Below are 69,909 nucleotides of genomic sequence, written 5' to 3'. Positions count from 1 at the left end.
TTTGACCAGTCAACAGAGGTGGTTTGCTTTTTATTGTGTGTTTGACGTTGTGATGTTTTTGTTTTCTCACTATAAAATTTGCCTGGATTACTCTTGATGACAATGAAGACAAAGTCAACAGTGTTTGTCTGTCCAGAGATCGAAATGTCTCTTCTTCATCCTTCAAGCTTTCTTGTGGCTAGTTGATGTTTCCCCCAGGTTTCAAGCACAGTGTCTGATTTGTCATGCAAACTTATCAAATGTCTAATGTAGTACAAAGAAAGACTTTAGTTTGATATTAGTGCAATGCCCTTTAGTATGACAAAAAGAACAGAGTGACAATCTATTTAAAGTATCCTACAAAGTGAAAATCTGATGACAGTACTTGAGACCAGTGGACTGCAAAGCATTATCTGTGGTTCCGTGGTTTCTTCCTCAAAGTACAGCTCCGGGGCAAGGCCCAGACTTCAATCACAACCCATGCTCCGCTTCAAGAAACGTTTGAAATGACAATGATGCACTAATGTCAGACTCAAGTGTTTTGGTAAAAAAACAAAAAAAAAAAAAAACAAGAGGCAGACAAATATTAATGATATAATAGGACAAGACTTGATTTTCCTGGAAGCTCTGATTTATTGGAGCCAATGAGGTAAAGCCTTGCTTTCTTAAATGTTTTTCTTTTTTTTCTTTCTGCACTAGACGCTATGTCTTCCTGCTGAAGGATGGTCTGCAGCATTCTTCAAAGGCACTTAAGATGTATAATTAATAACAGAAATCAGTCATTTGAAATTACAGAAGAGGACATTCAAGACTCTTTGAACCTGTCAAAAATCAGATGACTTGTGGTCCTGTAATTAGCCAAGACTAAAGAAACTGGGTTGGGTTGGTCTACCAACCCAAGCAAAATTCTCCACCCAACAGACATGGAGACAAATATGAAAATTGGAGTTTTTATGGAAGACACAACTTGACAAAGAGATTTCTCTTTTTTGACAAATATGTACTTCATCAGACTGCCTTATTTGGAGCCTTCATGGATGCTGACTCAGTTTGCCTTATGTCTGACTTAGAACTGTTTTTATCATCCAAACCTATGAGGCTCACCAAGACAGTCTGATGATATCTAAGATTGTCATGTGGTGTTATTGTATACCACAGACATACATATTCATGTCCCCTTCTGTCACGATTTAATTCTGTCACCATTATAGAAACTGAGAACAGTATGTTGCTGGAATCACATAGTACTCTGAGCTCCTCCAGCTTTGTTTATGTCTTCCTCTTCCAGCTACAACAGTTAAAGGTTTTTCAGAAAGTCAAGAGCTAAATTTAGACCAAGCCTATCATTTTCAGGATCATTTGAGAGTAAGACTTATGCTTGCTCAGACCTACAATTTCCCATAATAAGATAAGGCTTAAAACTGAATACTTTGCAAGTAAGATGTATCAACATTTTTGTTTTGAATTTGATCCATTAAAATTAAATTACTTTATGCTTAACAATTCAGGACAATGATACTCATTGCAAGAAAGCAGCAACCTTTTGGAGGATTATGACCAACACTCTGTGTGTTTCCTGGTTTTTGATCACGACGATAATCCCATGAAAAGCAGACATACATATTTTACTTTACTCATTGTGGGTGGTCTTGTGGGGAAGTTGTCTGATTATGCTGGATTAAACCTCTCATTACAGTTCAGCATGGACATACTGAAATGGTAAAAATGCAATATGTATTTTCAGAGAACATTACCAAGACACAGGATTCCAAGGTGGTGTACACTACAATTAGACACTCACTCATTCATACACATACTGATGGCGGTGCCCCAAGCAGATTGAGGCTGCCATTCAATTCGTGCCACCGGTCCACTACCAGTAGGCAAAGCTGATGAAGTGTTTTGAGTAAGGACACAAAAGCAAAGTCTGAGACTCACAAAAGAAAGAATATTTTACCTCCTGAGTCACAGCTGTCCCTGAAAGACTTCGTGTTTATGAAATCAGGACTTTTCAATTTTTGAGCGAACAACAAAATTGTTGTTTGCCTCTGCGAACAACAATTCAACATGCACAATTCGCAAATGTATATGTCAAGATACATATACATTTCTCTTAAATGTATACGTATCTTGATTTGCCCTCCGTGGCTGTTTGAGGACGGATTGATTTACTTAAAGGAGATGACGAAGAAGCTTTGGAAAAAGAAACACCCAGTTACGCAAATGCTTGATCATAGTGACGCAATTATCTACGAGGGAAATCCAAAAGAAAGTGTAGGGTTTCACATTCATCATTTGTGTAGATGTGCAGCAGCCAAATAGTTACACCCATGATCATCAACTAAAATGAGTTTAACAGCTTGGAGCATGGCCCTTTGTATTCCCTCCAAGACTTCAGGATTCACTGGCTGATGCTCTCATAGAAATGGCAGGAGGAGGCAGGTGCTCATGCCATTGCAGTTTCAGTGAAAGAGTGAAATTTGATGATGAATGAATATGTTCACTGGCCACTTTTGCTTGTCAACACAGGTACCAACTCAGCCAATCACATGGCAGCACTCCAGTGCATAAAGGCATATAAATGTGAAGATGACTTGTTAAAGTTAAAGCAGACATCAGAATGGGAGGAAAGGGGATTTAAGCAACTTTGAACATGGCATGAATTGAAAGCTGGCTAAAAGGAAAGCTGGTCTGACTATTTTAAAAACCGCTTGCTTTCTTAAATGTTTTTCTTTTTTTTCTTTCTGCACTAGACGCTATGCTTAATTTTTTCTATTTACAACAATCCAGTGATTATTAGTCGTGTGCTGAAAAATAGCTGCAGAATATCAGATGTCAAAGAAGAACGGCCAAACTGATTTGAAATAAAAGAAAGGTAAGTCAGCCAATCACCACAACACTAGAATGCAAACACCACCAAAACTTTGCATATGGAAAAATTGAGAAAAGTGGGGTGCACAAAAAAATTTGGATATATAAAGCCTGCGCACCCATGTGGCCGCACACCTTTCCCTTAGACATCAAAATTTGTGGGAAATAGAGCACAACTGTTGGTCTGTCCTGTCTCCTCCATAAATACATATGTAAATTAGTATAAATACCTGGAAGTCTGAAGCAATAACCATGGCAAATATGATCAATCGCTCCCTCTGAATTCTTCCATTGGCGATGTTCTTCATCAGAGCCAAAGCGCTCCACAATTACCGGCTCACTTTTATGCGGCTACTTAAATACGTGTGATTGTCTACACACCTCCATCACCTTGAAAATAATCAGACCTGTTTGGAGTTAATCTGCTGATCCAACCATGTTTTATTTTTTTTTTTAGCGAGAATGAAATTACCTCATAGATCCATTTTGCACAGAACACTGCATTATACCTTTATGAGACAAAAACTGAGGAAGTTTATATTTTTTTGCATCCTTTTATTTTTGCTTTCTTTATTTTGTGTGTGTATTAGCTTATTGTCTGAGGATAAATGTGATTAGTTTCATTGTTTACTTTGAACAATGCAATATTAACATGATGAAAAAACCCAAAAAGCATCGGGTTCAATGCTTCTTGATCTAAATACCGCTGAATGTAGTCAGATTTTAGTGTATTTAGGTGAGTTCTGACACTTTGAAGTTTGATATTGTCCACAGAAAAAGTTTGTGTGGCTGGCGCACATTTTCTCACCAGCAAAAAAGTGTGTGTATATTTACACATACTTTGACGCAAAGTGAAATTTTATACACCCCGACTTGTGTGTAAAATATGGCACCACACATTTTTAGTATGCGCGCACGCTTTATGCATGAGGCCCCTGATGATTACTTCTAACAGGATAATCTATAACACCACAATGATCAAATCACCTCAAACTGAATCCTGATAATGAAATCAAATTCATCATTGGCCATTATAGTCACAATAACTTAATCCATTAGTGCTTTGGACTGTAGTGAGATGGGAGATTCACATTGAAGATGTGCAACCAGGCACCATTTTTCAACTACGCCACAAACAATAAAGGCAGTTCTGAAGGGAAAAGTGGACCCATTCTGGTACCTTATAAAGTTTGAGGGTATATTCCTGTTTAGAAATCTCTACATTCTTCTGTGCACCCTATTCACTGTCCTCTCCATTGTGACAATGGCTCAACTTCCTCCTTTTTCATGTGAAGCCAGCTGTGTTTGATTTTTGCCTACTTGAAATTGGCCATGGGGTTAACATTGAGTCCTTTGATCAGCCCCGTCAGGAATTGGAATTGTTTATCTTCTTTATCTGATGATGGCCCCTTAATAGAGGGAGACACAATTGCCTTGATGTGGGAATTGATAGCTACAAGACACAAAGGGAAGAGCAAACCAGGACCCAGTAATGGTCGGAGGTGAAGGAGAGACGATTACAGATGTGAATCTCGTCTCTCATGCCCTTCCTTATTCCAACACTTATTTGACCCCAGGCAGATGGGCCCTTCATCATTATGAAGCACCAAAACTGCTAAGTCTTTTCTCCCTTCCTTTTGAACACATGCAGCTCCTTTTGCAATCTTTAAGTGAAAGAATCAATGAGTCTCTCAAATGAGACCTTAACCTTCTCCTGTGTTCATTGAATTGGTGATAAAGATGGGAAACTGTGTGGGTCAACACCCAGACCCCATCCCATCTCTTCCCTGGCTCGAACTCAGACCCACAAAATGAAAGCTTTCCTCTCCTGCACAGCAGCTGGACTCCAGCGAGCCTGAATAGGACCTGTTTATTTGTGCTACAATGTAATCAGAGGGTCCAATGATACACGACCTTCCCTCTGCACCTTCCTGCTCTACATTCCCTCCTCTATTCCCATCAACCTCACTCCCCTTCTTTTACCATTTCTTTCAGTGCCCCTATTTCTTTTTTTTTTTCAACATTGAGCTTCATCATTATCCAAATCTTTCTGCTGACCCCAGCTGACCTTAGAACTTGTTTGATGTGGTCTTGGCATGACGAGACACGGAGAAAAGTTGAAAGTTTATTGTTGAAAGGAAAGATTTCCATGATTACAGTTTTAGAAATAAACTCTCCATGTCTTTACTTAAGAGATTGGGGAATTTGGTGTGTGTGAGACATCAGGCGTCTCAAGTCTTCCTGCATAATCAACGAGGATGCCCGCTGGTGTTGCTGGACACGTGTGCACCTTCTCCAATTCCAGTCAAGCAGAAACAGCATGTTCTGCCATAACATGCTAATAATTTAGTCTGGGATGTTGTTGTTATTGTTGAAATCATAAAATTCCTGTAGTTAAAAGTCAAACACAAGTAAACAGGCTCACACATGTGGCTGTTTTTTGGGGAGGGGGGGTGAGGGAGAGGTTTGTCCAGAAGGGTTCTCTCAGTGGAAAAAAAAATGTGTAGTATGCATTTTGCATTTAATCAGATACCTCTGTAATCTGGTACCTCCAAAGCCAATGTAGTGAATTAAGAACGTTCCCCCATGTACTATGCAATCTCAGTCAAAACTCAAATGTTTTGAGAGAACAAAAAGGCTCATGAAAATCAAAGAATTCAACAGACGCGTCAGGAGGTAATTTGTGGACAAACTGAAAGCAGAAATTCAAATATTAATGACTCTGAACTTCTCACAGACCATTACAAAGAAGATTGTTCTCCACAACAGTGAGGTTACCAAGAGATGGTCACCCATCCAAAATAGCATGCAGGAGAGGAGAGTATTGAAAGCACAGAAACAGCACAAGAGACTAATCGTAATGCTGAAAGTTCTAAATATGCAATTTAGGTGGAAAATTGGATTATATGGACAACTATTACACATCCATTTCACAAATTTGGCCCTTGTGAAAGAGGAATGAGAAGAAAGCCATTGCTGAAAGAAAGCCATAAGAAGTGTTGTTTGCCACAAGTCATGTAAGGGACACAGCAAACAAGTGAAAGAAGGTGATCTGGTGAGACGAGTCTAAAGTTGAACTCTGAACAACAAGGGACAGTTTATGTGTGGTAGAAAACTAACATTCGACGTAACTCTGAACACACATTCTCTACTATTAAAAATGTTGAAAGCAGTGTCAATCAGCAAGGACGCTGCCCTTCAACAGGAACACAGAAGCTGCTCAGAGTAGATGGAAAAGATTGATGGACCTAAGCAAAGGATTTAGTTCATTGGTCATCGATTTCCATTTCACCATCATCTCACAACAAACATTCAGTCATGCACAATAGAATGGTTTAGTCACAAGCATATTCAAGTATTACAATGGCATACTCAAAGTCCAGACCTAAATTCAATTGAACATTTGTAGAGTTGAAAATTGATCTTCACAGACACCCTCCAGTCAAACTGACTGATGAGAATGTATAGATAATTCATGACTTAAATATGACCATCTGGTAGAAACAGACCCCGAACATTTCACAAAAGGTGAATACTTTTGCATTGTATGAAAATAGATGATTACACAAAACCATATATTAAAACTTTCAAAAATAAATTTATAAATTAATTCATATTGCACGTATTTTGAACAAAAGTCATACCAGGGCACAAACTGTAACAACTATATTTTCAGTAGTAATCTGAATTAAAAGTCTGGAGCTAATCCTTCTCTCTCATTGAGAATAGGTTCCAGGCTCCTTTTCAAATCGCCACTGTCTCTTATTTCACTGTTTGTCTTGAGAGACAGACAGGCGGGTTAGCTTTGGGCTGGGCTGCCTTCTGAACAACAGCATCTCCAGTCGGCTCGGCTCGGCTCTGCACTGAAGAAGCATCTTGTTTTTCAACTGGCGGTTTTCTGAAACCACAGTGTTTGATGTGGGTTTCCCTTAATCACACAACATGCTCTCTAAACATGAACTACATTCATCTTCGCTCCATGACTCCTGGTCTCCCTCCCGGTTTGTCGCTGCTTTTTGGTGAGTTATTGTGCAACAGCAGTGGGACAAGAGAAATACAATGGTCTTGATCTTGCAACAAAGCGATTTTGATCTTCCAATCCGGCTATTAAGCCACTGAAGGAGAAGTGAGCCTCTAATCTTTGATTGGACACATGTTCTTTGTAGTCCTAATGTGTGTCTGTTTTTCTTATGTCCACATCTGATGGGACACAGAGTAAGTATTAAACGGATGCCTAAGATGGAAGCCTAACATTAAGACGGAGATGCTTTGCTCTTTGAGGCTGAGGACTTTTAATTATAAGCCAAGGGCACGATGTAGTTGTGTTTCCTTCATCTTGCTGAATAGAGGGTTTGCTCTGCGCTGACTGGCGACCCAGTGCCAAGCTCTGGAGTCAGTGTGTCACTGGCGGGCACTTTGCGGGTATGAGATGAGGCGTGCTGCCGTGCCTCACACAACTCTGCAGGACTCTCACAGGGCAGGCAGTGATGAAAGGTCTTTTTTGTCTCTTTTTACCCCGTTCCTCTCCCTCTCCCACCTTCTCTTCTTCATGGGACTCTGACTGACAGCTTAACCCCGTGCGGTATGTGAAGAAAAAAAAGCAGAATAATCACATAGGTTGTTAACATATCAGCCATTGACAAACATTAAAGGGCACCCCATGATATCAAAGCAAAGCATTCATGCCAAAAGTATGGCATTGTCTTACACAACAATCCAGCAGTCTGCCAATTCAGCTGTCACAGAGTAAGGAAGTGGTCACACAACCAGCAATGGAAGGCTTTTCAGCATGTCCTAATGGGCTTTGATGACCCAGCACAAAGAAAGTGTTATAGTCTTATGTAGAGTCTAAGATCTTTCTTCATATGACCATTGTTGATAATGAATAACAGGAAATCTAGGTAATTTCTTTTTTTTTCTTTCTTTTTCTACAGTAAAGTAGCTCATTTTTCCCTCCCTCTCCGGGGTGCTGTGGTGAATATCTCCCATTCCCTCCAGGACGTCTTTATTTTTCGGTTTTGTTTTTCAGGCACTCTGCATTTACACCGCATCAACTCTTTGATGTTGTTGCCTGGGTGCTAGCTGACAAAAGAGCCTCCATCAGCTGGACTCAGGGATGGGGCGGCAGGGGTTAGCAGAGGGGACCGGTGAATAAAGAATCAAAGTAACTGGAATGGGGCCTGAAGGCGTTGGACTCCATGTGAGACTGTGAACCGAGTACCCCTCACAGTCACAGCTTAAAAGGCCTGGAGTTCATAGTTGTCACTGGTTTCTTTTTTGGCTCTGTTCTGCTTTGAGTTACATCTCGTTGTCAATGGGTCTGCTTGTACTCATTCTTGTTTGTGTCTGTGTTGCCACTCTGTGTTCTAGTATTGCATTTAGTGCACACAAATGATGTGAAAACCTCCAGTTGTTGTTGGAGCAAGAAAAAACACTTCTCCACATGTGCTGATTACCTCCGTCTGGCTCCATTATTATAATGCCAACATAGAGCTAAAGAATTTTTACTTTGCTTTACTAAAGAGCTGGTTATGTACCTGATTTCAACATTCCATTGTACACCTAGTGCCTTGTGCCTATGGCTGTCAAAGGGCATGAGGCAGTGTGCATTTTGGACAAGTGATGTAAGATCAGTGGCTCCAAACCCTGGTCCTCAAACATCCCTGTCCTGCATATTTCAGTTGTCTCCTTCCTGCTGCACAACTGACTTAAATAACTGAGTGATTAACAAGCTCAATTAGCACTAGAAGGCATGCAGAGGAGGCAATGCAATTATTGGAATCAGATGTGCTGGAACAGACATGCATCTAGGGTTGGGAAACACTTAGTATACACAGTTTTGTTCTAGTCATTGCTTGGCACAGAGGGTCTGGAGAAATGATCATATGCTGGAGGAGTGATCTCTGTTGGCGTTTAGGGAGCTTGGACCCGATTTTACCCAATCACTAACATTTGACTGTGACATATGCAATGTGCCAGCCTGATCCTGAAGAAGGCTATGATATTAAAGCACATTTTCAGCAACTAGGAAATACAAAGTGCTTTACAGGAATTAAAAGGAAATACAAACAAAATAAACCAAAGGAAAGAGCAAAAGAAGAAAAAAAGTCTAATGTTGATCTAAAGCAAATAAACCAGACACTCCTATTCAGGGTTGGTAGATAAGTATAAGTAAGTATCTTCTGGTCTAATTCCTTAGTAGTTGCTAAGGAAGTTTTTCTGGGTTCCAAGTTCTAATCCCTATTCTGGGTTCCTAAATAAGTGTCAGTAAGTAAGTATCATCTGGACTTCTGGATTGCCAGATAAGTAAGTAAGTAATCTGTAGACTTTCTAAGTGTGCTATAAATTTGTAAAATTAATGAGTACTCCACAGTTTCTAAGTGATAATAAAAAACAAATGTTTAACCTATCAGATATTTGCGTGTGATATAAACAAACATTACCACTGTGAAGAGAGGATTGCCAAGCCAAACGCAATGGCTGGTAATGAGAACTGCAGGTCGTAAACATTGATCGTGTTCTGACTTTAATCGCTTAGTACTTGGAAGCAATTAAAGAACATCTTTTAATAATATTCTATTAAAAAACAGAACATTTTAATTTCCCCTGAGTTTTAGGGACATTTACAGCTAATTAACTTTCCTATACTACATAAGATTTTCTTAAAAGGCAAAATAACCCAGTGCTCCTTGACGAACTCAAACTGCCAATTGGCAAGAGGCTGAATACACCATGGACATATTGCCAGTCTTATGCTAAGTCAGATCAGAGACAGTGTGCATTTTAGATTGTTAGCTTAACCTAACATTCACGGTTTTGGACTGAGAAAAAAGTCTCAAGAGCTCGACAGAAACTAGCGCCATGCAGAAAGGCAGTTGTCTGGCCTAGATTAACCGCTGATGAACCGCCTAGATTACTAGAACAGATCCACAGTCCAAAAACATCCATGCTTTTGGACTGTGGAAAAAAAAAAAAAAAACTTCAATAGCCCGACAGAAACTAGCGCCATACAGAAAGGCGGTGGTCTGGCCAAGATTAACTGCTGAACACTCCAACACCAACTGTGCACCACCCAGAATATAGAGGACGTCATAAAAACATTTTGAACCACACACACACACACACCCCCACACACACACACACACACACACACACACACACACACACACACACACACACACACACACACACGCACACGCACGCACACGCACGCACGCACACACACATTTCTTTTACTTTCAGTTGACAGAATCAGACTTTCTTTTAACCTTTTGGTAGTGGTCTTAATCCAAATTTTGTGAATATTTCTGAAAGGCCTAAAAGTTTGTCTTTGGGATTCTGAAAAAAGTTCTATACCTTTCTTTAATACTGGGTTATTGTGACAGGAGCAAAACACAAACTACCTAAAAATCCAATTCTTAAAATACAGATGCATGTTTTAAATATTTTTATTAGCAACAATACTGCTGCTTCAGATGAAAAATACATTCACAAACATAACTTTTCTTCTGTTATGATTATTCCTGAAGAAACGCCTAAATGCAGGTTCAAAGATGTATGGTAAATTAATGTACTAAGATATAGTAAATATGGTGAAAAAAGAACTAGTTTTTGTTACAGATGAACTGGCTCAGCAGAGGTTATTGTTATGAAGTCACAAATCATAATTTTTTTGCTTCATCCTAAGCTGCTGTCATGTTTGTGTTCAGTTGAATCAAAACTATGAATCAAATTGAATCACAGTCCCACGTTGAACATACTGTACTTATATCTTACTTGGTTGCTTTGTGTATATTTATTGTCTTGCTAGTTGAAATGTGTCAACATATGGGTTACAATCCCAACAGGCAATAGAGTCTGGATCTGGCATGATCCAGACTCCAAACTGGATCATGCCATTAGCTTAGATCTCTTTCTTATATCTAAAGGATCCATAGTTCAGAATTCAGTGGCTTTCCAATCAAACCAATAAACAACAAGACCTTCAGCATTTTCAGGTATGCAAAAAGTATGAAGAACTATTTTGGATCGACCAAAGATTACAAAAATGTTTTATATTTTATAGAAGTAACATTTAAAGAATTAAAACTCAATCAGATGGTTTTAATAATATTTTTAAAATCAATCAAATGTTAATATTTAATTGACTACTGGGGTGGATAAGATGAATATTTCCAGAAGAAAAAAGTGACCAGAACAGATTTTCACCCGTTTGACCTCAAAAACCCTATCTGGAGAACTTCTGTGGCATGCAAAGTGGAAAATGCAGGTAATGCACTTGGCTTGATCACAGCCGTTTAGTTTTTAGGTTGTTTCCCACTGTAATTATAAGATCAAAGCATAACGTTCTGTGTCACTTGTTTAACTCACCCTACATACAGTCATCAGAGTCTGTTTAATTCTCACAGCCACAAGGCCTGCTCCTCTACGGATTAGTGTCGAGCATACATATTCCCTTTTTATTTATTTCCTTGTGTGCAGTCACGAAACAAGCAGAGGGTAAAAGAGCATGGGCTCCACATGCTGGAAGGGCCCCGCTCTGTAAACTACGAGGGCCTGCGGACGACTGCAACTGGAAATGGTCATAGCACAGATGAATGAAAAGCGTGTAAACAGTCTGCGAACCATCACTACATAGTTGAGCGAGTGGAGGGATGCAGCTTTAACATCTGTCCCGCCAGTTCAACTGGAGAGTAATTAGGCCATATTTATAGTCTGTGCAGTAAACAGATCCACAGCTTATCTTGTTGTGGTCAGGCTTGCCACAGCTGGTTTCAGGGGACAACAGAAGATCTCAGATGTTCGGGTTGAAGGCATTGTAGCAGTTAAAGACTAAGAATCTTATCTGGCACATTTTATCACAAGAAGTGCAAAATCCAAAGACAGTTCACGGAGAACTCACTCTCTCACGACTTCAAACACACTGTGAAATAATAAAAGGAAGTCTGGTAACCAAATGCAGCTATGTTTTTGTCCATCTCCATCGTTACCGCATTGGGTTTTTCATTTCAGAATCATGTTTGTAGCCATATAAGATGGACTTAAGTAGTTTACTCAGCTGTGGATGAACAAGGTCCACTTCCTTTCTCAGTGTCACAGATGCTGAACTGAATAAAATTGTTCTGGTGGCTGTATTTTTGAAGTTGTTGCTAACCATCTGACCTTCCTTTTCACACTGAGACAATATTTCTTCAGCTAAGAAAGATGAAGGAAGGAGACTGAGCAGCTGTCAGCAAATACAATGTTTCATAACCTTAGAAGTGCAGTAAATGTCAGCTCCAGTCCTGACTGTGTTTTCAACACCTAGGTCAGAAGCCCAGAGCCCCTAAATTTCCAGGCCGTGAAAAGTCCTCAGTGATGCAGAACTTACTGTTTGGTGAAGAAGAATTAGCATTTGCTTACAATGGAGCTTTTTGAAAATGTACTTTTTTTCATTTTGCAAATCTGGAACAACTTAAACAGTTCAGGTCAAATACTTATGGTCGTAACACAGATGAATGGAAAGTGTGGAAACTGTTATATGTGAAGTAAGTAACATGACAGAAGTTTTCTTATGTGTTTGTTTGCTTACTCTGTTTTTGCCTGTGATAGATCGTCCAGGGTGTACCCCAACTCTTTCCAGGTGACAACTGAAGATAAGCAACCCTTGAACCTCTCAAGGACCAATCAGGTGAAGTAAATTTATTGCTTTTTTTTTTTTTTTTTTTTTTTTTTTTGTCCATTGTTATTTTTAGGCAGAATATCTACACTCCTCATTGGAGTGTATTGCATTTTTGGTTGTGTGTGTGATGAGGTGATGATGGGGTAGAGTTGGGTTGAGATAATCTATTTCTAGTTTTAGTTTGACTGAACACTGACAACAACAACTGCCTCTCAATTTCTGATTTTGATACACGACAGCATGCTAAATTTAGGAGTGCTGTCATTCCTAAATCCAACTTCTAGATTAACAGAATGCAGGCATGCTTCAAGAATAACTTCTAATCAGGTTTCATCTGGTACCATGAGCCAGGATAGCATATCTGCGTAACATTTGAACATGTAAGGAGAAAAATTGGCTGTCAACAAACGGTAAACTATATGAATTGTGTAACATTATGTAATAGACATACAGATATAAGATTAAAAATAGTATTTCAAGCACTAAACCCTGTAGGCCTTCATGACTCATGAAGGTGACTGAGTAACATTTGCATTACATTAACAAAATGAGAAATTGGTATGTAGGTGTGTAGTTGGCAAGGATTCCTTATTCAGCACGATGACTTTTCACAAAAGGTATTATATATATATTTTCCACTAAAGATACAGGGGTCTGATGGAAATCTAATACTTTACTTTTGAGGCTGATCTGTCTGGTTATTATGTTTTTCTACGTTGTAATTTTTGTTGACTAGATCTTTGGTTTCACTATTCCAGATGTTACTCTGATGTCATTACTTATAACTTTTATGTTTTTGCAGATATCAAAAACATGTTCTATTAAGCTTTATTTCAATTTTATGATTTGTGTTTGAAAAAATTCTAACAGAAATTCTGTAAAATATGTCTTCATGATACTTTAGAACACTTTTTAAAGTTCATCATTTGGTCAAAACAGGAAAAAGAGCCAGGAGCTGACTTTAAAAAGTATAATCACAAACACATTTTCAAATGAAAGAAATATTGGATTCCACTAAAACCTACATGTAAAACAGCTGGATTGAACATGGCTGCATTGTTAAGGAGTCCTATTAATTAGTGATGGTAAATACCTTGTAGATGGCTGTAGCTCAAAGGGCTAAAAATAAATCAACTGTTTCCTGTTTTGATCTAATTTCTTCATCTTCGCAGTGGTTAACTAAGTTCTCATTTCCATGCGGCTTCTTGGATCAGTGAACCAGGGTACTGTGTAAAAGGCGGCGGACCTCTGGTGCCAATAATGAGGAACATCACCATTGGATTGTGAGGGACAGGAAGAAGTCCAGAAGACACCTGGCCTCTTCTCTTTGACCACTCAGACGTGTCATGGCCGTGCCGCCTGACAGACGCAGGATGCAGGATATTACACATCCACTGAAGGGCGTCCTGAAGCTCCTCTATGCAATGAATCAGGGCAAATTCCAACAGCTTCAGCTAGTTATCTGGTTGTAAAAATCGAATTAGTTTTTTGATGGAAGTATGCCAGTCACAATATATTGTCACCCCCACACACATGGTATTTTGTATCCTCCAGTTGTGATAAAGTGTCCAAGTTTCAATCATCTGTCCCACACGTTTTTCCTCAGATGAAATTCAAATGACCAGTGAAATAAGTTTCACAAAAACTGACACCCTCAAGCGCCACTAACATTTAAATCTGCCACAGATCTAAAAACTACCTGGTTTATGTGGAAAAAGTTTAATAGTTTGAAGAAATCAAGTAAGATCCGTATATCCCTAATGTTTGCAGAAGTGAAGGTGAAGTTTTTAAACTTACAAACATCTTACCAGCATGGTGGTGGTTGCATAATGCTCTGCAACTGTTTTCATATCAGTTGTAGAGGTGAATTGTTCCAAACTTTGCATTACCCTCAGCTAGAATGAACTTAAAAACTGTGGCAGGGGACCAACTGATTAAAAATGAAGAAGGGTCAGAAGTCGGGCCAGAATAAAGCTGGAAAACTGTCGATGGTTACAAAAAGGGCAAAGATGCGACCGATTATTTAAATGCATTAAAGATGTAGCATGTCAATACTGTTGTGTAATGGTATTTAACAGCAGTATAAATATATGATTAATATATATTGAATACATGCTGTTGATTCATTGGCCCATCATGAAAAACAAAATGCTTAAAATACATAAATTATATCCCAACATAAATATGTTTGTTGGGGCAATAATGAGAAAACAGTTGACTGACACTGTATGTTCCTCCAATAAACAGGTCAAGGTAGTTTGAAAGCCTAATGTCTCTTAAACCTTTACCTGTATTCCCACCGCTGGCCCCTAACGCACATGTGCACACATACATTATTTGCATAGATGCAGTAGGAAAATCACTGCATCCCCAGACATGCATTATGCATGTCTAGTTTTTATTTCTTAATTATCGCTTCAAACAGCATTAAAGACTGAATAATTCCTTTTCTTTTGAGACTTTGATGTGGATAAATCAGTAAACAGAAATTACTCTCACATTTCCAATGATCTGGTAAGATATTCTGTCAGGAGTATCCAAAGTGTGGCCTGGAGTCCATTCAAAGCTCTGAGAATAAATTTAAGGAACCTGCGACTGCAGTAGGAAGGTACAAATCTGTCCCCCCAGTTCAGTTACAGACAACACTAAAATTGCTTTTATAAAATTGTATGTAGTAAAAATATAAAGTGATGTTTACCAAAAAGCAGACATTAATGTAGCTTGATTAAACTTGTCCATAGAAAAAGTGATTACATTTTTTTCTAAATCAAGAAAATAAAGTTAAGCTCAAAATTAGTTAATGTTTTCTTTCCTGCTGCTGTCCCACTTTTCACGTTTCCACTGATATTACAGAATGTATCTTTGCAAACAACCTCTAAATATCTGAGTTGGGAAGGCCTCCTCGCCATCATCTTGGTCTTTGCCTGCCTTTTTAGATTCTTTGAATCAAGTCAGACTTTGGCGGAGCCGGTCCAAAATGTTAAAATTACATTCAGTCAGAAAAGACATATTCGTAAATTAAAAGATTACTTTAAACCCAAATCTGGCAATGACATAATTACCTTTAGCTTACCTGTAGAAAGCAATGGAATCAGAACACTTTAGAAAATTGTATGTCTTTCTTTTCAAAAGCCAAAATCCAAGGCCCCATCCATTATTTTAAACAAAATCTAGAACACCTTGATTTATCAAAATTTCTTCATTTTTCGTTAACTGATAAAAATAAAATATTTCATGCCAAATCAATTAACATGTTTGTGACCAGGTATACATTGAACCTGACTATTTTGACTTTCATGGCAAAGACTTTGGACACTACAGTCAGAAAAAAGGCCCCTTTACTTTCATAACTGGAATGAAATCCACAAAATGATGGATGACCAGAAGGATCTCTGTGCAATGTCATCACAAAGCCAAATGCAGAGGGACTTAGATTTTTATTTTTTTTATTTTTTTATTTATTTTGCTTTGCAGAGCAAGACTAAGCAGAAATGGCAAAGACATTAACTCTACCGCTGCCAAAAAAGATAGATGGAAATAATAAGAATGCATCTTCCCCCAAAACCAGAAGATTGTGGATCCAGGCCACATGCATCCACAGATTTGTTTGCATTTAGATGGTGTGATTTCATCAAAACAAGAATAATAAATAAACAGAAAAAATGTATGTTTGATGACTACCAGCTGCATTTTTTATTTTTATTTTTTTTTACATATGGCAAAGCATGCATGCAAAAAATATTGTAAGCAAGAAACTCTCATCAGCACTAAGAGCAGACTGTAGTATTTAAGTAAAGGGTGTGATGGACTGAAACTCTCCCTCCTCTTCTGAGGAAACATTGTCAAGTGCACTTAGATTGCTTTGTTCGTCTGCTTTTTCTTCAACATGACTAGACTCAGCTCTAACTGGCTGTGACTTTTGTTTACCGATTTCCATCCAACAGTGTGGGATGCACCTGATTTGTCGACATATTCGTGGTTCCTTTTATGTCCATTGCTCTAAATTATGACCATATTAAGGAGAAGATTAAGTCAGAGATTTTAAAAGATAATAAAAGAAAAAAAGACGATCAGTCTCTCAACAGTGAGTCCTCTGGATAGTAAGTCAAATTCAAAAGACTCGCCTCTCAGAATGCTGCTTGATCACTATTTCATCAAGGCCTGAGCAACTGAGTGTTTTCTGAGCATGCCAGTGCTTTGTTTTACGCAAAGAGAAATGAGAGCACCGGCGGCCCCTTTGAAGCCCTTTTAAATTTATTGTTGTTTTTCCAGGAGATGCTTTTTCAAAATAATTACAGTTCATTGGGAGTGGATCTGCTCCATTGCTGTTTTTGGCGAGAGCTCTTGTTTTATGTCTGGAAATGAGAAGTACCTTGTTCACTTTTGTAAGATGAAGGTAGAGCATTTCCAGGAGAGAGTTGCGCAATATACCTGCCTTGGAAAGGTCAGCATTTTCTTTTGTTCAATTTAATTTAATGAATATTCAATAATGCTTTAATAATCCCAAAGGGAAATTAAATGTTCTAAGTCATGTTAACTAAAGTTCTTAAAGAGTTGTTGATGCTAATGGATTTGAACAGGAAGGATCACAGCAGTCTGTATGGTCTGAAGAAGCCTCAGACTGAATTCACTGTTACTGTAAAGCAACAACAGTGAGGAGAAAGCTGAGGGTTGGCCATAACTTTCTTGATTTCTTAAAGAAGTGTTCTTTGTGCCATCATCTTTTTTTCTTTTTTAAATCAGGCTGCTGTGTGACTGTACATTTCTAATGCCAAGAAAAAGCCTCGATTAGATTCTTGAACTTTTCCACACTTTGTCACATTACTACCACAAACTTCAATTCCGCATATGTTCACGTAATGTAACTGATTGCACTGGATTTCATTCAGAAGTGCGGACAAATACAAATGAGCACGTTTTTCAGGTTTTTATTTTAAAATAAAACCCTGAATCTTTAAGCGTAATCTTTCGCTTCAAGATCACGCCGTTTTCTATTATGTTTCAAGAAATTTCGATTTATTTTCAGTGGGACAGTAAAACACTTAAAATTGACATGCATTTTTTTTTTCTTTGCTTAAAGAATATTACATGAACAATCTTTCTGTGTTCTGATTCTCCTCAGGATTTGGTTTTGCCGATCTGAAGCAGCCTCTGTCTGGCGTGTGTTTACCTCGGCGTTGCCTCCCTACCAAACGCAAGCGGAGCAGAGTCCTGTTCCTCTCCTTTGCGGAAGGGTGCGGCAAACTCTTTGCTTTGAAGTGCATCACAAGGGATTACAGCTCAGGTTTGCACAACACAGCAGAGAGGAAGCTGTTAAAGACAAGGACCAACACTGCGTGCTGACCTCTAACCCCTTACGTCATGACCTTTCTTATATTCTGACGAGAGGTCTTGTCTACATTGTCCACATGAAAGCGGTTCTGTTGACTCACCGGGGCTAATTTAGAGTTCCGGTGCCCCTGACCACAGTGAGGACAGACAGCTAGCATGCTGGACCTGTGGAGGAAACCTTAGATGGACGAGCTTGACCTTATGCAAACACTTGCTTACATCAGCTTAGGATATATTTGAGATATTTTTGAGGGAAAATGTGTCAGTATTTAGCCTTGTGGTATAGTTTCTCGCCTTCTTTAAATTAAGACAGAATTCAGACACCGGCTTGTTTGTCCATCCCAGTGGTACTGCAGAGATTGCTGCCCTTTCACTCAGGGCTTTCTATGTCTTCTGATAAAGTCTTAACAAGTCTCACAAAAGCCAACCACACACTGTGCCACCAGCCAGCAGCTAAAGAGATTTCTGTCATTACTTTGGCTCCTTTTTTAACATCAATCCTTTCATCAGCCCTAATGCGTGACCTTCATGTTCACAGCTTCTTTAATCATGATCGACAGATCTTGCAAGTATTTTTTTAAATCGCCACTTTTGAAGAGTTCTAAAAATAGAGTGCTCTGCTAACCTCTACCCCCCACACACGTTTTGACGTCACTTCGTCTGAACTGGGCCTCTATTTTTAGATGCTTAATTGTCAATTGAATGGCCTTGTTTTGTTGAGTTTGTGCACCGTTATGTAAGGGGATTACCCTGTTTTTACCACCTATCCCACTGACCCTGGAGGCCACCACACAGAGGAGTGCAAATGGGGAGAAAAGGGGACCTGAGGTGGAGGGTGAAGGTAATGCAATTCAGGTAGTAGTAGTAGTACAATGCTCCAGAAATAACCCAGCTCCAGGCCTAATTGCACATCTCTCTCGCTCCCCTTTTCCTTCTTCAGCTGCGTGCCAAGGTCTTCGACCTTATCATCCACCTCACTGGTTCCGGAAGAATCTTTTCCGCACCCCGTGGCTACCAAAGCTCCGGCTGATACACAGAGCACAGCAGCAGACCATCCCCAGCCTCAGACTAACAGCCAAGCGCCACAACCATTTAGAAGTGATCCCAGCAGAGTGCCCAAGTGGCTCCAACTGCCAGGTATGTTCTAGTCATCCCCAGCGTGGGCCTCGTGGCTCCTTAACAAAGCTTAGCCCAAGGACCCCAGACCCCTTATAGGGGCCCTGGGCCTCCCACAAACCTACATGTCCTGAATAAGTATACACATTCATCAGAGATGCTGTGTATGCATTTGTATTCTCATCACACGCAAGCTTCCTGTGAGATGCATGGACAGTAAACATCTGCAGCAGGGATTGTTTATATTTATTTTTCTTGACAATAAACATTAGCGAGAGTCTAGCATGGGGCATCTAAGAGGAATGCACTAACTTCCGAGTCCCCTTCAGCATTCCTCCATGGTTAGACAGTTCCATGCCCATGAGGGGGCCACAAGGGCCTCTTGTCTCCTGAGCACTAATGCATCGCAGCCCTAGATGAAGTGTAGCATTCTTACACGCACATACATTCAAGAACAGATGCATCTTATGGCGTCATTTTCACTTTCTCACTACTTTTGAATGTGTATCTTACAGTACATGACACCTGTTGCTGCATTAGGAATCTTGGTTTGTCGTCTTTGTTCAAATACAAAATAAAAAAAAAAAAAAAAACACTAGAACTGCTCATTTCCTCCAGCTTTATACAGATAAGGTCTCAGTCAAACAGAGCCTCAACACAGATTATTTTATAGAAACACTGTCCCTCAAACTTTTGGGTACACCTAATAATATTTCTGTTTTCTTTGGAAACATATTCAAATGATCTTGAATAGAAATTATTATACATGAATTATTATCCAATTCATGGATAGACAATCAGAGGTAGAAATTATGATTTTAATGGAAGTGTGTAATTGGTTCAGCTGTCTTTGCATTCATAAGTAGGTGTGTAGCCTAATTTTCAAAGGTGCACTGACTGGATTTTGTTTAATGCTATCAGAAACACATCCCATAAAACAGACTGGCTTCATTGACTGTACTGCAGTGGTCAACCTTCACACAACAGTAGGACTCAGATCAGGTAAAGAATCTGTTTTTTCTACTTTTTTACAGATTTTTGACAAAGTTTGAAGGTGTATTTAGTTTTATCATCTGTTGTAGGACTAAATTGGTTTTAGAAAATGCTATCTACAGAGTGTTGTTGCAAAAACCAATGATGGCTTTACCACCTCAATGTCCCTTTCACTCTGTACAAGTCCCATTTTATTGCGCCTGCAGTACCCCCAGACCATCACACCGACTCCACCAGGAGCACTGTTTGTATGCATTTTCGTTGGTTCTGTCTCATAAATACCTCATACTTTGGCTCATCTGTTTGCAGCATTTTCCACTCTGCTTTTTCGGCAGATCTAGCCTTTTTTTTTTTGGCATACCCTCTCCATTGTCTTCTTACTATTGATATCATCACTGGTGTTTGACGAGTACCACTTCAGCACCTATGAGATATTTTTACCTGGACTACACTCAAATATCTGGCGTGTTGTACAAATTTCTAACAGGGTACTTGGCTTCTTTTTCAAGTAATTTGAGCCAAATTGTGATACTCTTTGAAGGGACAGAAGACTCTTTGCAAATGTCCAAGAATAACTTTACGCACAATAGGCTGAAAGCTCCTTAAAATAAGCTCATTTCATTCTGCTGATGCGTCAAATGGTAAATGCTAATTTACTGTGGCTTACAGTAATGAGGGTCTTCTAATAATTGACTGCTTTATAAAAATTACTAACTTAAATTCACACCCTTTTGAATTAATATTAGGGTGTGATGATGTCATCAAACCATCATCAGTCATGATAGATTGATGACAGATTTAGGCCTGTCCAAAAGTGTAGCTATATCTTGTTTGTGAAATTAATAAAACTGTTCAAACTGTATTAAAATGCTTCTTATGCAAAGATATTGTTCATCAATTTATAACATTTTATATTGTAACCTTAAATCATAGGTATAAACTCATAGGCTTTTGCTAAAGCAAAACTCCAGCAGTCACAGAAGTGGGTGTGCTACGTTGACTTGTCACATACGGAGCTTTCGTTTGGACCTGAGAAGGTTCGAGGTGACAGAAAGTTGGAAAACTGCGTCAGAAAGAGCAACCGCAGACTAGTTAGAGGAGAATTAAGGAGAGAAATCCGATATCATCCTGACGTCTCCTCACCAGGACTCTGCATAATAATCAAGTTAACTCCACCTCAGGAAAACATTTTTATAAATCATGATTCCTGATACCAGCTTTGTATGCAATTCTTTTTTATTTTTGTAAAAAGCTGGTGATTCCTGGGACTTGATAGATTATAAACTGTGATGTTGCCAAACTGCCCAAAATACAAAACCAACATTGTCAGAAATAATTTTGCCAAGCAAATTAGTTTAAAATCAATGATAATATTGGCTAAAATCAAATGAGTATTTGTCATATTTGAGGCTGAAAAAAAAAGAAAGAAGGCAAGAAAGAAAAAAGAAAAGAAAGAAAGCAAGCTGGACACAGATCAGCCTCTGTCTCCCGGGAAAAGCTTCTCACTCCAGAGCTTCTCCAAGGCGTCTGGACTGTCTGTCGACACTCCCTGCCTTTAATGCAGGATGAAGAAAAGCTTTAACTCATTACTTTTAACGCCCCTCCCCATTCTTTGTCTTAACCGTTTTCGCATGTTTAATAATACTGCCTTCAGATGTAATTTGTTCCATTAGGATGCATAAGCAGACGAGTCATATGGTGGTGCAAGTACAGAATTCTCATCAATGGAAGAAAGAAGTCAAGGAAAATAGTCGTCTTCAGGAGGTAAAAAGGGACATTTGCATGTAACAAATGTGGAAATGACAAAGTTTGAGGGGAGTTCAAAGGTATCATTACACCAAATAATCAAAATTGAGGTATCTTCCCTGATAACCCTTATACTAGTACTCTGAAACGTCACATCACTCAACCCAAACCCGACTCTTTCTGATCGTCTTCTCTGGAGATCACACCAGGGAAACACAAATCCAGCCTGGGCCTTTCAAATTATAAACAGTTCTGGGTCAAACTCTAGTTGCCGTGTCCTTGAACACCTATCCAAGCCTGGATTCTTGACTTTCACTTAAGTTGCTTCCAGCTGCATGCGAGTGCAGTGAGTCACCCAAGAGGCACACAAATAAACAGAGTGAGGTGTTGTACAGCTATGCTGACTCACAGTAAAGACACTTTGGTCAAACACACCGCTGGTGGAAAAACATAAGAGCCACTTGGGTTTGAAAAACCCCACATTAGCCTCTCTCCGGTAGGCCCAGCTTCCCCTCCCACCCACCTTCTCTCTGCTGTGATGAAAGCGGAGAGCACCTCTACTCCTCGCCTGTTTTGTTTATTTACCTTCAGAATTACACCCTGCTCCTCTTGGACCATGTTCCGATGTGTTTTGTTATGTTTCCTTTCAAACAGAATCTCTATGCGTGTGGTCTTCAGCCATGTTTGGCTAACACATGCACACACATGCACACGCACTCCCATTCAACTTACCTCCCTGTGCCAGAGGTCCCCTTTGCCCTTCCCCCTACCTCTAACCAAACATCGCAGGACAGCAAAAGGGAACTTCAAAGTGGCCAGAGGGGGTACTCCTTTTTTCCTGGCACTTGTCATCATCTAAGGGACTGGCTGCTCCCCTTATTACTCTAATTGCTTCCAACTGCTCCTGGAGGCTTTGATGAAGGGCGCCATGGAGCATGCTGGAAGCACCTGTTGTTCCATAGATGAGCACAGGTGGCCCTTATTGGTGGAAGTGAGGTTACGTTTGGACAACACTGTGGGGTTTGTAAATTTAAATCTGAAAAAAAATTATATAAAACACATGACAGGAATATCAACATGACCTCAAATTTAATTTGGAAGGTATCTTTACTGAAGAAAAAACAACAAATCTCAAAAACTAAAGCTTGTAGTGACTTGTTAGCTGCCCTCTGGCTCCATCTTGTGGTTCAACTAGAAATCCAGAAGCTGCAAAAGGAAACAAGATGAAAAACCAAAAGTCAAAAACAAAACTTGTTTTAAAAAACACACATTTACTGTTTAACTTAGGCTTTTCGATTGAAAAGAAATTGGATGAATTTGTTTTAACTTGATTCCAACTACATTTACATTTTAGTTAAAGGGGCAGTATTATGTAAAATAGACTTTCTTGAGCTCCACATCATGTTATGAAGTTATTCTTTAATCAAAAACAGCAGGAGTGTGGCTTGATTTTTTTTTATGGACATTTGAGAAATCCTTTAATCTCCCATGGCAACCATTAAGCTGTGCAAAACGCTTGTGTGGGCCTAGCGCCACACTAGGGCGTAGCTCCTCCTCAGAGTTGCAGTTTTCAGTACCAGTGCAGCACTGGAAAAAAATTGATTAAGGGGTGAATAGAGGAGTGATGTTGTGATGACTTCCTGAATGTGGAGTTCCAGAAATAGCAATATTTTTTAAAGAAAAAGAGCCCCAATTTCAAGATGTTAAAATACAAAGTAAAATTGTATATTATACATTTCATTTTCATAACAGAAGTTTATACAATGAAATGTCACTTTGTGCCTATAAAAGACACAATTTAAATCTTAACTAAAATCACAATTTTCCTATCTGACTTTATTAAAGTTACAATGACTATGTGCAAGCATACCAAATCACAAAAAGTCCAGAATCTGTTGAGCAACTTACCAGCTGAGGCAGGATCTTCTCAAAATGCTCAATCTCAACTTGGTTGCAATCCTCGGATTCGGCTTGTTTCAGCGATCTCAAAGCAGCCTCTGGCAATGACCAAAGAATTTTATTGCTGTGCAACCTAACTTGAGTACAGTAACTCATGCAATCTGGACACTGAAATCATCACCTTGCACAAATACTTTCAGCATTTCTCTCATGAGTTGCGTAGCATCACTGCCTACTGTAACACAAACATTTATTCAGTTTTTTTCACCAAATTACCAATAATAAAAATAGAACACTGTTCTGAAACTCACATCTGGTTTTGTCCTCTTTAAAGGAACTGCACAGGAGTTTGCTCACGGTTTCCTGTGAGATGTAGAACATGACAGCATAGTGAAGAAGAGAGTACAAACAAATCTTAGAATATTAGTGAAAATTTCAACAAGTAATTCAAGAAGTTAAACTTAACTCTGCACTCATGCATGAACGATGTGCCAGGTGTTTTGTTTTGTGTGTGTGTGTTCATTTTTATTTAGTGATAAGACCTGTAATGAAATTTGCTTCAAAAGAAGTAAATTCCTTTAAAGCAAATTAAAGAAATTTTAAGGAATTAAGCTAATTCCTTTGCTACTAAATACTATCTAGAAGCTTTCGTCCGAAAGCTTCTAGATATTTTTTTTTACTTGTTTCTCTGTAACGAACAGTCTTACCTTTTAAAAATTACATTCTGTGAAACACCATCTGGATTTCAGATGTCGTCAAGCCAAGCACGGGATATTTAGGACTTTATTAAATGCTTAAGAAACGACCTTCAATTCGGCGAATGCGTAATTTGCCATTTGTTTGGTCTAAAGTTAAACAACAAACAGTGCTTTCCTGGTTAGGTCTGTTGAAGGTGGAAGGACTTGTACCGTAAGCATACAAAAAGGATACTGCCATGTAGCATAAGCTGAAACAAGTCGATCAAAAACTTGAAATTTGAGCGAGGTTCCCGCTCCTACCTTTTTGAAGCAGACTTCTTCCTCTTTCTCCGCCATGTTTTCACGTAACCAGTGTTGACGCCGTGCACCGGATTGGCTGTTAATCTGTGACGTAGCTCATTGCGTCCAAGGTTAGTAGTTCAGTTTCCTGTTTCTGACGTTCAACGTCTGTCGCTAATATTTTTTCTTATACAGTATTAAAACAACTTTTTCTCTATAAATTGCTATTGTTGCATGACATATCAAAATAAATTATTTACCTTGAGTAATTATTCACAAGAATTTAGTTGTTTATTAGTTTTTAGTTCATTGACAATCACTGATTACAAAAATAAAAACAACAATATTTTCAATTTAATTCATATACTTTTAATTAATCTTAGAATTGTATACGCTAGAAACAGAAAAATGTGTCTCAGAATGCAGTAATTTTTTCCACAGCAGAGTTGTGTGATGATCTGATCTGTGTATTTAGTAAGACATAGGAATTTCTCTTGAATAATTTGCAAATGTACACTTTATATTTTATTCATCTATCACTGACAATGATATATTTTGACAAAATATTTCTCAAAAACACACAAAAAAACGTTAGAAAGATTCATGAAGAAAATGTGTCATGTCTCTATAACACATATAGCAGATGTGATGGCAAATTAGGAAGAGTTTATTTATTTTGAGAACATTCCTCATCGTTAAAGCCTTCAAGTCTCGAGATTCCTGATTTATCTCAACACTGATTGGTTTGTTTATTCTTCACCTAACCACTTAGGATCTTCCAGTCTGTAGCCCAGACCCTGTAGACGGCGTTTTGCAGGTTTATTTTGCCCTGGGATGGGCACATTGTCTGACTCGCCTTCAACCTACAAGACAGAATTTTATTAGCTGACAAGGCCATGAATGAAAAATGCACACTTTGCTCTCCTATGGAAAGCAAATTTTACTCACCTTTGGACTAACAACCCGTTTTACTTTACATTCTTGTCCAAATATAAAGTGAGGACCAGCCCAGTCTGCTCGATCTGCTTCATCTTCTGTGGAAAACCTCACATAGGCCAGTCTATCCTTTGACGAACTCTTGATCTTGGATCAAATCAAAACACAAATGGCGATGCTAATATGGTTATACAATTACTTTTGCAGATAATTCAAGACAAAATTAAATAAATGTATAAAATAACTTTAGGCCTACTTATAAAATGTGGGTTTGAATTTACCTTGCACATTGTGACGTAACCCCATTCTGCAAAATATGTCGCCAGATGGCTTTCACTTACATTGGGATTCAGGTCTGAGATGAACAAGCCATGATCCTGTTCAGTCATAGAAAAAAAAAAATAAGCTTAAGGATTCTATTAATATTTAACTTCAGATTGCATGAGAAATTCTTTACCAAGGAATAGTATAGGGATAAACCAGCCATGTGTTTCTTTGGAAGTTTTATGAAAACTCTTTTTGGTGTCGTCCCAACCTTATCTGAAAATAATAATAATAATAATAATAATAATAATAATAATATTTCAGGACATTTTTTATAATTTGCTCCAAGGAATAAAGCCAGTCCAAAAAAATGAAAGACTCAGTAATATAACATAAAATAAAGAATAGAAGATTCACCCTACCAGACGCCATTATCCAGATGTAGATGTAGATGTAGAGACAAACGTGGTCCTGAAAAGAAAAATGATGTGCAACAAGCAGACGAAGCATCATTTATAGGAGGTGCAAGGAAATCACCTCCTACTTTTAGTTTTGTTTTAATCTGAAGTTCAGAGAGAAAAAATGTGCTTAAACAAGTCAATGTCACAAAACTTGTTAAGCAACTAGGGTGAAAAATAATCAAGGGCTTACTTTTTTACTTAAATGAACAGCGATAAAGGTTTTATTTTTTTTTTGTCGCACAACATCAGTTATGGGTATAGGGCTGATGAAAAAAATCTTCCCTGCGAGATATGTTAGATAAGTTTATGCCAACTTATCTTTTCAGAAAAGTGCAGTATGAGATGATATAAAAATCGTCAAAACATGTCTGACAGCTGTTGAAAGTTTGTGTAACCAATTTTTGGCAATGGGCAAAAGCTTACAGTCTTCTGAATTAAATATTCTATAACAATTCACTGGTTTACGCGGACAGACAGAAGAGTATCTTTGATCAATCTATTTTGAACAGTCCCAGTCTAGATGGTTAAGGGTTTCCTTCTCGCTCTAATCTTAGGCATCCCAAAGTGGCGGCCGGAAGGAAAAAGGTCAAACTTGCTATAAAGACGATTTTCAAGATTATTCTTCTCAGAACAATGTATTTGCTTTTTCTTTGGCCAAACCACAATTGGTGACTGTTAGACTTGTTACAAAATACATACAATGCAAAACATGCTGTTGGACAACAATGGATGCAGAAGAATTCAGACTGAAATGGTATTTTAATCAAAACTCACAAAGTATATCAGACTTGCAACTTATTTTCGTTTTGTTTTCCTTGACATTTATGAGCGATGTTCTGTTCTGGCATCTCAACTGATGAGATAACACTGTTCACTAAGATGACATGCCTGAAAGCATGGAGTCGTCATCTTCCTTTGAAAAGTAAGCATGTTTTTGCAGTCTGTGTTGACGCTCTGCACTGTGATTGAATGTTAATCTGTGACGTAAATCATTGCGCCCAAGGATACAAGTTTAGTGGTATTCTTTTACATTTAAGCAACTTTTACTTAACAATTTTCTTTTGTTATTAAATTAAATTACATATCAAAATAAGAGCTTTGCCTTGAGTAATTGTTTATGGTCACATGACTTTTCTTAACAGTTTGACATTCGTGGGCCATTATTTTGACCAGAAATGAATATACCAGATCAATAAATTCAATTTAGTTCATGTATGTTTATTGTTAGAAACAGAAACAATTGGTTCAAAAGTACAGTTATTTTTCAAATAAAAGTTGTTTGATAGTCTGAATTGACATTTAGTAGTACATAGGAGTTTGGCTTGTTTAAAAAGTATTGTATATCCTCTTCCATTGTTGATGATAACATATATTTGGGCAAAATATTTACCCATTAACAGGCATATCAAAGCAAAAGGTGAAGAATTAAAAAAAAAAAAAAAAGAAGATGTGTTGTGTCTCCATAACATAATAGACCTGATGGCAGATTAGGAAGCATTTACAGGTTATTTTGACAACACACAACTTTGCAAAGTCTTCGTCTTAGGTCTTTCAACAGACAATACATATTAAAATTGGTTGGTTTGTTCGTCCTCTTCTTCATCTAACCACTGAGGATCTTCCAGCATGTAGCCCAGACCCATTGGACGGCGAAGTGCAGGTTTAATTTGCACTTGAGTGGGCTCACCGACTGACTCGCCTTCGATCTGCAAGGCAAATTTGTATATTAGCTGACAAGGTCATAGATGAAAATTGCACACTTTGCTCGTCTATGTAAAGCCTCACCTTTGGACTGACAACCCGTTTTACTTTACATTCTGTCCCTCCTATATAGTGAGGACCAGCCCAGTCTGCTTGGTCTGCTTCATCTTCTGTGGAAAACCTCACATAGGCCACTCTATCCTTTGAAGAGCCGGAACTATTCCTGATCTTGGATCAAATCAAAACGCAAAAGGTTATAGAATCATTTCTGTAGATAAGTCATGACAAATGACAGAAAAAAGGTAAAAAAAAATGTGGGTTTGACTCCACCTTGCACATTGTGACACATCCAAAAGGTTTAAAGTAGGCAGCCAGATAACCTTCATTTATATTGGGATTCAGCTCTGTGATGAACAAGCCATGATCCTGTTAAATGACAGAAAAACAAAGAAGCTTAAAGTTCCCAATAATTTTTGGCATTAAAATGATCCATAAAGCATCAAAAATTGCTTACCAATTCATAGTACTGCTGCAAGGCAGTCTGGTATTTCTTTGGGACCACCATGAAAGTTCTTTTTTTAGGTGCTTTCTCACCGATATCTGAAATAAATAGAATTCATTTTCTGTTTCTTTTTTCCCCAAGAAAAAAATTCAAGCAAAAAAAACTACGTAAATTAAAAGTTAAAATCATAAATGTGAGTTTTCCCCTACCGAAGGCCATTATCCTGATGCAGATGTGAGACAAATGAAAAGAAAAAAATGTTTATGCCCAACATTTGTACTCTTGTGGACTATTGTGTAAAGCCCCATGAAATCTCCTCCTACTTTTAGTTTTGCTTTAATCTCAAGTTCAAACGAAAAATCTTCAATGTCACAAAACCTGTTAAGCAGCAGGTAAAACCCTTAAAGAGGGGATTGTTGATTGAGCAGCAATAACCGTGTTGTTTTGTCGCACGACATCTGATGCGGTAAGCAGGAAATGGAAAAAAAAATCTTCCGTGGAGGATATGTTAGATAAGTTCATTTGCCCTTAAGATTATATAAAACCAGTAAAAACGTGACTGACAGTTGTTAATTTCATATTATTTGCAATAGTATTTTTGCAATAGTATTTTTGCAACCCATTTTTGCGAATATGAGCTTTTAGTTTTCTGCACTAAATATTTCATAACATTTCACAAGTTTAAACATGTGGGAATAACAACAGCATATCTATTCTATGAATTTTGGCATGTCTGATGAAAACAATTAACACAAATGATGGGACATCATTAAGGACTGACTTCCTGTCCAGTATATGTCCAAACACTTGCCCAAAAGTGCTTGAGATGACACCGAAGTCAGGGAGTTGCTACAAACCCCTCATCTGAAGTAAATCTATCTCAGCGAGATTGCAGAAAAACAAAGCAATCCTCAGAGTGGTGCAAAGTAACAGCCAGACAGATTTTCTCCTCCCCTATTTATCAGACGTCAACATTTTAAAATAACTCACAGAGATAGGACTGTTTCTATTAGGGGAAACATTAATAGTAACTTCATAAAACCTCACTACATAAAATAAATCCTAATGATTCCTTTAAGTTAATTTGAGAGAATTTTTTGTAGCACAAATGAATGTGTTGGGTTCTATATAAATTAGATGTATTGGAAACATTTTTGTTGCCACTGTTACAAAAGTCCATCTGTTTTGCAGACAGAGATTGTTTAGTAAAGGTTTTCAACACCCAGTTTTCTGTTCTAAGGCCTTCCATATAAAAGCCTTCCAGTCATTCCAGATTTCCATCAGACACTTCAAGCTCTATTTAGTTCTCTTCTATGCATTTTGGTTTGGCATTGATCAGCAATGATAAACCAAAGAAACTCTCAGCAAAAATATTTTGTTTTTTTTGAAGATAAATGACTCATCTCAGGTCATCAATTATTTGACAGTGCATGCTTTAAAAGTGTTGTACAATTTCAAGTAAAGATTTGTAATGTGTACAATTCAACTCTCTTGTTCTTTGCCCAAATTACAATCAGTAATATTTCAAGCTGTGTTGTGGTTAAGAGGTTGACTTTTATAGAGTGACTGGATCTACGATTTTTATTTTTCCACCAGACTGACAGGAAAGAAAAACTTGAAGGGATACCAATATATGATGTGCTGCAGAAACCTGCAAACACATCTGGAATATTTCTAGAAAGACAACGTCACAGCTCAGAGAATTACTCTTGTGGACTATCGTGTAAAGTCCCATGACACATTTGAAGAAGCATAATATGTGGTAAAATTTTATTTTTGCATTTTACAAACAAAAACTTTGAAGTGAATCTAAAATTACATCGTATGCAAAATATTTTATTTATAATAGTTAATGGATGCAGAAGAGTTCGACATGTTGTCAATTAATCAAAGTACATCAAAACTTCACAAAGTGTGTTGCTGCTTTTTCTGTTTTTCTCTTCGGCATTTATTCTCAGAGTTCAGGCATCTCAGTGCTGACAACAAAGTTTAACGGCCAACGTGCAGACAAAGTGGAGATGTCATCTTCCTCTGAAAAGAAAAATTCGAAATGCATGACAGTTCCAGTTCAATTTGTTGTTCCTTCAGCAATGATGGGCTCTGCAATTACCAGAAAAGTTTCCAAAAAGGAAGTGAGCCCAACTTACCTTTGTCTCTGACTGGAATTTGGATTATTTTCATACAAATACTGTAGTTGGGTGATGAGAAATTTTTTGTCTTTACCTTCCTGAATACAGAGAAAAAAACATTTAGTTACTGGTGTCTTGTTTTTTTTACAAGCTAACAGCTCCAAGTGTTGGGCTAAAATAGACCTAGGAATTCAATGTTCAAATCCATTGTTTAATATTGCGTTATTAATTAATTAAATTTTTTATAAGCCATATAATAGAAGACACAGAAGTATATTGTTTTAATGCATTGTTTTAATCTATACTAAAACTAGATTAAAAGCCAGGTTTTGCTTACATCATCAATTTGCTTCCAACAAATCCCTTTGTTGAGATTTGTGGGATAGATCAACACAAAACAGCTCATTGTGGTGAAGTGAAAGGAAAGTATATTGCTTTCTTGTTTTGTTTTTCCCATACTCCAACACACTGGTCAGGCTTTACTTACTCTAGACCAAAGTAGGGTTTCACTTACATCATCAATTTGCTTTTCCAACCGTTTGATAATCCTGCTTTCGCCATCTATTACCTGAATACGGAAATATATCGCCAGTCTGAAAACGGGAGAAAAGTATGAAAACATTACACCACATCAAGCAAATTGCGTAATCTGGATTCGTTATAATTATGAGGACCTACAGAAATACACCAGAGGGCAGGAACAAGAAGATTGGATTATCTGTGAAAGCATTGTAAGCTTGAATGAGCCAAGAAAGAATTTGGTGATAGTCCTTCATCCTCTCAGCCCACAGCTTCACAGACGCCAACATACTGGTGAAGTTCCTAAAAGGGCCACACCCTGATGATGGTTTGATTCTGTAAAAGGACAGAGATTCTGGGAGATTACAATATTGACTTTTGAAAAGTTGATTGATAATGGATTTAAAAATTAAGCAAGCATGTTCTTTGTTCCGTTCACAAACTTTCGATTTTGAACACAATATTATTTACCTTTTTATGTTGTGCTCGTCAATCTTTGGTTTAGCTCAGTTTGGTTCCAAAATAGTTTTTATGTTATAAAGTTTTAATTCAGGTTTAGATGGTCTAAAGTCCTTGAAAAATTTTATTAGGCCTTATTTGAATAAATCTGTTTCATGTGTTTTTGGATCAGACTTGAATTTTTGCCTAAGTGGAGATGTTTTAGGACAAGTTATTTTCAACGTCTCATGAAGTATGGATTATCATTAGAGCCTAATTTGATGAATAAATCATCCTATCAATTGAGTAATGAGAATAAAGAAGATTCTTTCAGTCCTATACTTGTATACCACTGATTAAAACTACTCTTTTACTGGTGTTTAACTTATTACTTATATCTTTAATCAAATATACATGTAATTACAATTAACTTTTTTTAATCCAAGTAAAATAACAGCATTAAATTTATCTTAATAGTCACGGGTCCCCTCTCAGTCTTCATGCCACAGCTATGTAGAACGGCAACATTTTCTCTGAGCAATGTATTCAAGAAGTAACATGACACTTACATCCAAACTGTATAGGCAACAAAAACAGCAGCACCGAGAAATGAGGGGAAGAACAAGAGCGTAATGAATGTTGTTGTCATACGAGTTGCCCTCCAAGGCTTTTTGGATGCCTGACAGTTGAGCATGAGGCTGTTCTAGAGATGAAAACAGAAAGATAAGAAAAAGAATGTCATTTGGGTGTGCATGCGTGTTTCTTGGGAATGACTTAGTGATACATGCTTTGCCAACCTTCTTCATGTAAAACAGCACAAACAGTTTTGCAATTTGGACTGCGGGGAGTAGAGGAGCAAACAACACCCCAAGCCTGGAGGCAGAAAATGGGAAATCAGTCTAAGGTAGCTCTGTTAACGACCTGATCAATTTCAAATGTATTACAATCACCAAGTCAGCGTTTGTCCATAAACGAGTTCCAGAACATTTCGAGCAATGTCAAACACAGGCTTTCTGTTCTTTCTTAATATTTTTTGGGAGAAAATCCTGGAGGGTAGACAACATGTTGTGAGCTGAAAGTAATTTCCTCCAGGTTAAAAACATTCCAATGTATTTACATGACTGATGAAGTGCAGATTTACCTCCATACAAACTCGCCTAGAAAAGTGTAAAGCACTGTAAAGATGAAGTCCATCAGGAGCAGGCGATAAAGTTCCTGCCCCACAAAATTCTCCCAGCACTATGCAGACACACAAAGAAGAAAAATCTATTTGCATTTTTTAAGAAGATAAAAATAAGAGAAAAAAAAAAAACAGCACAAACGTTGATGAGATCACGTCTTATCAATGTGGTGAAAGAAGCCCATATTTTTTTTATGATATAGCTGTGTAGTTTCACATTTGTAATTAGCGTTGACAGGTTTAAGAATGGGGAAGCTAATAACCTTTGAATCTTGAGGATCTTGTTCCACAGCAATTTTTCCAAGCCAGTGGTAACACAGCACACCAATAACGCTTATCTTCAGCAGCAGGTTCCTGAAATTCAAGTCGGAAACAACATTTCCATTTAACAATCTTCCTGTATCTGTTACCAAAATAAAACAACATTATACATCATTTTACAGTAAGAATATATTTATTATCTGGTGCAAGATTACAGCTACAATTTACCTGAAGATATTTGCTCAGGTACTCATGCCAATAAACTCTTTAAGACTGTCGTATTAAAATAACAGTCCAAACCAGAACTTGATAGTACAGTGGAAGTAAAATGTTTCATTGTTTCTAACATGTTTTGAAATATATTTTAGAAAGAAAGAAAAAGAAATAAAGAAACTAAAAGTACAACTCACATTCCTGAGAATTCTCAGGAAGATAGTGGTGAAGATTTTACTACCAGGAAAATGTGCTCTGACTTCCTGTAGCTCAGAAAAGAGATTTTGAAGCACTGTTATTAGTTTATAAATCATTGAATTGCTTAGCACCAAAAACATATTAAAGGTCTGCTGTTGTACTCAGTGATGTCCCCTTTACGACAATCTTGCAAAGTCCTGCAGTGTGTGGTGTGTTGAACATGCCATATCTAAAAATCAGGAATGTTCAACATTGTCTTGGCCCAATTATTGCAGCCTGTGGGGTTTTCCCTGACCGGGAGCGAGAACGCAGCCTGTTGAATGTGACAGGTAGTTAATCAGAAAGAGTGATGTCATATGAATGGAGGGGAATCCCATTCATATGACATCCGGTGGACATCGGTGGATATGTGGAAATATTTCTTACTATATGTAAAAGTCATTTCTAGATGTGGTTACGTTTATTCAGTTAAAAATGTTAACTCCGAAAAAACAGAACTCACCTCCAAATCATAGTGCAGCAAGTAGAGCTGCTTTTATCGCTTAAAATGAATCCAAAAACTGTCACTACTGCTTCTACATCGTCATCTGTGTTTGATTATTCTAAATTCTAATACGCATCGTATGTTGGGGGTTTTACTGGACTTTCTTTTGGAATTGGGATGTTTGTGAGTGGAATCTCAGTCTGTGGCGTGTTGCTCCTGCTGTGTGGCTGGACACATGAACCGATCGAACCTGTTGGACTTCTATCGGCTCGTGTCATGTGAGGTCAGAGGTTTGGAAAATCGGCCAATAATCCTTCAATCGTGCCGTGTGAACCAGACCTAAAACTCACAAGCTCTACTCATCTGATCTCATCTTGACAACTGGGCTAATGCTCTGTGGTTTAGGCCAGTTGTCAAGATGAGATGATAAAAATACATGGTAGGACAGAAAAGCAGAACTAAAGCTACGGTAACATTTACATATTTCTTCAAAATAAGATACAGATGCGGCACAAAAATTAACATTTTACTTTTGTGAAATTTTTAATAACAACTAAAGTTTCTCTGCAACAAGACTGTCCCATCTGGGAATGAAGAGAGACAATAATGACACCCGAAGTGTTGCACAGAGTGCTTGGCCTCTAGGTGGTGAAGCAGTTTGAAAGCTTCATTGCCTCAATAATAGCTGGTCGCCATATCATGACGTAACCGAGAGAATCCACTTAAAGGATTTTCAAAATGCAAGATCCTCCAGACTCAAATAACACATAAAACGGAAATATTTAATCATTTATTGCACGGCCCGGTACCAATTGGTCCAAGGACCGGTACCGGTTGGCGGCCCGGGGGTTGGGAACCGCTGACGTAAAGCACTTTCTGCTGTGCCTTGTTGCAATACCAATAAGCTTGACTGATTAAATACTGCTTCTCACCTGAAGATGGAGACATAAACACGTGTGCTGGGCGTGTTATGCTTCTCGATCCAAGCACAGAAATTGAAGATCCCAGGCAGCAACAGGTTGAAGCCAGACACCACAGCAGCCATGAACAGCAAATCAAGATCCTGAAGCACTTTACTGACGGTCTTCTGTAGAAGAAGGAGAATAACTCACAGAAAGGAGCATAAAGTTCAGATGGGGACAAAACAAGAATGCATAAAAATTCAACTTTTATTTCCGACTAGTCTTTTTATTATCCATCTAAGTTCCCATAGATACACTGAAACATTGCGAAAATGTCTTAGAAGAAAGCTACATATGTATTTATAAAAAGTCTGTTTTGAATGCAATAAATGTCACATGATAAATTTGTACCCTGCATTTGATGGTGAAATTGATAGTGTTAAAAGGTACTTCTGATAAAAATACATGGTAGGACAGAAAAGCAGAACTAAATCAATGTGACAGGAAGTCTTTTCTGCATGCCTCAGTGGTGAGGAGACTCAAGGGAGTTCTCATGAACGCTTGAAGTCTGTCAAGTTTCTGACTTTTCTTCTAACCTTTGAAAGTAAGTATACACCCAAGGCACTGAAGAAAATGCTGGCCAGGCAAATGAACCATGCTGCAACATGCACAAGGAAGTTGCGGAACCGCTGCATGAGAGTCCTTTCCTCTTCTCCGCTGGTCAGCTCAGAAAGCTGCTCCTGTTGGAAGAGCAGTCTGCTTGAGGTGGCGCTAAATGTTAAATGTTAACCACTGTCATCAGTAATTTTTAGCAGTTTTTTTTCTCTCACACATATCGACACAAGAAAAAGGATCTTTACATTGGTGTCAGTACAGGCAAAGAGGAAATAAAATACTACACCCCAACTGTATTTACGGAATTCAAGAGGGAAAATAAATTTAACGAATTTATTTAATTTAATGATCACTAATGGGATGAAAATACTAAAGTTGGTACTCATTTCAGAAGTTGGTGTCCTGGTACATTTACCTCAATGTCCATTGAAAAAAAAAAGAAAAAAAAAACTACATCTTTTATGTTCCATATTTTTAGGTGGTATGACATTTTTGTTTGAAGCTTTCAAAGTTGCAAATGGGCCACAAGAGCCTTACCCGAGACAAAAGAGACTAAAGTTGAGGTGTTTGGTCATAAATGGGAAAAACCTCAAAAGGTATATTAGCACAAATATATTTTATAGCCGTTAAACACGTGTGGAGGAGGAATTATTTGAGCTTGTTTTGTAGCCACATGACTGAATCTTTATCAGTGAGAAAATGATGAACTTTGCTGTGTATTGCCTTGTAGAATTTATCACGATCTTTGAATGTATTCACATTTTGTCACATTGCCGCTGTAAACTCAAATGTATTTTGCTTGAATCTTCTGACTCAAAGTAGTGGATAAAGGCTAGTTATAGGCTAAGCTAGATTGTTTCTCCCTGTTTGCAACAACTGACACAGCTGTCATGTCAAAGAAGGAAATATTCTGTCCAATCAAAGTCCAGACCCCAATCTGTTTAAAATGCAGTAAATGTTGCAAGGATGGGATAAAACTCCTTTGCAACGATTGATGAAGTTGTACAGAAAACGACCTCTTAAACTTAACTCTTCTAAATTTGATTCGTGTGCTGTGTACAAGTTATTTAAACCTTAGGGCATAATCATTCTCAGACAAGATGTTGACCACATTTATCTCACATAAAACACCATGCTTCAAAAGAGCAAGAAAAAAACCGGAGGTGTGAAAACTAATGTGCGAGAAATTTCCTGTGTTAGAATTAGTTTCACTGAATTAATCTAATAGTTTTGGCAAGAAAACAAGCTCAGACTGCGAGTAGAAATTTCCTGTTGTTACAAATGTACTAATAAAATGGTTGCATACTTTGAGCAGAGTGCTGATCTTCTCAGACTGAAGTCTGATGGAAGACTTCTTGGTGACTTTAAAGTCCCAGGAGCAGAAAACGTTTTCTGACAGATTCCCGACGGACTTGAACACCTGGAAGCTTTTCCCAAAAGACTTGGACATGCTGCAAGGAAGAAAATGACCATCACGTACACACAAGTGATATATATATGTATATAAAAAAGAAACAATATATGTCAAAGTGAATATTGCATACCAACCTGTACACCAGAATAATGCAGGTAATAAAGAAAGAAATTGTGATGGTAAAAAAATAGGCAGTTGGTATGCAGTAAGGTACCACAGATGTTACACTCGTAGTTTTAATCGTGATATTTGAGTAGTAACCATAAAACATCAAGCTCTGAGAAAGGAAACCCTGCCAAAGATGAAACATTGAGACAAGTTTCAGATCAAATTTGTGGAATAGGAACTATAGAAACAAATAAAGTTTAGAACCACCAACTCACCATGCCTGTGAAAAGTTCAATCCAAGTGAAAGACTTGCGATGGGAGTCAGGTGGAGGGTGGATGGCTTGAGGAAGAACCAGAAACAAGAAGGTAATGATGAAGAAAAGTAGGTTGATGATCAGGAGAGTTCGGAGAAAAGTGAAGTAGGAGAGAACTCCGCTTCCATAACGTCCGCTCAGTTTTTTCATGGATGAGTTCCACAACTTGAGAGAGGAAGAAAATTGAGGGGTATATCTGCAATGGCGCCACATCTTTGAGGAAGCAAACAAACCACAAGTAAGTTGGTCATCAGCCAATAAACAGTTCAAACCTTATAGGAACAGTAAATCTTTTTAACCTACCCTTGAAAGGTACATGCATGGAAGATTATGGCAAGGGAAGTTCCTGTTGATGGCCGAATTCTTAGCTAAATGGCTAAAAGAATGCTTCCTTTTGAACACAGATAAACAGAAATAGGTTACTCCAAATGTTGGCAAAACGCAAATGTAAATAACAGAAGTGATTTTACAACCTGGTGAGCATACCAAATTTACTCAGCCACAAAAAGGAATTCAGAACCTACAAATATAAAAAAACAACTCTCACTGTCTCTACTGAATAATATCAACTAATGAAAACATCCCTGACTTTAAAAAGAGCTTCTTTTTTAACTTAGAATTCCAGCCACTAAAGCTATGAAACAAAGCTGTTGATGACGATTCCAATTATTGGAGGCTAGCTAATGACCTTGTTTATACATCTTTTAACAGGAGATTCCAAGCTAACGCAGCTGTTCAAGGGGAGTCATTTCAGAAAAGTCCAAATTTTTTATTAGGACATCCTTGGTACACTTTCATCCACACTTCACCTCATTAGTTACCTCCAAATGTGATTTGTGGGAAGCTGTCCCAACGTTTAGGACAATGGTTACACCCAGTTTAAAACCTGGATGTTTGGATTGCTCAGGGTATCCGTGCCGTGCGTGAATGGGATCTTTGTTCCATTTACCTGATTTCTATCTTGTCAACCAGGCTGAGTGGCATGGTTTGCAGCTTACGCATGCCTTCACTCTCAGAGAGCCCTCGGAGATCTGACACCAGCTGTTCCTTGTTGGTTTCAGCGCACCACAAGCCTGAACCAGCCAAATGATTTGCTCTGTCTGTGGATACAGTTTCACCTCGGCCTGCGAATATGAGTGTTGCCTGTTTATACTTTCCATTTGGTCAGTTCATATCTTCTGTTTACCTTCAGTACTGATTTCCTCAAACTCTGGTGAATTGATATCATCCTGGGTCACTCTGGGGATCTGGAGGGAGACACGGGACAAGGTCTGGTGCTTCGGTGATGCACATGTTTGCCTGGATCTCACAGCCATCCCTGCAGAACTATGTAACCCTGTGAAAAGAAGGTAAGAAACCATAAATATCTCAGTTGTGTAGATTAAAAATTGTCAAAAAGTGGGCTTCATCTAACCAGTTTTACGACTGGGCATGGAGGAGAGTATCCTCCTTGTCGCGGCTGACCAGTTGTTTCTTTGCAAAGATCTCATTCGGCATCCATTTAATGATTCTTTGCTGCTTTTGCTGCTGCTTGCTGACTCGCTGTCTGAAAAACATAGTTTATTTTATTGGCATTTTAAACAATATTCTAAATTGAAAACGTTGGTTGGAGTAAATACCAGACGAGTCTGAGTTTTTTGTGAACATTTCCATCTGTGTGTCTTCAGGACTCCGCTGAACATTGCATGCTGGTTCTTTGAAGAGTTGGAAAGTGTCCTGACTGGGTCCACTTTCACCAAGGTTTCTGCAAGCGAGTGGAAATGGCACTGAATAAATACCCCACAGTCTTTCAGCAAAGCCCTCCTGGATAACTTTAAGTGACAGAGAGTTTTGATTTCACTAAACTAAATTACGCCATTAAATTAATCATTTGATGCTTCAATTCTGAATAGGAGAATGCTGTAAGAATGCTGTAAGATTTAAAAAAAACACATATAACCTTTGCTTAATGTCTACTTAAATTTGAGTTTAGACCTTTAATACTGTTCAACAGTGAATATGTCCATCACATGGAAAGAAAAAACAACAACATACAAACAAATAAAAAAACTCACTCATAATCATAGTCCTCTTCACAAATGTTGACGCTGAAGGTCCCGCCGCTTGCCATGATTGATGTTGATCACCGTTTGCTGTGAAACTTACATTGGCTTAGTCCACATCAACCGCATATTGCTGCTGGGTGTAGAAACACTGAAAATAGATCACCAAAGCTCACCAGTTTCGTCTTATGATGCAAAGCTGCTTAACGAACAGGAAATAGTAAAAGGTTCTGTTTCTCCCTGGGATATGCACACAATAAATGCTTCTCTCCGGCTTTTTCACATGTCTGCGTTGGTATCAATGTTTCAAGCCAATAAGTAACATGTAAAAAAGAAAGAATTTACTAAATAAACTGGGTAAAACATTAAACAAGAGATAAAGTCACACTTCCTCTTTCTGTCTTACAGCTGCAGCTTATCTGCAATTAGTGTATGGTTGCATCTTTGACATGTTCGGTGAAGAGGAAACTACAGAAAAACAAGTTAACAATATTAAACTGGTAATATTTTTAATAAAATTGGGCTCTCTTGACATGCAGGTTTCTGTATGTCAAATATTAAGAGATTGACATGTTGTTCTTTGAAGTGGTACATTTGACTATGATTTGGATGATTTTTATGATTCTGGCAATATACAAGTTTGTTTAAAGTTTGAACTTTACTCACTAATTTATGCATAAACGGATTGGGTCCTCTACCACAACATGTTGTGACAATGCTAATATTATCACTAATAATATTGATAATGGCATGCAAAAATTATGATTTTTTTTTTCAAAAGCCAATCACATACTTTATAACTTTGTTGGTTGTTATCCCTTGCATTCTGAAATTCCTTGGAATCTGCTGCAATGCCTTCATACCTGAGTGCACACTGCCATCCAGTGGTCAAAGTCGAGAACTGCAACTTACTTTCATAACGCCAAAAGAACACAGGGCAACGCAGAGACACGCAATCGTACACATACACGCACATAATGGACAATTTAGAAAGTCCACACGATCTGTTTGTACCGCCCATGCAGAAAGGCCTCAGGCTGGACTTCGCATCCTGAACCTTCTTGTACAATCATATCACATGATCTTCCATCATAATATTTGATTAGATTTTCTGGGCGGCGCAGTTGTGGCACCCTCTTGTGTTCTTCACAGAGAAAGCAGTGTAAACAAAAACAAAAAATAAAACATAACGCACCATAGGTGGTTGAAGCAGTAAAGGAAGCCAAAGGTCGATGCTAAAGTGCTATTGGTTCCTGGAAACATTTATTGATATTTAGACATTCCTATTTTGAACTCGCCTAAAAAATAAGTATAAATGGATTACAAAATTTTTTTATCCGTGAATGTTTTTTTGTTGTTGCTTTTGTGTTTGTCTGTTTTGGGGTCTTTTTTTCTAAATCTGAAAATGCATCCAATACACCTGCTTTATGATCTTTCCGAGCTAATCTTAAACGCATCAAAAAGGGGGCGGTCTTTTAAAAAAAAAAAAGTTCCCAGGAAGTAGGTTGCTATAGATCGAAACTCCTCCCGAACTTTGACAGAAAGAGTTCACAACTCGCCTTCAGTTTGCCTGACAGCCTTTTTCTTTTTGTTCACAGCGTGAAATAATGCAGGGCAATGCTTATGGTGCCTCTCTGGCCGGCGGGGCCTTTGACTTTGAGAGCTTTGTGAAGAAACCACAGACTATTCTGCGCTTCCTGAGCTGGGTGAGTGACTTAGACGTTAACGTTAGCAACTGTCAACCTTTAAGGTTATTAACATATGTCAGCTTCCAGGCTCCATAGGGAAATAGAGATTAAACTGCTTGTTGGCTGTATGTGCGCTTTGAATTGCACATTAAGCGTTTCTCAAGTGTGAGCCGACAATAAACTTTCAGAAAGTGTCCCTAATATGTTTAAGCTGTCGTTAGTTGATTGTAGCTTGTAGCTAGCATGTGCACTGCTGTGTCACTGCAGTAAAAGAGACTTAATACTGTACCGGTGGTCTACTTAATGCTCGGAAACTACGCTAATAGTACTCAACTGGGAAAGAAAAGAGAAGGGAAACAAAACATGTAGTTGTGCTTCTGCACGTATTGCTGTGTTTTGTGTTGGAAGTTCACAGGAACTGTGAAAATTTACCAGCGTCATCTGTTGCTGCCTGCCTGCCTTCCTTCCTTCCTCTTTGCTTTTCTATACCAGTGTAGTTAAACTTTTACATAGGAGCAGCAGTTCAGAGCAGGTAAAAAGGTCAGTCGACTTTAAACTGACTACTGACTGATCACATTGAACAGTTTTAAAAAATCTCAAGATATTTCAAAGCTTCATGTGTGTTATTGTTGACACAGGGAAAGTTGCATTATGAGAGAAATAATGTGAGAAAAAAATAATCAAAACTGCAGTTTTTGATTACAAATAGGGCTGTGTAATTTTATCAATTCTACAATATGTATCAATATTTAATTCTCCAAAGTATAAATTATACCTAAAGTCCACTTGGAATGAATAAATAGCCCTGTAGTCATGTGTGCGGACTGAAGATAACCACCTTTTTGCATGAAAACTTCATGTAAAAAGGTTTCAACCTTCATGCAAAAAGGCAACAGATTTAACCACTGATCTGTACAAAACAAAAAATCCCCCAAACTCTTCATCTTTTGTTTTTATATTTAATGTAGGGTTATAAAACAATGACATTTCATCATTTCTCAAATGTAGGTCAGAGATGTTCAATTAAAAAAAGGAAGATTATATAAATGAATGAAGTGAAGGGCTTTGAAAAAATATGGTTGGTACTCTTAAATTATGAAAAAAAGCCATACTATCTATACAAATGCAGATGTGAAGAAATAGTAGAGACCATGAGGTATGGCATTTTTTTATGAGTGCTGGAGAGACTTACAGACTTGTTCCTCTTTTTCTTAAATAATATCTTTGTTAAAGCCAGGCAGGAATTGAAACTTAGAAAGCATGGTCTGCTGACTGTACGTCTCTGGGTCAGGCAACAGGCATTTTCTTTATTGGGTTTTTTGGGGACTTTTTATGGGGCTACACAAACCTAGTAGGAATTGACCCTGCCTGTTTCTTCTTTTGCAGGTATTTTCCATAGTGGTTTTTGCAAGCATTACAGCTGAAGGCTACGTTAACGCACATACAGAGGGAGAAGCCAAATGCATGTTCAACGATAAAGACAGTGCATGCAGCTATGCGGTGGGAATTGGAATTCTGGCCTTCTTGGGTTGTGTCATCTTCTTGCTACTGGACGCCTATTTCCCAAACATCAGTAATGCCAAAGAGAGGCGATACATCGTTATTGGAGATCTAACCTTTTCAGGTGATTTTTTTTCCCCTTTTTATGTATTTTTATCAGATTAAGCAAAAAAGGATATGCTTTTTTTTCAAAATCAATGGTCATTTTGTTTTTGCAAAAAAACAAAATCTCCCACCAAACGGGATTAGGGGATGCCACATGTGACTTCTTGTTTTGGCGTTATAAGCTGAAATGCATGTTTTTCAACATAGCGCTACCTCCGCAGGAAGCAGGCGAATAGCCGTCCCTGGCATTGGCCATCCACTCACTCCTGTGGGCTCAGAACCCTAATCACAAGTTTAGTACCGTAAAAAATAAATTCATGTTTTTGATTTGGAAGAGAATGTCAAGAACTGTTGCATGATATTTGAAAAGATTATGTGTTAGAAAGTACTCATGGCGTTAAATAGACTGAACTATATAACGTTGTCTTAGCATTAGTTTAGTTGCAGAAACAGTCCCAAGATGGATCAAATTGAATTCTTAGTCTATCCTAATAATTGGTGAGATTGAAAATTATGCAATTTGGTTGAGAAACACCTTAGTTGACAGATGTAAACTAAGAGCAAATGTTTTTAGTTTACATCACATATATCACATCTGCCCTCCTAAAACATCTTCTTCTAAATTCAAAGAATTCAGAGAATAATCACCAGTCAACCAAGCAGTTATTTGCAAAACTGATATTGCGTACAATTATATCAAAATAACGGTACATTTGTGACATATGTGGCCCAAACGTGGAGTGTTCTCCCTGCATTTGTGTGAAACATGGCTAAAGTAGAAATAAGTTGAATTTCAGGATTTTGCGCCCTATTTACATTTTAAATGTGCATATTTTATCCTACCCACAACCTGATTTTTTAATTTTATATATACATGTCTTTTAATTAGGGGCTTGGACATTCCTCTGGTTCATCTGCTTCTGTGTCCTGACCAACCTGTGGACCAAAACCGAAATGAAGTCTGTCAAGGCTGACGCCGGCAGGGCCGTGATCGCATTCTCCTTTTTCTCGATCGTTACCTGGGTGAGCCTCTTGGTCCCCTCAAAGGACTTCACAGAATTTGATCTTGTTTGAATTTTGCAGAGATTGAAACCTCTTACACTTAGTTAATACAGACATCTTTGTCTGCAGGCTCTTTTGTCCTATTTTGCATTGGGAAGATATCGCCAAGGAGTGAGTGAGTTTAATCAGGATTACACAGACCCCGCCCAGGACCACTCTTCTCCTTACCCACCTGCACCGTCGAGCTACCAGCAAGCGCCTTTCACCAACAACCCGGGGCCACAGGGGGAGTATCAACCTCCAACTTACTGAAGGACTAAGATTCACACACATGAATCCTAGTGGGAGGGGATTCTTCTTAAAAATATACATATATTAAAAAGAAAAAAAATGTGCCAATGGTTTTGTTCCAAATTGGGATTGTATTCAGCACTCCCATTTTTTTTGCATATTTTTGGGCACTGAGTTTTAGTTTGCTGCTTTATAGTTGCACATTGTACGGTGGATGTTTTGTTGCGCTGTTTGACAAAAAATGAAATCTGGAGAGATTTCTTTTTTTTTTTTTTTTCATGTTCAAAGGTGACAATTTTTTATTTTATTTTTTTAACCCTTTAGGACAAAGTAAGATGCCAATGTTTGTCTTTAAATCAAGACGCCTGCCACAGTTTCACAGCTTCCTTAGTTTCAATTTTGTGTACAACTGAGTTGCTTTTGTGTTAAATGACAACAAAGTGATTGGACTTATATGCTCCTCGAGAAATGCATTTGGTTTTTTTAAGAAATAGGAAAGTGAAGTTTTTCTCCAAATGTGTTGTTGTTCAGTACTTTAGTTTGTATTCTGATGTTGATGTGCAGCTATTCCACAACCATAAATTGTCCGTTTAGCTTGGCAAATGTTGTTTAATGAAACGGCAAATGCACATAATGTAGTCACCAGTTTTTTATTTTATTTTATTTTTATTAATATCCCTTCTCCAACTACTGTATTTTCTTTTTTATGATCAACCACTGAAAAGCTTTAACCCTCAAAGATTTATTGTCTTCTTTGATTAGTAGTTTTAGTGATCTTCCTTTAGCTTGGTAGTCATTTTTGTACCGTAAGTTTGTTTTTACGTTGATTGTTATTTTTCTTTATGTTTTGGGTTGTTTTCCATTTTGCCCAAACTGATTGGTGAGGATGTTTTATTTTGGATTAGCAATTTTTACCATATATTTGAGGCTAAATTCATGGAAGGATTCTGATTTTTGGGAAAATTTGAAGACATATTTATTACCTAATCCTGTTTTAAAAACAGAAACATGACAATACAGGTTTTTTTTCCTCCTCTTGATCACTTTTTGAACACGTTTACTGTTCTTATTCAAATAAATTGTTCAAGTGCCTTATCCAGTGTTCTGTATCAGATGGGGTTTGCTTAATAAAAACTTTTCCGGGTTCTCTTGGTCAGCCCATAATTGACATCCTGTGCAGCTACTTTGTGCAAATATTTGAGATGGGTTTGTCTTTGCGATTGTGGTGAAACTCCTAACCTGTAAAAAGACCGTCTGTTTTAACAGCTATATTTGACTAACATGGTTTTTGGCTACAGGCACCTGTAGCCAAATGAAAGGAGGCCCAGCATTATTGATAAATTGTAATTAATAAATTGTGTTCAGAATAAATGTTAGGATATGCACTCATTGGCCACTTTATTAGGCATACCTGCTTAATTTCTTGTGAACTTTTTTCAATTGTATGGCAGCCACTGAATGCATTTAGATATCAAGATGAACTTGAGACACCTGTTGTGTTCAGCTGAAGATGAGTGAATTGGCTAAAGATGATATAGAGGATATATACGATATGATTTCTGTAAATACAGCTTGCTGTACCTCACAGCAGACAGGCTGCAGAAGCAACATGACATACCACAACAGGTGCCTTTGATGTCAGTGGAGAACAGGAAGCTCAGGCCACATTTGAGATGTGGTTTTAGCTTTTAGGTTATTTATTTTTTTTTTATTTACTTAGTTTGTCTAAAATGTCCCGCAGTTAGATTCCTGTCAGTAACAAGGTCTTCACTGAAGTGGGTGACAGCATGCTAAACAACTATTGTTTAAACTGAGCAGTGGTGTGTAGAAACTACTTATATTTACCAGAGAAATATGTCGTACTTTCACTTTAGTGATATTACTGTTAAGTATTGCTAAACTAGTGTCAAATGTCTTGCTATTTTTCACATTCCGAGTAATTTCACTGAATGAAGAGGGATGTTTGAAACAAAAATGGACCAAACACAGGTATACATGCATACACCTACATGTTAATGAGACTTTTTGTTTGTACACAAACAGTTATTTATATATCTGCTGAAGCTGTGTTATTTCCTGTACTTGGAAGTACTGCACCCTGTTTAACATAATAAATTACCTAAATATTAGTTTAATAAGAAGTTTGAAAACAAATTGCTTATCTTTTTACAGAAAACTTTTATACGTACTTGAGTAGCGCTTAAGACGGGTAATTTATACTTTTACTTGTAAAAATATGTTGATGTAGTGCTACTTTAACCAGAGGACAATTTTTGGGTAGTCTACGGCATAAATTACACCTTGAGGTACGAACATTTACTTCTCAGATTAATGTTTTCCAGAGAATTTGAACGCAACGCTAGCTCTTGTGCTACGTCATAAAATGGGATTTCCAGCCCTCTCATGAGATCTGATCCATTTGGCTGAGCTCCGTCTGCACCTAAATGACACGTTGTTTCTGCCAACTTCTGTTTTATCGTTATGAGAAATATTGGCCAGATTGTTTACATCAATGCTTGAAATTATATTTCTATCCGAGGAAAATTTACAAAAAATGCTGTACCCAGCGCGACATAACTGAGCAGGCATATTTTGCCGGCTCGGTTGAGGCCGACACATCACTTGACACGTTACTGTCGTCATCGACAACAGCAGGAAGTAACGGCAGTTTTGTCCGTGTAAGAAAGAAGGAGGAAGCGACACGATGATGACACCTGAAGTGTTCGAAGCCGCTGATTGCTGTCACCGGGTGAAGATCTAATATCTGAGGTGAGTTTGAAGGAGGGTGTAAATCTCAGGTGTCATCTGACTCGTCACAGCATCTAGGTATCTCATCGGTGACTCTGGCAGGACACAAACATGGTAACCCAGCTCCAGTCATACGTGTGCGCGAGTTTGGCACGCGTTCAGATCCGTCCTTTCATCTTCAAACTGTAAAGGAAGAATTTCTTTCTTCCTGAGACCCTCAGTGAAGCTGGTGGAGATCAGATGTTGGGTTATTTAGCATCAATATTTATCGCCCTGCCTATAACTACAACGGAAATGTCTCCCGGATACAAAACCCGAAACCTCATGGATCAAAGCCCTCCTATTGAACAACACCAGATCTATGACGTTCCCTGCGTCCCTTCATATGTCCGATCCTACCTTTGGGAAGTCCATCTGACTCCTTGGAGTCATCAGCTTTAGTGATGCTGCCCTTTGTCGAGATGTGTGGCTTCAGGTTAAATTACTGAACCAACACTCAGTTGGTTCAGCCATTTGTGATTTCAAGCAATCACAAATGGCTGTTAATTGCAGCAATAGTTGTGAACAAAAGCGAATAAAGAAAGAATGTTTACAAAGCGCCACAAACCAATAGCATTGTTTCTTACTTTATAGACTATGTCCTCTATTTCAACAGCAAAAATGTTTCATAGGATCAAATTTTCTCAGTTTTAAACAGAAAGGCAACAACTATTTGTTGAGTGATACCAAAATAATGTGTTACAGATCTAATAATGCATTTTCTTAATGTTATTTATGATATAATGATATTTCCTGGTTAATTAGTGAGGTGAAATATGCTTTGTCAGTCGGCTGCCTGGCAGACAGTGTTGCTGTGATAAAAGAGATGGTCGTGCTCATTTAAATTTCAGTTTTTTTGTTCTTGTTTGCATGTTTGGGAAAGTGAGGCTAAACATAATAAATAATAATAATAATAATAATAATAATAATCATTAGGTTATCTTGTGAGCAAAGGAACATTAGAGGTTCCTCCTTTAAGCCACCTGACGTATGGTACGACTGAGCAATAACAACATACCCACACCTGCTTTTCTGTGTCATCTTAGGTTAAGTAAATAAATAATAAAAATCTAATTAACGTTTACATTTCCTGTCTGAAAACAATAGCAACAACAAATGAAAATGTCGGTACTTGATATTTATGTACTGACATAAATGTGCTCTTAAAAAAGAAACAAAATCAAACTCATTGGTGTTCCCGATCAACATCAAGATTTTTTTTTTCTTTTTTTGTAGAGGGCAATATCTGAATTAATGTGTTCTTGGCTGTAAAATCACCTATTGGATTTCAGAATTGTGCCTTTTACGTTTGTGATTCCTAAAGTTAGTTGCAGGAAGTGATATGCTGACTGAATGTAAAAAAGTTTTAATGGCAAAGTAGCTCCATGATGAAAGGAGATTTGGATCTTTGTGACCGTCATGGGTCATGCATCGGATTGTGGTATTTCAAGCTGATGATGCTAAAGGTGGGAGTGGAAACTTTTAAGTCTCAACTTGTGCGCATGACAATTTCAAATATGAATTCAGCAATTTAATTACAGATTTTGAAAAATACATGCAGAAGTTTTGTTATATTTTTTTGGGTTTTTTTCCCTATATTTTGTAGAGATGGACATGTGTCTCTGCGAGTCTGCTCGGACTGAGAAGATCAAGCCTCTGCAGAACATATCAGATCAGCACAAGTTTTGTTGCATTTTCATGTTCTTGTTTTTCTCCTAACTTGGTTCTGATTGGTCAGTTTTTGCCAACAATGAAACCAAAACATTTTATTAATGTCTATATAGCATATACAAGTAAACGGACTGGTATGTGCATGTTGGGCTCATCTTCAGAGGCTCACGCATAGCCATATGTGGATGCAACAATGTTGGAAATTTGGGTTTCACTGTGTTTAGTACAAACTACTGCACTTGGAGGTATTTAGCTAATAATTTATAAAAGCATTTATTATTTCTCGGGGGTTCTTTTTCTTATCAGCCTCACTGATTGTGTGTCCTTTGATTATGAGCAGGAATATCTTTTGTGACCCAAAGCCTAGAAGGAGTGCATCAGTAATAAGCAGAGGGTATTAGAGGCCAAGAACATTAGCTGTGTTGCTCCAACCAGAGTGATCTGTGGCCTCAGTCAGAGTAATGATTACATCACAGCAACTGCCATGTTATGTAAAATCCATTCAAAGGTTAGCTTTTTGTTTTCTCCTGACCGAAGTACCGCCTTTCACCTCTCACCTGGTTGTGCTCTTGTTCAGCCTGTGCCTCCCTAACTCCTGAGATTTATGGATTACTCTGATCAACGATAGCTGAATGAGCCAGGTTGTTCCAGTGTTGGAGTTGCCCCTCTGGACTGGGTCATAATCTTCCAAGTGCAGGCAGAGTTCACAAGCACTGTGCTGAAATGGCTGCAGGTCACGGTTGCATAGCAGATCGTCAGTGAGCAGAGAGGGAGTTTGGAGCTCAGATTTGACTGCAAGGGCCTCCCTTAGCAAATTTAATGACTCAAGTTAAGAACTCTGGGGGACGGAGGCGAAAAGGTAAGCTGTGTTTTTCCAGCTTTCAGTGGAGGTGGGCAGATTTGTTGGGGTGGCCCCTGATGTTGAAAATATAACGGGCTGCTTTTTGGCTGAGGTCCCTTCAATGAAAGGGTCTTTCAGATCGGGGGTCTCGTCTTGGTAAAAATGCCACATGCCCTCATGCCGAGTTAGTACTGAAGTAAATTGAGCTTTAATGTTACAGGCTCTCTAAAATGTGAAAGCACACACATTTTTGAGTTTCCTTGTCATCGTTGACTGAGATGAAAGGTTACAGTAGTTTATGGGCTGTTTCATGAGCTTTCTGTAGTGTGTCATGCCTTGTAAATTGAAAAAAAAAAAAAATCAAATTAAGGCTTCGACCTTTATTCAGTTTCATTACATCTTTATGCAAGTGAGAAAAGAAGAGCTTATCAAATGACTTTTAAATCATGGAGTCTATGCATGTAAATGCATGTATGGATTTATGATGTCTTTTTTCCCTGAGGTACAAATACAATGTGAAAAGGCCTATTTCTCTCAGCCATTTTTCAAAATGGAAAAGACAAGAGGACTGGTGTTAATCTTAGTCACAAGAAATTGCTATAAGAAAACAGCAGCTGAACTCACTGGATCCACACACACATAGAGCAAGAAATAAGACAAATTAAAAGAACTACTGATGGTGGAGAAAAGTAAGTTCAATTTTAAATAAGACAGAGATTTGGATGCCATTTCGTTGTAGTCTCGAAACACATGCAATGTGTTTTGTATTGTGGATGTGTGAGGCATCTATGACTCCAAAGATAAAATGCATTTAACTTCATGTCATTCCACCTGTTCTGTGATCATTAGATGCTCTTTTTTATTTTTCTTTGCGAAAATAGGATTGAGCAACAAACTTGATACCTAGAAACAGATTTCATATGCAGAATACTGCAGAGCTGCCGAGCAACAAGTTGGTGATAATTTGATTCTCCATTTGAATGTAAAAAATTTATTATTTGATGATGTAGAATCTTTCTATATATTTTCTATATTCTAAAATGTCTTTGTTTTGCGTTACAAATCCAATATAACAGCTGAAGATATTCCCTGGAGAACCAGTTTTTTTAAATTCTCAGTCTCTCTTAATCTTTCCTTTAAATAACATTCCATAATCTTACTTGGAATTGAATATGTATAATTGACAGAATCAGTAAGGTCTAAGTGCTCTACACCAAGAGCTGCAAGTCCTGATATACCGGTTAGAGCCTATTAGCTCCTCCTGACGTCCACGCAGACAAAGCACATTGGTGGCTGCTCTGATGTTTACCCCGCCCACAGCTGGTCTTCTTCCTGCTCCTGATTATCCTTTAACAACCACACTTGTCAGCGCGTATAATAGAGAAAAAGTTAACTGAATACAGTCTGAACTAAAGACTCTGAAAGAAGGCGGTGAGTAAGTAACTCATATTTGTGTTTTGAAAGGATGTCTGAATGAAACGTATTTGTTAGTAACTTAATGGCAACATAATCAGTTTACTTTCCTTACTGTGGAGCAGTAAATGTAGCACTTTAGAATGTAGTGATCCACTTTACGTGAAGCACATTTTATTTGTTTCTCTGTTGTTATTAGTTCTAAATATGTTTTTAGGACCCAGAGTAACATCTTGTCCTGTCACCTGTTGCTTGAAAATTAGAAGTTGGGCCCGGTTTCTTCCTGCCGTTGGTATTTGAATTGGTTTATTTTTAGGGATGGTAAGCGAACAAAGCAAAATCATAAAACTTGTGGAACCAGTAGAACCTATTCACTACTTGTAGAGCCACCTTACATGTCCATCTTAGTAAATTAGAATATCCTTTAAAAAATAAAGTCATTTAAATAACTCATTTCAAAATGTAAAACTGGCATTTATGATATGTTATGCAATCTATGAAAAAGTGTTCATTTCTCCTCACTTTGAAGAATATGGCATCAGCTAATGTATAGGATCTGCGCAATCAGAAGAGGATTTCCAAAATGCAAATGTCGGACTGCTTTTAAATCAATTTATTTTCAATCAAAATGTGGTTGAGGTTCCTTTTGTGAGAATTACAATATTATTGCAGCATGTAATCACTTCTGAAGAAACTGAACTTTTGAGTTGCATTAGCTAATTATATCTCAGTGTAATAAATCTGAGTTTTATTTTGTTGACCTGTGCATGCAAACCTTTTGATCATGTCTTTTTAATGCCAATTTCTGAATTGTGATTTGTCTTTTTGCATAGGTCGTTCTCGGCCTCCGTCCTCCATGTCTGCTCCTCCTGGCTACACTCGACTGGAGCAGAATGAGCCTATGAACCCTTTGCATATCTCTGTAGGAGGCCTCCCCATGCTGGCTTCCATGGCCAGTCCCACCGACCCTCGGTTCCGGCTCAAGTGGAAGCCCATTGTGGCCGTGGCCACGTTCCTGGTCTTGGTTCTGTTTCTCCTCATGCACTTTGGTTCGGGCCACTCATATGGCTCGCAGGGCTGGAGACCCTGCCACGGCAGCGCAGTCAGGGACTCTGATTCACAGTACAACGACACCTATCCTCTAACTGCACCTGAACGCACACCGCAGGGGATGCGCTACCGCATTGCGGTTATCGCGGACCTGGACACGAACTCTGCCAGTGAGAAGAAACTGACGTGGTTCAGCTACATGCGGAGGGGGTACCTGCTGGTGTCGCAGAGTGGAGACAAGGTGGCGGTCGAATGGGACGCTGACAAAGTGGTCCTGGAGAGTCACCTGTCAGAGAAGGGCCGGGGCATGGAGCTTTCTGATTTGGTGGTGTTCAATGGAAAACTCTACTCCGTCGACGATAGAACGGGTATCGTCTACCATATAGACAGAGACAAAGCTGTGCCCTGGGTTATCCTGCCTGATGGAGATGGGAATGTTGCCAAAGGTATAAGAATGGACTATTTAACATGCAAGTGCTTTGACAAGGTTTTAAACATAATCTAATTTTTTAGTTGGTACTTCCATGAACTAATGTTGCATCCTGACTTGGTAACGTGGTCAAAATGAGTAGTTTCCCAGAATTGCTTAAGTTCTCTCAAAATTTTTGTTCGGAAGAGACATCCATAGTATAAAGTCTCTTTTGGCAGAAAGAGACTATTCTTTACATAGAACCACATTCACATTTGTACACTGTAGACAACTTGAGGCCTAGAATTAAACCTGCAACCTGCTGATTGCAAAACATCTACTCTACTCACTGAGTCACAATTGCAGAGATATACATGTCTGAATTTATTGTTCCTTATTAATAATTTACAAAGAGTCAAAAGGATTCATTCTGGATCGCATTCAAACATACACACTCGCCCTCAAAGTATTTGATTAAATGTTGTGCCTCAGCCATGTGGTTTTTGTAGCCATCAGCAAGGATATTTGAAGAATCTTTGCTTTAATGTACATTTGATGGATTCCTGACACAGTCATGGTTTTTATGACCAGAGTCCACAAATTCTGAACACATTGGGGGAACGTTTGATTTAGTCAAAGTTAAATTTGTCCATCATCTAACAAGTTTTGATATCAGTTTAAGATCATGTTGCACCAACCAATTTTGTCTGAGTTTATACCATCTGACCTAAGCTGTCACCCTAAGATGAAAAAAACTGTATTCAGAAAAAAAAACAGGAACCTTCAAGTTTCAAGCTTGCAATAAACTGCACCAGGCTCTATGATGAAACCAGTTTAGTAATGTCATGAACTAAAGCTAGGGAGAATTTAGAAAGGCCAATTAGCCTTGACAGTCATGTTTTTGGACTGTGGGAGGAAGCCAGAGTACCTGGAGAGCACCCACGCACGCACAGGGAGAACATGCAAACTCTCCCTGTGCATGCAGAAAGAAACAGTGCTGAACAATTCAATTAAATGTCAAATTAAATATACTTGTGCTTTTGCTTGGCAGGGTTTAAAGCTGAGTGGCTGGCAGTAAAGGATGAACACCTGTACATTGGAGGCCTGGGGAAAGAGTGGACAACCACTGAAGGCGAGTTTGTCAACAACAACCCAGAGTGGGTGAAAGTGGTGGGCTTCCGGGGTGATGTGCAGCACGAAAACTGGGTTCCCAGGTACAAATCTATGAAAGAAGCTGTGGGGATTGAGCCGCCAGGTGAGGAAACTGTTCTTTTTTTTTTTTAATCCAATTGACTTCTGGCACTCTTCTTTACTTCATTCACACTTCATTCGTTTCTACAGGATATATTATTCACGAGTCGGCCGCTTGGAGTGACACCTTACAGCGATGGTTTTTCCTCCCACGTCGCGCCAGCAAAGAGCGCTACGAGGAGACAGCGGACGAGCGCCGCGGGACCAACCTCGCCCTGAGCTGCTCGCCTGATTTCAAAGACTTCAAAGTGAGCCTTGTGGGGCCACGTATCCCCACGCACGGTTTCTCTTCGTTCAAGTTCATCCCCAACACAGATGACCAAATCCTTCTGGCGCTCAAGTCAGAGGAAGACGCGGGAAAGATCGCGACCTACATCATGGCCTTCACTCTTGACGGACGCATTCTCTTACCCGAGACTAAGATTGGTGATGTGAAATATGAAGGTATAGAGTTTATATAGAAGGCTTAAAGATGGAGACTTAGTCTTGAGGCCACTGCACTGTGGTTGAAGATTGTTTACAATCCAGACACTGTTGGACTTGCCACACTTGCTGCTTCCTGGAAAACCATCACTAAAGCCCTTATAGGGTTGTCTTCATTGCAGACAACAGACCTTAAGACTTAGTCTGCAAAAAAAAAATGTTTGTCTTGTGAGTTTGGTAATTATGTAAGACCATTTGAGCATCGTCAGCTTGTTTTCTGGAAGAAAAAAAAATGTGGCTTTTGACAGTACTGTAGCCTTTCTCAGAATGAATGTATACATAAAATTGATTAATGAAGCTGTGAGGTTTATGTTGTTGTTTTTTTTTTTTTTTTCAGTAAATAATGCAAATTCATGCTCACACTGTACACTCTGAACATTGTTTTTCTCTTCTTTGCTCCAATGTAAACACTCTGGACATTTTTTTCTTTTGTCTCAACACAATCCGAGGAATGTTTTTATAAAACTGGAATTCGCTGTACTGGATAGTTTTGTTTTATTTTGATGGGGGTGGGAGGCTCACAGTAAAATATTGATTCTTCTTCTAAAAGTCTTCTCTTTTTTACTTCCAAGTGTGCATGTGACAGCCAGACATTTCTAGCAAGACTTGGTCAATAATGAATTGTGTCCTCAAACAACTTCCAGATTCATTAACAGTTGTGCAACAGTTTGCTGGTTCTGTTTTGCTGTAAAATGAAACTTAGGGGAGAAAGTGGGAGTAGTCGTCTGCAGCGCCAGTATATATTCAACGTTCCCCCTTTCCCCTTTTTCAAGAGAGTTCAGTGGAGGTTCAGCGGTGGGAAAGGTAGGTGTCTGTATTCAAAAAAATGACTTGATGTACAGACATTTAGCATTATATATTGACATAGTGTGAAAGAAATTGTTTACTTGACTTAAATCCCAGTCGATAATGTGTTTATCATATTTCTATTTTTTACTCTAGAATATGGACGTGTTCCCACAAAATCTACTTGTTGCTTTCATCATTTCTCTCCTGTTTGTTTCTGGAAGAGCATACAGACTTGACTTTCTAAGTAAGTCGCTGAAATGGTTTGTCATTCATGTTAAGAAAACATTTTTGCCAGTCAGGAGAAAGGAAAAATGCTTTTGTGGGGAAATATACAATAAGTTATTGTCATGCATGTGCTGTAGGATGATAAAGCTCTGGCTATTCATGAGCTCAGGGTAAACTTAGACTCTGAATACTAGTTTAACTCCGCTATGTGTCCTTGAACTTTTTGCTTTTAGAGAGAAACTCTCAGCCAAATGAAGGCAATGTGAGACTGTCTGGTTCTGAAAGCCCTTCAGAGGGCCGTGTGGAGATCTACCATGATGGGAAATGGGGAACAGTGTGTGATGACAACTGGGACATGGCTGAAGCCCAGGTGGTTTGTCGTCAACTCAACTTCCTCGGAGCAAAATCAGTTGTGGTTGGGAAGGACTACGGAAAAGGTGTCCTGTACTTTTGATTTTTCCTCCACAAGATGGCAGTAAAATGATTTCCATTAGTAGAGAGCTGTAATTTCAGTTCAATTCACTTTGTGTAGGTGAAGCAAACAGTGTTTGGTTTTATTAAAATATTTATTCTAAAACTTTTTTTTTTTTTTTTCATTTTTAAAAATCATTTTAGCATCTGGACCCATTTGGCTTGATGACATTGCCTGTACAGGGAAAGAGAAACAACTCGCGTCTTGCCGGTTCAGTGGCTGGGGAATAACTGACTGTACCCATAAAGAGGATGTTGGAGTTATCTGTGAATCAAGAAGTAAGTTAGAAAATTTATTCTAAATATATGTGGAAAACTATGATTTGCGTTATCTAACTGCTGTTATTCATTCTTTTAAAGACAAGGTTGAATTTTATTCTATTTTCAATATTCTAGTGGTCACCATGTTTCCATTATGCTTATCATATTTTCTTTTTTGTGTTTCACAGATTGCAATGTGCTTTGTGAGGCTCAGTGTTATGTTCAGTAGAGGTCCTGTCATTCTGTATGGGCCTGGTCTAGTTTTAAAGGCAATACCAGAGTCTTTAAGGCTAAAGAAGAGTTAAATAGCTGTATTTTCCTGCACTTCAAATGCTCTTTGTGATATCTGTTTGCTTCCAGATGATGTGACATTAAATGACTCTCGACATTCACTGGACCACAGCATCGGCCTCTCTGGTGATCTCGGTCAAATCTTTGACAGTGGTACCGCTTGTGATTTCCTGATCACTTTCCAGACAACCAATGGAAACAAAAAGGACGATGGGACCGAAGAGATGATTGAGACAACAATTTGCGCACACAAAGTGATCCTCATGTTATACCCGTACTTCAGTGCTTCAGCAGGGGCAAATAACATCACAGTGACTGCCCGCAAACCCTGCCAGTCATATTTCACCTCCTTCATCAGGTAGACTGAAGTTAATGGGGTTTTTTTTCTTCTTAAATTAATTAATTCTTTGTTTTGAATATTTATTTCTGAATCTTTTTTATTCGCAGGTATCTTTACACCCGTAAGATTGATATCACCTACTCCTCTGCAATGTGCCTCCACCAGCTAGCTTCCGACTTTGGAATTAACCAACTGATGGAGGACATAGGTCGACTGTTTTCCAATATCCTCCCAGCTGATGCTTCCTTTGACTCCCAAGTTTCACTTTACAAATATGCAGTTGAGACAAAGGACATGGTCCTCGAGGAAAACTGTGTCCAGTACATGGCCTGGAATTTCCAAAACCTGACCAGTTCTCCAGTTTGGGCTGAGCTTCCTGTGGAGCTCCTTCGTAGTCTTCTCACTCGCTCAGACTTGGTGGTTGCCGATGAGTATTTTTTACTTCAGACACTGGAAGGCTGGATCGCAAACCATGGCAGCTCCCTGAGTTCAGAAAACCAGACCGACTTGCTCCGTCTCATTCGCTTCCCCATGATTCCTGCTGAGAAGCTGTTTGACCTGGAGACCAAGTCTCTTCTCTTCAGTTCTCACAGGGATCTATATCGTGACAGTGTCTTGAAAGCATGTCAGTTCAATATCCTACTGTACAGTAATCAGACCCAATTCAAATTAGTCAAAGAGAATGATGATTACAAGCCCAGAATCTACATAAGTGAGACCTGGAGTGTTGCAATTGACCCTTCGGCAAAATCTTCGTCGTCTCAAAGTCGAAACCAGTATGGGTATTATGACCGCTATGGTCATTATGGTGGTTATTACCCAAATCCTACTGCATCTCCTAACAAGCAGCTGAGCACACCTCTCCACAGCAGCCTTCTGTTTAAGAACACCATGATCACCTGGGAGGCAAATGTTTTGAAAACCCAGAATGAGTGTTCATGGCGAGGCTTGCGTTGTGAATCATTTCCTGCAGCCCGACTGGCTCCCCAGAACCAGTATCAGTCTAAGAGCGGTGTTCTTTTTCGAAACCGCCTCCTGTTGACGTGCCAGAGCAAATACGTCTGTCAGATCCAAGGGTTCAAAGGTGACCTGGCTTATGTGAATACAAATGATACCCAGGTCTTTGCCTATCCCTGTCCTGATGATAAGTATACTTATACATTTGTAGTGAGACCAGAGTATGTGTGATCCAATGAAAAGGGAGTTTCATAAAATGATGGCCACGAACGAATTAATTGCCTTGTATCAATAATCATCAGCTGATTCAAAGCCAATTCAAATTAAATGATTTTTTTCTCAGTGATTCCAATTATCAGTAACTTTTATAATAAATTTTGATATATCTGTTGTATTAATCAATTCTATCTTTTTTTATTATGGAGAAAAAATAAAGCAACAATAAAACCTTTCTGAGTCAGAATTTTTTTTAATATTCTAGGAAATACAAAAAGGAATTAAAAGCCTGGTTCATAGCTGCAGTGCAGTTTATGGTTTTTGTTTATTGTGGCCCTATTGGTTTGCAACAATAAATTCTGGGTTTGAATCCCAACCTAGGCTTTTTCCTGCATACATTTTGTATGTCATCTCCATACATGTCTGGATTCTCTCTGGGTACTTTCGCTTCCTCCTGAAGTCCAAAAGCACACCTGTTGGGTAAAATTTTTGTTGTCCGGATTCTCCTGGTATACCACATTTTCTCAATTTGTAATCATGTGACAAATGAAGCAGCAACACTTAGATTACAATCTGTTATTAATGGTTTTCCAGAAATAACAGATATGATGATTGGTTAGAGGAGAAGAACAGAACATTTAAAAGTAAGTAGAAAATATATATTTTTACCTGTGTTTTGTATCCAGTTTTACAAAAACTTGCAAAAGTTCAAGTGGCCGTTAAAACAATCTGAAAGTGAAAAACAGTGGCTGTTATTCTTTGAGCCTCATCAGTAATTAGTAAGTGCATGTCACTATATGACATTTCCAGTAAGACTGTGTTTGAACATAGTGTTTCCTCATAAACTGGAACATGGGATATTCCCACTGGGTTGCGTTTTCCCAGCCAATTATTGTCTTCTTACATTTTCTTTTCTCATAGTCTTCAATTCACAACATTTAGGTTTGCATGCCAGGACAAGTAAGCAACAAGGCAGTACACAGTGGTGGTTTTAGATAAATTGCCTGTAGATATAGCAAACTGGTTGATCACATGCAAAAATGGATGTTGTCTCTGGGTGTTTAAAAATGATGCCACAATTATAGAACTGAGGGGATTTTGTCCTGCAATCGGTGGGTTTTAAGTTCCTCTGCCCGCCTCTGTCATTGTGTCCTTGGGCAAGACCAGGCCTGTTGGTGGGTTTACTCAGTCAACACAGGACCAGGATTTGAGTGATTTACCCTCCATGAATTATACACCAGGGTGATATGTTATATGTGAGAAACTGCTTCCCCTCCTTAGAGATCAATTTTTCTTTAGGTTTTTTGGTAATCTTGAATCTTTCACATCAGGGCAGAGTATGTTTCTCAAATGGCATCCTCGCATCTTTTGACACATCCACAAACGGTAGTGAAACCTCTTGATTGATCCGCTTTTCTGAGTAAAATTAACGAAATATAATGAGAGTTGACAGGTGATTCAACAGGTTATATTTAAAAAACCATAGTTCACATAAGAAAACCCTTCCACTGTTATATTGACAACATGACTAATGACTAATATTGACAACACAATGAAACAAGGATTTCATTGTGTTGGGACTGACATGTTCACTGACATAGATATTTTCTTTTCAGACATGAACATATGACTACAAAAAAAATTTTTTGTAAGTAATTAATGGTGCGTTACTGTTTTTATGAATTGTTCTAAAACACACATAATGTTTAGCTAATGCTGAGAATGACTAGATTAATGCACCACAGCAAATGAGAAAAGCTTTACATTTTCATTGTTCCATTTTTAGTTGTATCATATTGAAATATTGAGATGTGACAATTAAACAATTAATTTTTATGAATTATTTCTCTAAATTTGTTTAAGCTTTAAGAAATTTCTTGTATCTTGTATCTTGTATCCCTAGGTTGAAGTGGCTGTTAAGCCAATGTGAAAGTGAAAATAGTATTGTTCTTTGAGCCTTATGAGTAATTATTAAGCACATGTCACTACACAACATTTCCAGTATGACATTTTCAGCAAGAACATCATTAAACAAGTGTTGACAGCTCTAAACTTAAACACAAAGATTTTCACTTTAATAAATTCACTACAACAACACATTTCTGGGAAAGGAGGGGGAGTGACAGAACATATATATTTGACATCCCTTGCTTTTATCTACACTTTCACAAGGGAGAAGGGGAGAAAGAGAGGCAGCTCCACAGGATCAAAATCAGATGGCTGAAAGTGGGCTGAAGGTGGGTATTGTTTTATAGGGCAGCAATTTATTATTTAGTCTGGCTATCCTTTGTCCAGTGCAGTAAGACATAGAGAAAAAGAATGTTGAATTAATTTTATTTTCACTTTAACTGAAATGCAATTGTCAGAAAATGTTTGTATTTGACTTTTAATTTGATTAATTTTTTTAAATCCTTCTCCAAACTTCAGAAAATTATAATTTTTTATTTTTAACTTATATGCATTAATAGCTAATGAGCATTCATCAAGATTTTTAACTTAAAAAAAATCCAAATCCAAAGAATGGGAACGCCTCTCACAAATGCAAATTCCTTCTCAATAATATCAGGTATTTACATAATAAGTAAACTATTCAGACATGCTTGTCCTATTTTATTTTATTTTTTTACATTTCTTTAATTAGTCTTATGTATGTGCTACAACATCTGCCAACAGAGTACCTCTCTTTTGAAACAAACACTGTACGGGTCTTACCATACTCCTCTTGATCCAATTAAAAACATCTGAGCATCGAAAACCAATCTAATACATTTTAAACCACAGTGTTTCAATAGGTTTGGGGTAAAAGAAAATAAGATTTGTTGAAAGACGTATCTAACAGATCCATTACTTAGAGATAATTTTTAAAAATTACATCTGAATGCATGTTTTTCTCTCTCTTTTCTTTTTCTTTTTACATTTCTACATTAGAGTTTGGACATGTTCACAAAACTACTTACTGCAATATTTCTTGCACTTCTGTATTTCTCTGAAGGAGAATGTGTGCGCGACAATCACAGTAAGTCTCTTAAGTTCTTTGATGCATATTGACTTATTAATTGACAGATATTTGTTTTTCAAGCCTCTATCTGATTTTGCTAAATAGAAAGCAGCCGTGAGCCAAAGGAAGGCGATGTCAGGCTGTCTGGCTCAAGCGTCCCCTCAGAGGGCCGTGTTGAGATTTACCATCATAAGCAATGGGGCTCGGTGTGTGATGACGATTGGGACCTGTCTGACGCCCAGGTGGTCTGTCGTCAACTGAACTTCCTGGGGGCCAAAGCTGCAGTGACTTGGGGACATTTAGGACAAGGTACCTTTTTTCCAGTCATCTGTTGCAAGATGGCAATGAAAGGAAAGCCATCTATGGAGAGTTGTAACTTCACAACTACATTCAAACTCATCTGTGGTCATTTTTGTAATTTCTTGATTAAAGTAGTTAATCATTGTTATTCTTTTTTTGTCATTAATATAGCACATGGACGCATTTGGCTTGATAACGTCGACTGTAGTGGCCAAGAGCAAAAGCTTGTGTCTTGTAGATCCAATAACTGGGGAGTACATGACTGCAACCATGAGGAGGATGCTGGAGTTATCTGTGACACACAAAGTATGTTAACTCTAATATGAAATAATGTCTTTCATTTCACCAAAATCTCTTTTTCCACTAGTTTAAAGAGTAAGTAAATGCAACATTTGGCCACATCCATCTTTGTGGTGCCCTGTCTGAGTGTGTACACAAACCGTGAATGAACAAAACTGATGCAATGCTGACCTCTGGTGGACGCCATAAGTAATGTCTAAGCAAGAGGAGCAGTAATCACCCAACATGACAAACTGCTTCCTGCCACAAAATTAGCTCTTCTTCCAGTTTGACATTTTGCCCCTATTTACATAACGTTCATATTTGATTTGTGATTTGTGGTGTCAAAATTACAATTTATTTCTGTTTTTGTCAATGAATTTATCTAACGGGTTATTAAAGAGAATTTTCGAGAATTTTGGAGAACAGAGGTAGTTCTCAAAGTCTGTGGTTCATAAAGACGTGTTAATTCCCAGTTTTATACAGAGATATGTGTTTTGCAACTTTCATTTTGTTTGGAAATATACCAGTTTGGAACAGTAAGATACAGAAGTAATAGTTTAGAAATTCCCTCAAGAATCTTTTTTAAGAACCAGCATATATCTATATCATCTTCACAGCCAGTACATCTTATTTGTACATTTAAAAACTGTTTAAATTATCACTTTATCACTCACTTCTCTAAGGAACACTTAACTCACATTCCTGTCTAAGAATTTTCTCTACAGATGTTGGTGGATTAATAATTTGTTCTGCCCTCTCTATACCAATGCTTGGAATACATTTTTTATGTAATGAATCTAACCACTGCATTACATGTTATAATTACTATTATCATTCCATGAAATATATTTAGGTTGTTTCAAACAACATAAATATGTTGGTTGTTAAAAAACATAATTAGTTTTTGGTTGTAGATTCTGGATTCCAGAAATATTGTTTTAATTATTGTCTAATATTTTAGTATTTTCTTGCTGTTCTCATTTATATGTTTCTTGTATGTGTTTTGCCTCTTTGGTTCTCAGATTATGATAGCACCCAGATGACCCAGAGTGACTCTATACACTCTCTGGACCACAGCACCATCCTCTCAGATGATCTAGGAAACATCTTTGACAGTGGTACCGCTTGTGACTTCCTGATCACATTCCAGACCTCAAATGGAACCAAACAAGAAGACAGCACCCCAGAATAGACTGCGGCTACAATCTGTGCACACAGAACTATCCTCATGTTGTACCCTTATTTTAATGCTTCAGTTGGTGAAAATAACATCACAGTGACTGTTAACACGACCTGCCAGTCATACTCCACTTCCATAATAAGGTAAGTTGAACCTAATTTATATATGTGTGTTTATTGTGGAAGCACTTAGTTCTTTTAGAAATTTTTCATAATTTGTTCCATTACAGGTACCTTTATACTCGTCAGATCAATGTGACCTATTCCTCTGCAATGTGCCTCCATCAGCTTGCTTCACAGTTTGGATTGAGAAAACTGTTAGAGGATGTAAGTCAGGTGATCTCTAAAGGTGTCCCTAATGATGCTTTGTTTTACTCCCAAGTTTCACTTTACAAGTATGCAGTTGAGACAAAGGACTTGATCCTTAGGGACAGCTGCATCCAGTACTTGGCCTGGAACTTCCAAAACCTGACCAGTTCTCCTGTTTGGGCTGAGCTTCCTGTGGAGCTCCTTCATGTCCTCCTCACCCGCTCAGATTTAGTTGTGCCAGATGAGTATTTTGTACTGCAGATTCTTGAAGGCTGGATCACAAACAATGGCGGCTCCCTGAGTTCAGAAATGCAGGCCGACTTGCTCCGTCTCATTCGCTTCCCCATGATTCCTGCTAAGAAGTTGTATGAGCTGGAGACCAACTCTTCTCTCTTCAGTTCTCACAGGGATCTATATCATGACAATATCTTCAAATCATATCAGTTCAATGTTCTACTTTACAGCAGTCTGATCGAACCAAAGTTAGACCAAGAAGATGAAGATTACAAGCCCAGAATCTACACCGGTAACACCTGGAGTATTGCAATTGATTCATCAAAATCATCATCATTAAGTCAACAACCCCGCTATGATTATGGCTCTCACCTACATTCCCTGACTCCTCAGTCCTCTTCACAAAAATTACTTCGTACATCTCTCCACAGCATTGTTGTGTGTGAGGACGACAAGGTCACCTGGGCAGCAAATATCTTCAAAACCAGTATCGAGTGTTCAAGGGAAGGTGTTCATTGCAATTCACTTCCTGCAGTAAGGCTGACTCAGCAGAATAACAATTTGAGGCGTCGCATACACTTTGAAAACCGCGTCCTGCTGACATGCCAGAATAGGTACATCTGTCACATTCAGGCCTTCCAAGGTGACATGGCTCACATTGATCAGGCTCTTGTCTACCCTTGTCCTGACGACAATTACATTTACACATTTGTGGTGAGACCAAAGTTTGTGTGATCCAATGACAAGATATGACATAAAATGATGATTATGGGGTGCGATTCTGGCTCAGGGGTTTAGCACAACCCATATAAGAAGACCTTAATCCTGGACGTGACAGTCACAGGTTCGAATCCCAGCCTGGTGACCTTTGCCGCATGTCTTTCCTCTCTCTCATAACCTACTTTCCTTCACTTTCAAATAAAGGCCACTAAAGCAAAAAAAAAAAAACCTTAAAAATGATGATTCCAAGTTGTACGATCACTTTGTGTTATTAATCTTTAACTGATTTAAATCACATAGCAAATTTGCTTGTAAATGTTCTTTTGTGTTCCTACAACCAATCATTTCTACTATTTTCTAGTGTATTTCAATGAATATCTGTATCATATCTTTCATTTGGGAAAACAATTAAAGTGATTCAAAATGTCATCAAAGTGTTGTTGCTTCTTTTTTTACATGCTTAAGAAAATTTGAAACTAAAAAGATTTGTTTGAGAACAACATAGTAGATTTTTGGCTCATAGCGCAGTAAGGAAGAGGTGTGGTGAATCAGACATTGGCTCTCAAACATGAAAGTGCCCCTTTTGCAATGACTTGTTTGGAAAATCATTTTTAGGCTTTTTCTGCAATGTGGTCATTTATCCTTTACAGTTCAAGTTAAGTGTAAAATGAGTTGATGTAGAAAAAAAAATGTAAATAACAACCTGGTGGGAGAAATGTGCCAAAAGTGTCTGCCTTCAGTCCTCTCCTGTTCACACCCACCATCACCTATAGTGAGTGGTAGAATGTTTACATGTCCTCATAATGCTATTATACAAAGGTGTCAGTGAAGAAAATTATAAAAGGCCTGTTTCTCTATAATTGAAACACAAAATCTTGTAAACCGATTTTTTTTAGAAGTGGAGGAAGTTAAAAGTAGGTCCAAATAAATGTTTATTTATGACCAAACACTTGAGCTGCCAGCCAGAAACCTGAAGCTGAACAGTTTTCTCCCAATGAATCATCAAATCCTCCAAGGCAGTTACGCTTTCAACAAACATAGGATCATTTTTTCTGGCATTCCTAAATTTCAGTTGCACACAACCGAGTCTCACATGCATGCATGGACATGTTGTTTATAAAGTAATTATACGGTGACTAAAGATTTGTTGGCGACTGCAAAAACTTCCATAGTTGATCACATGCAACAAAAAGGTGATTCTTGTTTATGCTTAAATGTGATTCATGATGGCTCCACCAGTCTGATGTAAGCCAGCAGAAGTGAGGTAGTCAGAGAGAGGAGAGAGTATTGGATGTGAGAAATGCCTGTTCAGAAACTACTTACCGTCACAAAAAGTTCAGATATTTCATTATAGGTTATAATTTGGGCATGACTAACTGTTTATCATAATTTAAATCTTTACCCACAAAATATTTCATTCAGCAAGTCATAACTGTTTATTTGTTTGATTTGCTCCAAAATTGTGAAATTCTCTTGATTGGCATTTATGAACATGACTCTTTGCATGTAATTTCATCACTTGAAATCCAAAATTTCTCAATTTTCCAAGCTGGCTCCAGCAAAACACATCCAATAAGGGCCTTATGAATCCCTAAAGGCAAGTGACAAACGTTCAACATATTTACACAAAAGACAAATATACTGATAAAAGAAACAGAAACAACCCAGTGTTTAATGCAATAATGACGTAGTATAAAGCAAGTATAAACCTCCTTTACAGGTCATGTCAGCCATGAATTTCTGGAATGACAATAACATACCAACCTATTCATGAGAACAATAACAACGAGAGTAACAAAATGTATTAATGCAGAAAACATTTGCTATTTGCATTCTGTCTTGCATTCACATGTACCAAATGCTGAACACATGCAGAATGTTTATTATAACTAAAATATGGAAATGTATTATTTTCAAAAAGTGTCAAACAAAGATGCAAAGACCTGTCTATATTATATTACATTATATTATATTATATTATATTATATTATATTATATTATATTATATTATATTATATTATATTATATTATATTATATTATATTATATTATATTATATTATATTATATTATGTAACATTAAATTTTTCTTTTCAGCTTATGCAAAGATAAAAAATGAGCGCAACAAGAAGTTTGTTTTGATTAAACTTCAAACAGTCAGAAATAAAATTTTCTTTGTATTTGCTATTTGTAAACTTCTGATTTCAACAATAAGTCATCCCAGTGCATATATTCATTACAGAGAAAATGCTACAAATTAGCTCCCACTATAAGCACCATTATACAGGCATGGGACACTTGTTTTACTCATTTTGCCTATGTTAAGTTTTATCCGTCCCTATCAGGAAAAACTTAACATGTAAGTACACAAGGGGTTATTAAAAGTGGCAGACATATCTTACAGAGATGAAGGGATCTAATACACTTTGTCACACCCAGACCCATGTTGCAAATGTTTTCAGAAACGCCAAAGCATATGCAAAGTTAAGGAACAGATATCAACTTTAATTAGGTGGTCATGATGGTTTAACTGGAAAAAAATTGTTCTTCTGAAATTTACAGCATCATTTTTAGGATATGTAATGTCTTTTCTCTTTTCCCATCAAATGCTCTTTCAAACTCATTTATAAACTCTACAAAGCAGATTAAATTACAAGTCAAGAGGCTGCCCTCAACATGGCTACGAATCGGGGACTGGTGTTATTGTGTTCTGCAGAGGAAATGACTAAGTAATCCCTTACGAACGTTTACAGATGTTCATGAGGTAAAAGTGAAAGTCCCTGTGAGCGTGAATGTTAATTGCCCAACAACAGATCTATTGTAACACCATGAAGAATTGCAGGAAAACATTGTGAAACCTTTCAGCATACTCACAGTGACTAATATGGTTTGACCCTAAGTTGTAGGCAGGTCAAACCAGTTGACCCTTGAGTGTGTGATGTGGTTATGTTATTTATTGTTTGAGGATCTGTAAAGCAGATGTTTTCCCACCTCCATTATGTCCCTCAAGCAGTTCGTAAGACTGATTCACTGTCCTGTATTGTCACTGTTCATATGGCTGCACTGATGAGTGGAAAAATCTTCGGAAATCCCCTGTGTTTATGGATGAATAATTGGTTGAAAAGCTGCAAAATGGTCAGGTCATGCACAAAGTGTGCAAGCACCCGGGAACAGGAGGCGTGAGTTAGGATGTGGGCCTCTACCACAGCACCCACCAGTTCCCCACAATGAGACCCTCTTTTTATGCCTTATTGAGCTCTTCCTTTAGAGACTATTCCTGGCTAAGAAAGTCTGTAATTTAAGGCATAAGGGCCAGTTCACCGGGCCAGCTTCAGGCCCTTTTTTAGCATTTCAAGAAGGGGTACTGCTTAGATTGCACTTCTTGGACAAATCCACCTCATTTCAGCAAAATTAAATCCAAATGTTGATATAATAATGCAGATACTGAATCATGAGAAACGCTGTGTCTAAAATTAAATCTGCAATGCGGAAAGACACACAGAAGGGTTAGGTCGCGAGGTCATTTCAAATATGCCCAGAAGCTTGTTAGGTCGTTTCAGCATCTTTGAGAAAAGGAAACTGAATGTTTGGAGAAGGGGAAGGCGGGTTATTGCCCAGAAGGCGGCATCTGGTGCCCCTCCACTATCTCCAGTAAACCTCCAGACTGAGACGGAAGCAAATTCCCAACTATGTGGGATGTGTCACTTCCTTTCGTATTTCTTGGTCCCTGTATCACACCCTGACGTATGTGTTATTGTCCCTTATACGCCTTTTGTTTCTGGTAACTTCTATTCTGTTTTCGAGTCACACAACTTACTGGGAATTTTCCTAATATAACTGGCACCACTTTTACGGGTAAGTGAAATGGATGTTCACAAGAGGGACGACACACCGATTGTGTCATCCTTTTGCTAGTTTTCAATCAGGCATCCAGCGAGAGACCTGTGGAAAAGAACCGAGGAAAACTGCTAAACTATGACAAACAGTGGAAATATTTGCCAGTGGCGAGACCACTGACAGTCAGCGGCCAAATATGATGTCAGCGAGCAAAGCAGCCACAGTCCTTATTCCATCTTTTCCCTTCTCCTATTTTTATTGTCAATCATCACCACTATTAATCACAGCAATTCCTCGTCTTCCAGAGGCACTGTCAAAGAGGTGAAGTTTCCAATAAACGAACAGTCTATTTCTGTCCATGCGTCCATGAATACAAATAATGTAAGAATATGAGAATATGCTTCTTCTACTGAGAAATGGAGCCCTTTGGGTTGCTTACACTGAGGGACTTACCAGATTGAATCTATTAAGCATGAGGGGATGATGTTACTGTTCACCACCATGCCAAGTCTCCTACAGAACTCTGGTTTTTCAGGAGGTCCTGATAGTGAGTCTGTATGCATAAACACTCTCACTGAAACAAATCATTGATAACTGCTGCGTGGGACAAGGGTTACTCAGCATGCTATATTGCTGGGAAGGGAACTATTCAGGATTACAGTAAAACATTCTCAAAGATACTGCTTCATATCGTAATGTGGAACATAAAATCAAAGAAAATTTCATTCTCTATAGACGCTGGTAAAGAATTCAAAACTAGACATTGTTTTACTCAATAAAGTAACAGTACCAAAAAAAAGGTATATTCTCACTGTGGAAAGCATTGGGAAATCTTAATCCCTAATAACTAGTCTTACCCATTTTTGGCTGGAATAGGTTTAGTGGCATTACTTCTTGCCATCTACCACTCTCTGACACAGTTCTAAGGAAAGTTTTCTTCATGCCTCACTTTCAACAGTGAGATGTTTGAGGGGTTTCTTGTGTGCACAGCCTGTTTCAAGTCCCCCTCAGCGAGATTAAGATCTGAGGTTTTACTCCGCCTACGACTCTCCTACTCTCGTATTGCTCACCGGATTTATGTGCCCATGTTTTATTTTAACCATTTTAAAAGGGAATTAGTTTTGCGGGTGTCCTAATTACTACCTCACCAAAAGCTGGATATTATTATTTTTATTGCATTTAAACATCCTTTTTATAGTTGATTATTGTGTATCATCTTTATTTGTAATTCATAAAAATTATTCTGATATTTCAGAATGGTTTTTGTGAGAGTTTCTGAGTCCACATTATGAAATTGTTTCTGCTCCTCACAAGCTTCATCCCTCCTAGTTGTTTGCTAGTCAACTGCATGAAGAATGACAATAACATTTCAAAATTATTTAAATTTACTTTTCAGGAGCATTAGAGGAGCTTTAGGGTGTCCAGATACGCAGAACTGGTGAATTTTCCCAAAACTGCCTGGCTGAACTTTGCTCTCATTTCCCTAACGATCGCTTATGATACAATTCTTTGAAAAGAATTTGCCACATCTAGTGCAACTATGTAAATCTGCAGATGTAGCTGTAGTCCAGTGTCTTTCTAGCATCGGTGTGTGAATGTGTGTATGAATGTTTTATGAGCCATTTTGGAGTCCTTCTGATTAGATAGATTCCTAGACAAGTACAGGTCATTTATTTTTTTGTGTGTGTGTGTCTTTGTTCCTTTTAAATCTGCTTCAGAGCAGAATGAACAGATCTATGACTAACAGGAAGCTGCTATCTTCTGAGAAAATAACAGTTTCAGACCATCACACCATCAATGTCGTGTTAATGTGTTCATGTTTTCAGAGCTCTCCTGTTTCTACTGTCTCTACTGTTGAAACCTGAAGTCACATAATGAAACCTGCAATGGTTCAAATGTAGCTTGGAGTTCGTTGTGATGTCCTGGGCTAATTACAGTTGTGCCAGTCTGGTTATGCTTCCCCATTTGGAAATCTCACTGGGAATTGGTCGAGTCGCATAGCCTTTGAAAATGTGTTTCGAATGAATGGATGTTAAGAACTTTGTTTCTCCGCTGCTCTTTAATTTCTTTAGATTGGGGCGTGAACTATCACGCTTTATCATGTTTTATCCTACTTCATGTTGTGAAACCGGCTCTATCCGAGTAATTTGTTGTTTCCACTAACCGTTCTGGCAGTAATCAACAAGCCTGTGAAACTAAGCTTTCCAAAAATAACACGTGTTTAGACACAGTTTACTCTCGGTTTAACAAGGATTACTTGGGTTTTTAATCCCCTAAAACAAATGGAGTTGGACAAAAAATAAAAAGGATCTGAATCCACTATTTTTGTTTCTGTTTATGAATGTTCACAATGCTGCAAAGTTGGGTGTTGCAGAAAGTTGAAAAACAAGCAATTGAAATTCCTAAAAGATATACTACTGTTTTTGAAGTATTAGTCTTTGTTGATGTGCACAGATGGTCTGTGAATAGTTTACCATTATAATCTTCAGAAAGTTGAAAAAAGAAAATAACTTATCTTTGTTCAATGACGTCAAAAATAAAAGCACATATTTAGATTTTCTTTTTCGGTTTAAAATTATGAAAAAAAAAGTAAACAGAAAAAAAAAATCCTATGCTATCTTAGACAGACATTAAATACTGTATCAGTAAGAGGCGCTGTTTCTTCTTTTCAACTCAAAAGTGTTCCTGTATTTTTCACCACAAAAAAATAAATAAATAAAAATAAAATAAATAAATAAAAAATACAGGATATAAGAA

General features: G+C 38.1%; 6 protein-coding genes and 1 pseudogene across 9 annotated transcripts; 4 read left to right on the top strand and 3 right to left on the bottom strand.

Moving 5' to 3' along the window:
• Nucleotides 1-22,769: 22,769 nt before the first annotated feature.
• cenpx (centromere protein X) lies at nt 22,770-24,677 on the bottom strand. The gene is made up of 5 exons (XM_055035938.1): nt 24,595-24,677; nt 23,908-23,959; nt 23,778-23,831; nt 23,606-23,694; nt 22,770-22,903 (listed from the first exon to the last, which is right to left on the bottom strand). The coding sequence occupies exons 1-5, from the start codon at nt 24,628-24,630 to the stop codon at nt 22,889-22,891; spliced, it is 246 nt and encodes an 81-aa protein (XP_054891913.1). The 5' UTR covers nt 24,631-24,677; the 3' UTR covers nt 22,770-22,888.
• Nucleotides 24,678-27,463: 2,786 nt separating this feature from the next.
• On the bottom strand, nt 27,464-28,680 carry LOC129363758 (uncharacterized). The gene is made up of 5 exons (XM_055036034.1): nt 28,647-28,680; nt 28,450-28,535; nt 28,266-28,361; nt 28,020-28,163; nt 27,464-27,940 (listed from the first exon to the last, which is right to left on the bottom strand). The coding sequence occupies exons 1-5, from the start codon at nt 28,654-28,656 to the stop codon at nt 27,803-27,805; spliced, it is 474 nt and encodes a 157-aa protein (XP_054892009.1). The 5' UTR covers nt 28,657-28,680; the 3' UTR covers nt 27,464-27,802.
• A 1,530-nt stretch (nt 28,681-30,210) lies between these two features.
• On the bottom strand, nt 30,211-39,384 carry LOC129363629 (transmembrane channel-like protein 6). 2 transcript variants are annotated; one of them, XM_055035835.1, is made up of 20 exons: nt 39,267-39,384; nt 38,832-38,956; nt 38,627-38,758; nt 38,399-38,548; nt 38,162-38,336; nt 37,516-37,603; nt 37,174-37,425; nt 36,925-37,082; nt 36,683-36,827; nt 35,358-35,501; nt 34,792-34,946; nt 32,967-33,057; nt 32,665-32,762; nt 32,474-32,569; nt 32,321-32,396; nt 32,093-32,226; nt 31,245-31,421; nt 31,081-31,159; nt 30,585-30,664; nt 30,211-30,468 (listed from the first exon to the last, which is right to left on the bottom strand). In XM_055035835.1, the coding sequence occupies exons 1-20, from the start codon at nt 39,320-39,322 to the stop codon at nt 30,459-30,461; spliced, it is 2,421 nt and encodes an 806-aa protein (XP_054891810.1). In that variant the 5' UTR covers nt 39,323-39,384; the 3' UTR covers nt 30,211-30,458. The 2 variants fall into 2 exon arrangements, with proteins under 2 accessions (XP_054891810.1, XP_054891811.1); XM_055035836.1 differs by lacking the exon at nt 30,211-30,468 and having other exon boundaries at nt 30,581-30,664; nt 38,162-38,312.
• A 1,370-nt stretch (nt 39,385-40,754) lies between these two features.
• syngr2a (synaptogyrin 2a) lies at nt 40,755-44,986 on the top strand. Its single transcript, XM_055036258.1, has 4 exons — nt 40,755-40,960; nt 42,329-42,566; nt 43,437-43,570; nt 43,679-44,986. The coding sequence occupies exons 1-4, from the start codon at nt 40,862-40,864 to the stop codon at nt 43,859-43,861; spliced, it is 654 nt and encodes a 217-aa protein (XP_054892233.1). The 5' UTR covers nt 40,755-40,861; the 3' UTR covers nt 43,862-44,986.
• A 1,504-nt stretch (nt 44,987-46,490) lies between these two features.
• On the top strand, nt 46,491-54,294 carry cant1a (calcium activated nucleotidase 1a). Of its 3 annotated transcripts, none has more exons than XM_055036037.1 (4): nt 46,491-46,609; nt 51,386-52,048; nt 53,063-53,266; nt 53,353-54,294. In XM_055036037.1, exons 2-4 carry the CDS (start codon nt 51,409-51,411, stop codon nt 53,721-53,723), a joined length of 1,215 nt encoding a protein of 404 aa, XP_054892012.1. In that variant the 5' UTR covers nt 46,491-46,609; nt 51,386-51,408; the 3' UTR covers nt 53,724-54,294. The 3 variants fall into 3 exon arrangements, with proteins under 3 accessions (XP_054892012.1, XP_054892011.1, XP_054892013.1); XM_055036036.1 differs by lacking the exon at nt 46,491-46,609 and adding an exon at nt 48,937-49,157; XM_055036038.1 differs by lacking the exon at nt 46,491-46,609 and adding an exon at nt 50,448-50,570.
• Nucleotides 54,295-54,373: 79 nt separating this feature from the next.
• lgals3bp.1 (galectin 3 binding protein, tandem duplicate 1) lies at nt 54,374-57,530 on the top strand. The gene is made up of 6 exons (XM_055036035.1): nt 54,374-54,549; nt 54,688-54,778; nt 54,993-55,196; nt 55,375-55,509; nt 55,852-56,140; nt 56,230-57,530. Exons 2-6 carry the CDS (start codon nt 54,691-54,693, stop codon nt 57,308-57,310), a joined length of 1,797 nt encoding a protein of 598 aa, XP_054892010.1. The 5' UTR covers nt 54,374-54,549; nt 54,688-54,690; the 3' UTR covers nt 57,311-57,530.
• Nucleotides 57,531-59,485: 1,955 nt separating this feature from the next.
• Nucleotides 59,486-63,712, top strand: LOC129363866 (galectin-3-binding protein A-like; annotated as a pseudogene).
• Nucleotides 63,713-69,909: the final 6,197 nt, after the last annotated feature.

This window comes from Poeciliopsis prolifica, unplaced genomic scaffold (genome assembly GCF_027474105.1).
Source record: "Poeciliopsis prolifica strain line A6 unplaced genomic scaffold, Auburn_PproV2 SCAFFOLD010, whole genome shotgun sequence".
Taxonomy (NCBI): Eukaryota; Metazoa; Chordata; class Actinopteri; order Cyprinodontiformes; family Poeciliidae; genus Poeciliopsis; species Poeciliopsis prolifica.
Note: the sequence above shows the minus strand (reverse complement) of the source record. Positions and strands in the feature narration are given on the sequence as shown.

What these genes read in the sequence shown, in the direction of transcription:
- cenpx (XM_055035938.1), bottom strand. Translation starts at nt 24,630, where the DNA reads ATGGCGGAGAAAGAGGAAGAAGTCTGCTTCAAAAAG. An exon ending in AAGAAGTCTGCTTCAAAAAG is followed by an intron (nt 23,960 to 24,594) that starts GTAGGAGCGGGA and finishes TACATCTCACAG; the next exon opens with GAAACCGTGAGCAAACTCCT. An exon ending in TAAAGAGGACAAAACCAGAT is followed by an intron (nt 23,832 to 23,907) that starts GTGAGTTTCAGA and finishes TTTGTGTTACAG; the next exon opens with TAGGCAGTGATGCTACGCAA.
- LOC129363758 (XM_055036034.1), bottom strand. An exon ending in TGCAGCAGTACTATGAATTG is followed by an intron (nt 28,362 to 28,449) that starts GTAAGCAATTTT and finishes GTCATTTAACAG; the next exon opens with GATCATGGCTTGTTCATCAC. An exon ending in GATGTGTCACAATGTGCAAG is followed by an intron (nt 28,164 to 28,265) that starts GTGGAGTCAAAC and finishes ATTTGATCCAAG; the next exon opens with ATCAGGAATAGTTCCGGCTC.
- LOC129363629 (XM_055035835.1), bottom strand. Translation starts at nt 39,322, where the DNA reads ATGGCAAGCGGCGGGACCTTCAGCGTCAACATTTGTGAAGAGGACTAT. An exon ending in AGATCAGCACTCTGCTCAAA is followed by an intron (nt 35,502 to 36,682) that starts GTATGCAACCAT and finishes CTCTTCCAACAG; the next exon opens with GAGCAGCTTTCTGAGCTGAC. An exon ending in GTTTATGTCTCCATCTTCAG is followed by an intron (nt 33,058 to 34,791) that starts GTGAGAAGCAGT and finishes CTTGAATTTCAG; the next exon opens with GAACCTGCTGCTGAAGATAA.
- syngr2a (XM_055036258.1), top strand. Translation starts at nt 40,862, where the DNA reads ATGCAGGGCAATGCTTATGGTGCCTCTCTGGCCGGCGGGGCCTTTGAC. An exon ending in TGGAGATCTAACCTTTTCAG is followed by an intron (nt 42,567 to 43,436) that starts GTGATTTTTTTT and finishes TCTTTTAATTAG; the next exon opens with GGGCTTGGACATTCCTCTGG. An exon ending in TTTTCTCGATCGTTACCTGG is followed by an intron (nt 43,571 to 43,678) that starts GTGAGCCTCTTG and finishes CTTTGTCTGCAG; the next exon opens with GCTCTTTTGTCCTATTTTGC.
- cant1a (XM_055036036.1), top strand. Translation starts at nt 49,118, where the DNA reads ATGACTCAAGTTAAGAACTCTGGGGGACGGAGGCGAAAAG. An exon ending in TGGGGGACGGAGGCGAAAAG is followed by an intron (nt 49,158 to 51,385) that starts GTAAGCTGTGTT and finishes CTTTTTGCATAG; the next exon opens with GTCGTTCTCGGCCTCCGTCC. An exon ending in AGATGGGAATGTTGCCAAAG is followed by an intron (nt 52,049 to 53,062) that starts GTATAAGAATGG and finishes TTTGCTTGGCAG; the next exon opens with GGTTTAAAGCTGAGTGGCTG.
- lgals3bp.1 (XM_055036035.1), top strand. Translation starts at nt 54,691, where the DNA reads ATGGACGTGTTCCCACAAAATCTACTTGTTGCTTTCATCATTTCTCTC. An exon ending in AGTTATCTGTGAATCAAGAA is followed by an intron (nt 55,510 to 55,851) that starts GTAAGTTAGAAA and finishes GTTTGCTTCCAG; the next exon opens with ATGATGTGACATTAAATGAC. An exon ending in TATTTCACCTCCTTCATCAG is followed by an intron (nt 56,141 to 56,229) that starts GTAGACTGAAGT and finishes TTTTATTCGCAG; the next exon opens with GTATCTTTACACCCGTAAGA.